The sequence below is a fragment of the Nicotiana tabacum genome, chromosome 8 (genome assembly GCF_000715075.1).
Source record: "Nicotiana tabacum cultivar K326 chromosome 8, ASM71507v2, whole genome shotgun sequence".
NCBI classification, from domain to species: Eukaryota; Viridiplantae; Streptophyta; class Magnoliopsida; order Solanales; family Solanaceae; genus Nicotiana; species Nicotiana tabacum.
Window position 1 is genome coordinate 29581414 of NC_134087.1, and position 72089 is coordinate 29653502.

The 72089-nt window shown below is 35.4% G+C and overlaps 3 protein-coding genes and 1 long non-coding RNA gene across 7 annotated transcripts; 2 read left to right on the top strand and 2 right to left on the bottom strand.

The window, feature by feature from the left end:
• Nucleotides 1–8529: 8529 nt before the first annotated feature.
• On the top strand, nt 8530–9021 carry LOC107775218 (uncharacterized). The gene has a single exon (XM_016594928.2). The coding sequence runs from the start codon at nt 8530–8532 to the stop codon at nt 9019–9021; it is 492 nt and encodes a 163-aa protein (XP_016450414.1).
• A 20095-nt stretch (nt 9022–29116) lies between these two features.
• On the top strand, nt 29117–30059 carry LOC107775220 (uncharacterized). The gene is made up of 2 exons (XR_012694498.1): nt 29117–29479; nt 29649–30059. It is a non-coding gene; the product is annotated as an uncharacterized LOC107775220 (long non-coding RNA).
• A 1261-nt stretch (nt 30060–31320) lies between these two features.
• LOC107775219 (small ribosomal subunit protein eS24z) lies at nt 31321–34068 on the bottom strand. The gene is made up of 6 exons (XM_016594929.2): nt 33928–34068; nt 33750–33825; nt 33594–33635; nt 32767–32937; nt 31644–31730; nt 31321–31533 (listed from the first exon to the last, which is right to left on the bottom strand). Exons 2-6 carry the CDS (start codon nt 33819–33821, stop codon nt 31504–31506), a joined length of 402 nt encoding a protein of 133 aa, XP_016450415.1. The 5' UTR covers nt 33822–33825; nt 33928–34068; the 3' UTR covers nt 31321–31503.
• Nucleotides 34069–59197: 25129 nt separating this feature from the next.
• Nucleotides 59198–66439, bottom strand: LOC107762854 (F-box protein At4g02760). 4 transcript variants are annotated; one of them, XR_001642904.2, is made up of 13 exons: nt 66024–66439; nt 65105–65280; nt 64515–64712; nt 64258–64368; nt 63039–63124; nt 62828–62949; nt 60772–60836; nt 60606–60678; nt 60439–60501; nt 60273–60337; nt 60120–60194; nt 59673–60030; nt 59198–59591 (listed from the first exon to the last, which is right to left on the bottom strand). XR_001642904.2 is itself a non-coding variant. In XM_016581260.2 (12 exons), exons 1-12 carry the CDS (start codon nt 66390–66392, stop codon nt 59826–59828), a joined length of 1608 nt encoding a protein of 535 aa, XP_016436746.1. In that variant the 5' UTR covers nt 66393–66439; the 3' UTR covers nt 59198–59825. The 4 variants fall into 4 exon arrangements, 1 of the variants encoding a protein (XP_016436746.1); XR_001642901.2 differs by having other exon boundaries at nt 59776–60030; nt 66024–66438; XR_001642905.2 differs by lacking the exon at nt 60439–60501 and having other exon boundaries at nt 59776–60030.
• Nucleotides 66440–72089: the final 5650 nt, after the last annotated feature.

A 72089-nucleotide genomic window follows, 5' to 3' on the forward strand; every position in this document is an offset into this window, starting at 1 on the left:
TGAAAGCTAAAAGGTGCTAATAAGTAGTCAAGAACCCAACTTATCACCTAACACTGCCGTCAAGCAAGCCAACGGTGAATGATTAACTTAATTACTCCTTTTAGTATTTGAAATCATAATTTTCATTAATTAAAGAGTAAGAAATAGAACTTACAGGGTAAGTGATAATATTTACATGAACTACAATAATGAACAATCATGTAAGAACCCCCAAAACCCAGTGTCACAAGTGCATGAGCATCTATTAATGAGTACAACAATAGTACAACATCCGTCTGAAATAAAAGTTAGACGGGGAATATAAATACACTGATGGAGACTCTGTATGTTATGGATCGTATCAAGGAAGTGCAACTCACCATAAAGTCCCCACAACAGTCGCGCCTCTGCACCCAGAGGACCACCAGAAATATATATGTGTACCTGCACAATAAGTGCAGCAAGTGCATCATGAATACATAAATCAACGTGTACCCAGTAAGTATCTAGTCTAACCCCAGAGAAGTAGTAACGAGGGATCGACATCGACACTTACTAGTGGTCCAATAAGACATCTACAGTAAGAAGTAAACAAATGCGGGGCAGAGTAAATAAACGAGATAAACAAGTATAAATACATGGTACAATCCTTCTCTCAACAATTAAACTCAAACTCTCGATTAACAGTTACCTCCTTCATCGGTGTGTGTGTGTGTGTGTATATATATATATATATATATATATATATATATATATTATAAAGGCATTACCAGATAGGTCTTCATAATTCAAATCAGGAAAACTCCCAGATATACTGGCTTTTTGAAAAATAATACGCACGATTCCATAGGAGTATTTATAGAAATGTCGAGGCGTACAGTCTGATCCCATCATAATCTGGTATATAGCCATAGATACATATATTATATTGCCGAGGCGAATGGTCCGCTCCCATGGGAGTGTGGTACATAATCTGGCCGAGGCGAACAGCCCGATCCCATAAGATGTGCGCACTGCCGAGGGTCAAACTGTACAAGCCATGGATGTATATATCCTGCCGAGGCGAACGGCTCGATCCCATTAGAATAAGAAGCTTTGACGGGTCTTTCACCCCACTCACGAAGGGACATGAAAGTTATAAGGAGCTTTGAGGAAACCTTTCGATGAGAACGCATAACGCGAGAGAAATTCGTAAAAGGAGTAAAATTATTCGTGTCTAATCACGAAGCCCATCGAATCTCTATAATAGCGAGCCTATCGCTCTACACAAGTCTAGTCTCAAGTCGTAATGTAATATAAAGGAATTTAATAGTCAAGGGACTTCTCGAATAGTATAACCATAGCATGGTGTGAACCTAAGTCTACCCGAACAATAATGCGGATATAACTACATACGGACTCTCGTCATCTCATGCGTACGTAGCCCCCGCAACAAGTAGCACATATCAAATACCTTACCTAGGGGTAGTTTCCCCCTCATAGAGTTAGACAGGAGATTTATCTCGCTCTGAAGTTCCATAACCGGCTCCAAAGCCTCTCTAACAACTCAAACTGATGCCCGTCCATCCAAAAACTAGTCAAACAAGGTGCAAACCAATCAAAATATACTCTAATATCCATATATGAATTTCAATCATAAAATATGCTACGGACCTAATCGAGTACTAAAAACACTGAAAAAGATCATCTTGACCCGATATTGACCATGGTCAAAGTCCAAATTTCTTAACTTTACTAGTCTCTCAACCAATGATCCAAAATACACCCAAGCCCCCCGGGACCCCGTCAAATCATACCAACAAGTCCCAAAATATGATACGAACTTAGTTGAGGTCTCACATCACATCAAACAACGCCGAAATTACGAATCACGCCTCGAATAGAATTATAAGTTATGAAATTTCCAAATTCTATAATTTGCGTCGAAGCGTATCAAATCAATCCGGAATGACTTCAAATTTTGCACACAAGTCATCACTGACATTACGGACCTATTTCCACTTTCAGAATCAGAATCCGACCCTGATATCAAAAAGTACACTCCATGTCAAACTCCCCAAAAACCTTCAATTTCCAACTTTCGCCAAATGACCCCGAAATAATCTAAGGACCTCCAAATCTACATTCGGACGCGCTCTTAAGACTAGAATCGCTATACGAAGCTATTCTTGGGCTTGGAATCCCAAACAAACATCGATAACATCAAAATCCACTTCAACCCAAACTTATGAAATTCATCCAAAATGCCAATTTTCCACAATAAGCTTTGAAACGCTCCCGGATCATCCAAAACCCGATCCAGTCATACGCCCAAGTCCAAAATTATCATACAAACCTATTGAAACCATTAAATCCTGATTTTAAGGTTGTTTACTAAAAAGACAAACCTTAGTCAATTTTTCCAACTTTAAGCTTCCGAAATTAGAATTTTCCATCCGAATCAACTTTGAACTTCCCGAAATTCAATTCTGACAATACGTACAAGTTATAATACATGAAGTGAAGCACCTCAAAATCTCAAACTTCCAAATGATGCGCTAGAGCTCAGAACGATCTGTCGGGTCTTTACAAACAATGAAAGTAATGACTCATCAAAGGATCTTCATATTAGCGAGAAAAAGGCAGGAAAAAGACATATGGAGCAAACTCCCAAAAGGATTGCATGCAAGAAAAGAAAAGTGAAAAGCACAGATTTTAGGTCATAGGATAAAATGAACTTCTATAGACCAAGTGAGAAATTAAGGTTTGAGTCTTATAAGTCTAAATCTAGGACTTATGGACGCTCTATAAGTCTCTCTATTATGAAAAGTTTGCACTATGATGTGATTGCAATTTTTGATTTTCAACGTCTTTCTCCTCTTTTTGATACTATTGGAAATTCTGTATGAAGAGCCTGTGAGGATGTTTTATGCAAATCTGTTTATTAATGACAAAGATGACTTGGAGTCAATGGTTTTAGGCACTCGGATTGTTCTTGATTCCTATCAATTTGAAAAGATATTTTCTGGTAAGTTTCATGGTATGATGTTTTTGTGCAAAATTCCTGGCCTAAAGATTTTGAAGTCTCTTTAGAAGAGGCAAAAGTTTTTCTGTCTGAAAACCTTCCTGACATTGGTCCTAAAAATCTCAAGTTTGAACACCGCATTTTAGCCCACATGATAGTTACTACTCTACTTCCTAGGACTAGGTCACTCAGCACATTGACTAGTAGAGATATCTTTGTTCTTTACTATCTTGTGAACAATAAAAGGCTTGACTGGTTTGTATGGATATGTCAGTATATGCTTGAAAGTATCATGGATATATCTTCTGATGCTGCTTGTTTACCTTATGGCTTGCTCATATTACATATTCTTGAGGTCATGAAGGATGATTTGACACCTTTCTCGCCTAAGCACATTACAAGAACCTATGATAATATAGCATTTGCTATGATGGGTTACACCTTAAGTGACGATGGATGGATAAGACGTGCCAAGGTTGAAAGTGCTACAGTACATGTTGAAGCACCCATTGAACTATTAGAGCCTCAGTCGACTGCCACTAACAACCTACAACAGATTCAGCAAAGTTTAGATGGGGTAGAAATCATGCTTATTACAATGAAAGAACAGGTGGACAAGATCATGAAAGTCACCAAAGAAACAGGCACAAATGTGGCTAAGCTCAGGATAGACATGGGAGCCACAAGGAGGCAAGGAATCAGGGCATTCAACTCCATGACAGAAAAGATGGACAAAATCACCAAAGAAGTTAAAACCTCATATAACTCCTTTTGCACCAAAGTGATCAATACTCTAAAGTACTTTCTAGGGAGAAATTAAGGCAGTGTGTGTGTGTGTTTAAAACAATCTCTTTTTTCTCTGATTGCTTTTATTTTGTGAACTACTTTTGCTTTGGTCGGTAAGAACCATCCATGTGCCTCTGCTGAAGGCATAACCTCTACTACCCTAACTACTCTGTTTATTATCTACATTATTATGTTTGTTCTATTGCACTTGTTTTTCTTCTTTTTTGATTGATGTCAAGGGGCGGCAATGTGATGAGTAAACCAGACCAACAACTCAGGGGGAGCAGTGATGAGTAAACTAAAGCAACAACTCAGGGGAGCAAGAAACTTAAGTTATGAAAGGGAAGTATACTCTATTTACTCTTTTTGATTTTTATCATCAAAAAGAGAGAGATTATTACACCTGAGTTTCAATGATGACAATAGTGTGAATCTAACTGTTTCTATTTAATCCAGTTAATTGCAAGAAATTAGGAGGACGGTACTACTTCAAAGGAAGTCCTTTTTGGTAAGGACATCAGAAAGGAAACAAGATCAAATGCAGCAAGAACAATACTAAATCAAAGTATGTCAAGGCCATCAAAAAAGAAACAAAATCAAGCACAAGCACTAAAAAAAGTCAGAGGCTATCAAAAAGGAAACAAATCAAGTTCAGTTGCTAAAGGAAGCCAGACCCTACTTCAAGGATTGATTAGGAATATGGAGATACTGAAGATTGCTCGATCAAGACAAGCCACAAATCACTCCCTTGATTATGGATATGAAAAGGAATGATGTAAATGAATTCAGCCCATCCCTTGTGCAGTATTCGGAGGTACCCCTTGGATCAAATCTCTTAGAATATTTTGTGCCTCAAAAAGGGTAAATCTGCAACAGCTACTCAAAATGCTCCTATAAAAAGATTGGCAAACTCAAGAATTCAACAATGCAACTACATCATCTATTTTTAAGCCTTTCTAATTCTTAGTACAAAAAGTCTACAAGTGTCACAAAAGATAAGAAGAGTTAGAACACAAAATGAGAGTTGTATCAACAATGGAAAGAATTATTGTTGATGTATATTGTTGGTGGTGAACGAACTAAAACCATCTCTGCTATAAATATTTATCAAAGATCTAAGAGAACCCTTGTGACCCAAGGGAACTGAATGTAGGTACCACATCGGTACCGAACCGGTATAAAAACTGTTGTGTCTTCTTTATCTTTCCGATCATTTAGTTTATCTCTATTGAAATCAATCACTATATAAAGTCTAATCGACTAAACTCATACTTAGCCAACTAAGATTTTTAAATCGGTTACAATTCACCCCCTCTTGTATTTTCACATATATCATTTAAATAAATAACTTCGATCAAATATATTATAAAAGTGTTCTTGTGTAATTTACTTTGAGATTAACCAAATGTATGAGTCAATCTTAATGCGTAGGGAAAATATTTAACTATTTATAGCTTTTTTGTGTATGTTTTATCTTTATAGTAATACAATAACATTTTGTAACGACAAAATTACAGAATAATGCACTTCATAAGTTGACCTTGCACTAATTTAGCTCAATTACAAGTTTGCAAATGTGTAGAATATCAATAAGATCTGTTTTTCCCATTCCCTCTAATTATAACAACCTCATTAATTCCTACCTACCCCTATTGTAGCTCTCTCCTCATTTTTCACCCATAAATATTTAATTTAATTAATGAAAAAGAATCATATGCAAATAAAACTGAAAAGAAAAATTAGTTCCTCATTCAGTCAACACTCATTCGTGTCTTCTTCCATAAACAATACTTCTCTATTTTTTTTATTTTAAATTTTGTATATCTTCAGGTTTATACATACCTATCACAACTGCAAAACGCAAAAACAGACGCGAGAAACCTAAAATCTCATCTCCTTTAATGCTAATCTTGTTAAATTTCGATTATGATTTTGTGAGAAATTTAGAGTGGGTATTGTTTGAACTTATTAGAAATAGTCTAAGTAGGTTGTATACAAAGTTTGAAGTTATTTGCTGGAGATTTGGACTAGTTTTATACAAGAATTGCAAGTGAAAATCATACAAAAATTCCGTTAGCGATGCTTATACACTTTTATACAAAGAGGTACAGTATGTATATAGTTGTATAAAAGTGTATAAAGATGTATAATCACAGAGTAAAAATATTCTTGATACATTATGTATCAACCTTGGATATAATAGTGTATAAGTTGTGTTTATACACTATTATATACTATTTATACAAGATTATACATTATTATACAAATGAATCCTATCAATGGAGCTTCACGTGTTCTTCTTCTTCCTTGGGCATCCTCTGAAATTTAACTCAAATATAGCCTAAAGCTACTCCAAATCACGTGAAATTTAAGTTTTGAACTCATGTTGATGATTCCAATCAATTCAGACAACACCCATTCCAAACAACTAACAAATCGGAAAACTCAATTTCTGAAATTTAACTCAAATATAGCCTAAATCTATTCCAAATCACTTGAAATTTAAGTTTTGAACACTTCTTGATGATTCCAATCAATTGAGACAACACTCATTCCAAACAACTAACAAATCGGAAAACTCAATTTTTGAAATCGAATCTTCGAACCACTTGTAATGGTGACTTTTATTTTTCAAATCCTTAGTTAACTATTGGAATCCGAAAAAGAATTGAAGGAGAATAACAATAGTAGACAAATTTTGTGGTGCAAAGGCTCACATGGGAAGGAGAAGAAGAATGAAGAAAAAAGGGAAACGGAGAAACAAGGGATAGGCTAACTGGTGAAAATTAATTTTTAGATTATGTACAACTTGGGCTATACTAGATAAGGGCTTCAAACATGGACCATTTTCTGATGGGTTGTTGGGCCAAGTGATAAAGTCGTAATTCTCCCTTTTGTAATTATATACCATATCAAAATGGAAATCATAAAGTGCCGTGCAGTTATATTCATAATAACACGTGTTTTAGTACAAGAGTGAGGTTAAAGTTTCGTCCTATAAAAGTTCGTTTTTTCCCTTAGTTTGTCGACAGAAAAAAGAAAAAAAATAGATTCGGTTGGGCTGGAAAATAATGTAAACTATCAATACAGGGTATCTTAACGATATCTTAATTTTTAAGTCAACGTATAGATATCAGTGATTAATCATAACGATAAGATTCGATAAGCATTCATTTTCTTTTTGATCAGATCTCATTTATTAGACTAAAAACTAAATATATACTTCAAAAGATTTAAATCTTCAAAAGGACAGTACCATGTGTAATAGCCTGTTTGGTCAAAAGTAATTTTTTTTTCCAAAGTTAGGAAAAGAATTGTTTTTGAATAGAAGCAGGTTTGAGAAGCAAAAAAAAAAAAAAAAAAAAAGAGTTTCTTACCAAAAGTATTTTTCGAAAAATATTTTTGAGAAAAATACACTTATAAACACTTTTTAAAAATTTGACAAAAAACTAATTATTGTTCAAAAGTATTTTTCAAATTAATTAACTAAATAGAATCTGCTTCTCACCAGATTTTTGAGAAAACTTTTCAAAATAAACTAATGTCAGAAGCTTGGAATTCCAGATGTAGGGGTGTTCATGGTTCGGTTTGGATCGGTTTTCTTTAAAAAGAAAAGAAACCAAGTAAGTCGATTTTTCAAATATTAGAACCAAACCAAACCAATTAAGTCGATTTTTTCTCGATTCGATTTATGTCGGGTTTTGTCGGTTTTTCGGTTATTTGTCGGTTTTTTCTTAAATATAAGACATACACTACCAAACACATATTCCGGCGACCATATTTTCAACGTAACACTATCAAATCAATTGACATTTGAGAAATCTATTATTTACTAAAATATATTGATGATAATTGAATCAAATAGTGATGAATAATTTAAGGACTCAATTAAAAATATATATTTTTAACATGAAATGGATTCTTACACTTAACAAAAGAAAACTATCAATCAAACTAGAATATAAAAGTAAAGAACTGTACTAAAAGTGCAAATGATTAACATTCACCATAAATTTTTTGAAACTTTGTATAAAAATATACATATATACAGGTGTAATAATAAATTTGAAATAGTTACTCCTATAGTCGGTTTGGTTCGGGTTTTTTGGTTATATTTTGATTAAAATCAAAACCAAACCAAATTTGATCGATTTTTAAAATTCAAAACCAAAATCAAACCAAGCCAAAAAGTATTGATTTTTTTGATCGATTTGGCTTGGTTTTCGATTTTTCGGGTTTTTATGAACACCCCTATCTAGATGTAATAGAAGGCTACCACATCGAAACAACTATATTTATCTGGACAAGTTTACACTAATAAGGCAACATGACCGATACTAGTGTATTTATATGAAATCATATTAATTTATTATAATTAAGTATTAAATTAAAATAAAATATATATTAATTAATTACTCTTATAATTTTGTGATAACAAATTACATGAATATTATTATATATTCATTGAATTGGTGTGTCAGCTAAATATATTTCCAAAAAGAAAAAACTAACAGACTAGAGACCTTTCCCTTGTTACCCTCACATCCAAAGCGAAGATTTCCCCTACAGTTTACTCCTATAACTTTACACACACACACACACTACTTTTCTCTGCCATTCTTTTGTACCCAACTTTTCAGCTGCTTCATTTTTCTGCTCAGTTTTGGTGATATTACTTCCTTCTAATCAATCAAAATCCTATCTTTTTTCTGTAAGAAAAAGTTTCTATTTTTTTCCTTCAAATTTCAAAGCTTAAAACGATGAAGGTTCATCCAACACCAATAAGGAAACGCAACATCACGCTACGGAACGACATCGTATTATCAGCTTTCTCTCAAAAGAAGCTCCGGCGACTCCCCCATATCTTCGCGAAGGTTCTAGAACTTCCGTTCCATTCCGATGCCGACGTGTCAATCCAAGAAACCTCCGATTCGTTCCGCTTCGTTATCCCAACTGATGCTGATGATGTGGGCTTGGGCCGTAATATTGCGGCTCACATAGTCGAGATCTATCCGGGTGTTACTAAGATTGTTATCCGAGGTGATAATGTTTTTGATACTTCGTCGTCTTTGTCTGGGTTGGAGCTCGACTTATGGCGGTTTCGGCTTCCGGCAGAAACTTTGCCGGAGCTGGCTACTGCCGCTTATAGTGACGGCGAGCTGGTTGTGACGGTGCCCAAAGGGGTGGATGAAGATGGTGATGGCGGCGATGGTGATATAACTGGAGCTAGTCGTCTTGTTCTTGTACAATAATCTTCTTAATTCCTCCTCTTTTTTCTCTCTCAATTTTCAGCTATGTTTTCAAATTTTAATTTTTAATTTGAACTATCCGGTGTTTAAATGAAATATTGTTATGGTTAGATCATTGAATTTTTGGGTTCTTTTAAGTGCTGTGACCTGACAGTCAGGTCATTTAAAAATTAATTATGGCTAATCCTATTTAATATCATTGACTTAATACATGGTAGAACTTGTTATTAAATAATATTGATAGCATATAAACTTTCTTTTTCAGTAGTTACTAATACTGAGCTAAATGGTAAAGTGTGTAAGTAATACTCTAATAGGCCACCCTAGAAAGGAAAAATACAAGCTTTTCGTTAAATTGTAGTGGCAATGCGCAGTCAAAGTTGGCTTATAGGTTTGTTCTCGTATTTTTGGAATTTTTCGTAAGCACAATATGGCATACCTTGAGTTGCTTATTTGATTGTTCTATTATATGTATTAGACAAGGTTTATGATTGCCAAAGACTGGACCTTTTTCTTTTATATAGTATTATTTTTTGGATGATTTTTCGTTGCTATGGTCTCAACTCTCAAAGAAATCAAGATATCTTCTTGTCTGTGTATGTGGATGTCCTCTTTGCTTCTCTACTTATTTCTTCTTTTTCCTCATAATTTAAATCTCAGTTTAGTAGTCCACAGTCAGATTGCCTTGTTGCTTACAGACATTTAAGTTCATCTGAAATATTTGATTGCCTTCTTTTTAAACCTCTTTTTAGATTTATGATTACAACATTGTGGCTCCATCTGTAAGTTGGTTTTTCCAGTTCTCTTGCTGACTCGTGATGTGGCTGGTGCCGCAACTACATATAAGTTTATGCATGTCTAACTCTGTTTTAGAGAGCTCTAATTTTATAATCAAGAATTGATTCCGCATCCTCTGATTTTTTCAAGTATCTTACAGAGCAAAATGTTGGTTATTCTAGTACTCTTTATTGTTATTGATTTCTGAGAATTAGACACGCTTTGGCTATTGTAAATTGGGGTGTTTAAGAAATTTAGAATGAACTTCAGGGAGCACAAGTGCATAAGTGTGACAATGATAATAATTCAGTTGCATTTGGAACAAAATCATCGCATACTTTTATGCCGTCCTTGTGCTATATGCATGGTCCTTCTGGTTTAGATCATGTTTCTTGACATTTCACTCGGTTATTACATGCATTTCTCATACTAGTGTTGCCAAAGGTTTAGGGAGAGGAGTGTGGGTTCACGTGAATGTATATCCCTCAACTTGGCTACGTCTCTGTGCCAATGGGTTGATCCTTGCTGAATTTATAGGTTTGTTTAGATTTAGCAGCTTCTCACACTAGTTGTGCTTTTTGTGGTGCTTTTCTGCAATAATATTCTGTCCGGTGGCTTTTGGTTCAATCTTTTTCTGAGATTTTTTATCTTCTCCCTCTTTGTGTTATGGTTCCTCATTCTTATGATATATAGCCTGTACTACCTGCGTCAGCTTTCCGTTGATAAAGCATTGAAATAACTCAGATCATTGAATGGCTTAAAGAGCTGAGCCAAGCTGCATTTCAAGTGGCTGAAGGAAAGAGAGTGAAATTAAAAAAGAAAAAGAAAAACCCTTGGGGAAGTTGGATTTGATATCATTACCTCTGAGGATATAGCTGTACTCGTGTTTAGTCTCAATATCATCCTTTTGGCAAGTATAACTAATTTTTACATGATCATGATCCTTTTAGGATGGGGCATCAGCAGCATATTTTACGAGCCCACTTCTTCCTTGTTGCCTTAACAGTCAGTAGCCTACTGGCTACAGATATTAACGCGTTACTTCAAAATCCCTGGTTAATTGGCCATAAGCTGGTGTCAAATAGCATTCTATCCATTGTAGACGTGAATCCTAATGTTTAATCAGATCAACCACAGGTTTTGTATGTTTATAGATGCTCAACATGTGAGCAGCTCTTGACGCGTCTATTGGCTAGGGTTTCATATGGATTCTTGTCCTTAGAATGTTGTTGAGCAGATGCCTAGAATAGGTCTATCTGCATTAGCTTCATAAATATGTCTATTTGCATTGTCGTCGAAGGAAATCCTGGCAGAATGTAAGTGTTTGTTTCTGTCACATTGTTCTCGCAAAGAACGATGGGATAACCTTGAAGACACCAACTTCTTTGGCAATTTAATGTTCTGTTACTAATATATACCTGTGTTTTGTTTCCAACTGTTACAATCTTGATTATTTTCTTCTCTAAGGATTTTGATTAACCAGAAAATGGTCCAAGTAACTTTATCATGAGATAAGTAAAGACTTACATATGTTGGTGTGTTCTCACTTGCCATCCCATTCACTGGTAACACGGCTTCCTGGTTGTTTATTGTGGAAGTGCACACCCAACACTCTATTGAATAATGTCGTTGCCTCATCTAATAGCTTAAACTATTAGAGTTGGTGTACTTCTTTTACTTGTGCCTGCTTTGTTAAATCGTGTGATTACCTCAACTAAATGCTTAAGTTGTGCCTGTGAGAGAGTATTAAAAAAAAGGGCAGCCCGGTGCACTAAAATCCCGCTATGTATTAAGAGAGTATATTTTTCTTTTAATTTACTTAATTATATCTTCAATACACTCTACATCCCAATATATGGTTGTTACTGGGTTTTTTTTCATTGCTTTTCCACTATTGTATTTCTGCTTTCCTTGAACCGAGGGTCTATCTTCACAAGGTAGGGTAAGGTTTGCGTACTATGCTTTCCATACCTAACTTGTGGGATACTGGCAGAGCCGGACCCACCTTATGTGTAGAGGGATCACTGGCACTCAGTCTCGACAAAAGTTGTGTATATATGTCTGCATATACGTCGGGAAACGTTATATAAATTACTTGTGCCCCCGTAGCAACAAAGGATGAGCAGCTGCGTTGGTCGAGTTCTCTGCACAAACTCTTACCGTGCCTAGCGGTCCTGGGTTCGATGTCAAACCGCAGCAAAGTTCGTAGCTTTTTTTTTTCTCTTTACCCTTTTTGCATTCAATAATAATATAGTTCTTTGTAACTTGGTAGTTGACTTCATTTACTTTTACTTTTTCTTTTATCTTTTATGAATTCAATATTAATTTACTAATAGTAGTGAACTTAGTCTAGAACCTAAGTAACAATTATTTGGACTCAAGGGACCAAAATAGTGCATAAAAAAATTGGGCACCATTCTTTCTCTTTACCCTTTTTGCATTCAATAATAATATAGTCCTTTGCAACTTGGTAGTTGACTTCATTTACTTTTACTTTTTCTTTTATCTTTTATGAATTCAATATTAATTTACTAATAGTAGTGAACTTAGTCTAGAACCTAAGTAACAATTATTTGGACTCAAGGGACCAAAATAGTGCATAAAAAAATTGGGCACCATTTTATATTACTTGCGTTATACGTTAACGGGGCACCACTTCATTTCTCGGGAGAAATTCAAAAATAGCCAGATTTACAACTGGTCGTTCAAAAATAGCCCAGTTTCAAAAGTAATCGAAATTTAGCCACTTTTCATGTAAAGATAAATCTGAGCGAAAATACTGTTCAAAACCCGAAAAATACGCCAGTATATTATACGGGAGTTCCAGCATAAGTATACTAGAACTCCAGCATAATATACTGGAGTTCCAGCAAGTATAATTGTCCAGTATAATATACTGGAGTTTGGAGCACCGGTGCTCCAGTCTCCAGTATATTATACTGGAGTCAGCAAAGTATATATGTCCAGCATAATGTGATGGAGTTCATACACAGGTGCACCGAACTCCAGTATATTATGATGGACCGGTCTCTGTCGCAGCAAAATAGTGGTTATTTTTCATTGACTTCGTAAACGCTGGCTATTTTTGAATGACCAGTCCGAAAACTGGTTATACCGTGCTATTTTTACTCATTTTTCTTTTACAAATCCCTCCCTCAAAAGGCCCAAAACCCGGCATTTATCTAGTCTCCACGATTACTCAATTTTCTTTTAGTAATCCCTCCCTCAAAAAGCCCAAAACCCGGCATTTATCTAGTCTCCACGATTAGAAACAATTTAAACTCTTGTGCCTTTAATATTCACTTCTGCAAAATTGTCGGTATAAGTCGACTCGGGACAGCTTATTTTAAAGATGGTGGTGCCCCGCTGCGCTTAAATCCTAGATCCACTGGGTACTAGTACGTTGTTGTTCTACGTCTCAATATAAAGTCAATATAAAGAGGAAAGAAAAGGGTTCAACTTTTATGGTATTGAGAATGAGGAACTTTCGTCGTGTGTTTGTGCAGCCAATAATTCTTTGATATTAAAGTAGAGGTGAACCATTTTTCTCATCCTAACTTTGCAACTGGGACAGGAATAGATTCTGCTTGAAGGGTCCATTCTCACAGTTAGGCAGCAATCACTCTCCGTGTCCTCACTTTCAATGGTAGTTTTGAGCACCTTATCGAAACCGCACATTTGTGTCTAGACTTGATCGGTCATTTTCAATCACAATGGAATAGTACTAAGAAGATTAAAATAATTTCATTCTGTGAGAATAAATCGAGTTTTCTACAAGAGTATTCTGTTAATGTATGATCAAAGATAAACATAAATATGAATATTGATATCATATTGGCGTTTGATCATCCAATTTTTCATACTGGAAAGTTTATACTTAAAACATATATGAACTTTTAATGAGACAGTAGACATAAATTTACTTGGTTTTTTTTAATGTTTCGATTTAGCTGACCTCAAATGGGCCAATGTGGTCCGTGGGCATTCAAAAAATACCCACATTTTCAAAAGTAATCGAATTTTAGCCATTTTTTATGTAAAGATAAATTTGAACAAAAAAGATGTTCAAAATCCGGAAAATACTCCAGCATAATATACTGGAATTCCAGCATAATATACTGGAGTTCCAGTATACTCTAGTGTTGGCCCAAGTAAAGGTTAGTTTTGAAGACTGACAAAGGAACTCCGACATGAACCAGGTCCATCCCATTGGAGCACAGATACGGATAGACTTAAGCATGTGGGATGCACGTGAAGGAGATAAACCTAACTTGACAGAAGTGATATCTCCTGATCGAAAAGGTTGCATATTGGATAAGGAGAAGGACTCCTTACTCAAAGAGAACACGGGTTAAGAAAGGAGTTAGAGGTTGAGATCAACTAGAACTCTTCCACCAAGGAAGAGTAGCATTAGAATTCTAGTCAATCTCTATTTACTAACTCTATAAATATCAGTGTTGTTCTCTTTTACAGATAATCCACATAAGCAGAAGTTAAGCGTGAATTGAGAGCAAAATAGCTAGGCATTTTGTAAGCAATTCGTGTGTGATTCAAGTGTGCAAACCCGAAGCTACTTGAACCAGATAGAAGAACCAGTTCCAAGTGTCTGTCTTTTATTCTAGTTCAATTATAGTATGTGGTTTTATATTGTACCTTTCAACTTTATCTAGAGGCAATTGTAATAGGTACTCAGAGTTTTCAAGTTAGAGTTAACTTGAAGTTGTCGCAATAGTGAGAGGTTGTTTACTACAACGGGATTAGAGTTAGTCCTAGGTTTACAAAAGAGTTTTTGTAAATGCAGTTTTTGGCTCAGTAATTTTAGTGGAGAGTTTGGGAAAATTCTACTGGAAAGTAGGTCGTGATTTTTCACCTTTTGAGCCAGGTGTTTTCCACGTAAAATACTTGTGTTCTTTACTTTCCGCATTTACTAATTCTGCAATAGTAAGTTAAGGAACGCTAAGAAGAACCAGGTCTTTCCATAATCACTTTAAACGAAAATTGGTCACCACACAAATCACCCCCTCCTCTTGTGTGGTATTAAAGTATAAATTAAAATATTAATTGGTATCAGAGCGGGTTATCCTTGAAAATGTTAACACCTTAGGAGCAGATCAAGATGAGTCCACCACCTGAAAATTGGGAAGGACAATCCACTGTTAGGCCTCCACTCTTTAATGGCCAGTAGTACTCCTGGTGGAAAAACAGGATAAGAGATCACATCATTGGAGAGGACTATGAGCTATGGGACATTGTCATTGATGGTCCCCTGGCCACCTTGAAGAAGAATGCTGAAGGAGTAGATGTGCCGAAAACAAGAGCTGACTGCAATGCTGAGAACTTGAGGAAGTGGAAAAAGAATGCTAAGGCCAAGAAATGGCGTGTGTGTGGACTTGGTCCAGACGAGTAAAGTAGAGTTAAAAGTTGTACCACTTCTAAGGAAATCTTGGACACTTTGCAAGTGGCTCACGAAGGAACTCCTCAAGTGAAGAGATCAAGAGGAACACTGATGTATTCTCAATATGAAAATTTCACCATGAAGGAAGGAGAAACCATCCAAGAGATGTATACAAGGTTTACAACACTAACAAATGGACTTAAGTCTCTTGGAAGAGTTATTCTTGAAGAAGACAAAGTTGAGAAAATTTTGACAAAGGTCTTACCAGTCATTCGGGAAAGCAAGATCACTGCTATTCAGGAATCAAAGAACATTTCCACTCTCAAGTTGGACGAGCTAATTGGAAATCTCACTGCCTATGAACTTAGAAGGCAAACCACGAAGATAGATGCACCCAAGAAGGAAAGGAGTCTGGCTCTCAGAATCACTGAAGGCGTTGATCCAGAGGAGGATGAAATGGCTATGATCACAAAGGATTTAAAGAAGTATCTAATGAGAGGAAATACTGTTTCATAGTCCTAAAGTAAATATGCAGGGCAGGGGGATCTCCCGGAATACTGTTTCGTAGTCCCAAATTAAATATGCAGCGCAACCAACAGATATCTAATGAGGAAAGGGTTCTTCAAGAGGTGCAAGCTACAACAAACCAAGGTGTACGCGACGAAATCAGAAGACTTGATTTCTCGCTATCAAGACATTTCAGAAGCATGCCCCGGAACCCTGAGGGTGGGAGGCCGCGACCGAGGCCTCGGGGCTCGTCGAATCCCGACTCAATGGAAATGATAAACGAAGTCAGGACAGAGGGGGAAGCCCCCTAGGCACATGGCTACATCTGACAGGCCCGGCCTATTCGGAGCCTATGCTGAGGCATCACGTCAAGTCATCTCATCGCCGTACTTTGTAATTATTCTCCACTTGTGTGTAGCCGAGTCTCCCTTCCTATATAAAGGGGACTCGCCCTACCTTATAAAGGGCTGATGTTGCTCCATTTCTCCACAAGTGCAATAATATCTCTCTGTCTCTCTCTCTCGCTTTTCTTCTAAGTTGTTCGCTCTTACTGGCCCGAGGCCGCTTTAGTATTTATCATTTTCTTATTTGTTCTTCACTACTTTGCTAAATATTGGTAACATAGAGCCTTGCTCGATCATATCCCTGCCTGTTACCCCATTCCTGACCGCCCTCGGTAGCCCAAGCTCAGCTCGAACCTTGGCCCCAAGGCCCCCGTCGACCCGTTTTGCATCCGGGCAATAGGCCCCTTTGGTTTGATTACTGCCTCGTTTTAGCTCGTTTTTCATCATTATACTTAGCATTCTTAGCATCAACTGCTCTAAAAACTAGCTCGGGAATAGATCACGTATTTTTAGAATCTCATTTATAAATTTAATTGTTGTTACTATTTTCACGGTAAACAGTTTTGGCGCCCACCATGGGGCTAAAAATAATAGTGATTATTTTCTTGTTGGTTTCGTCACACAAACGCACGTTATCTTTCACACTTTTTCTTGCCCAAGATCTTTTGATTTCAGGATAACGCCCACATCGGTAAGCAAAATCGAGAACGACTACCCCAAAAGTCATAGAGAAGACAATATGGCTGCTCCAGAGGTTGGCGCGACACCGCAGAACCCCGATAACACATTTGGATCGATTCAAGCAGACGCGAGCTTGAAAGGTGCGCAATAGGTCAACAAAGCCTCGTGCACCAATGGTAACACACAGCGTGTTGACCAACTTGAAGCTCAAGAAATCCCAGCCCGGGTAGAACAGGAATTTAGTCTTCATGTCATTTTTGAAATGTTGCAGGCACGATAGTTGGCTATCGCACGGCTGCAAAGTCACCCGGAGACTCCCAACACAGTAGCGCCAGGAACATCTTCTTACGTTGAGCTAGTACCCTAGAGATCAAGTAACGACGAATCGATAACCGACCCCGCCGTAGTGAGGATGCTTGGGAATCTCTTCTAAAGAATCGAACCAGGTTCGTGGAAGCTCTTACAGCAACCGTCTTTTGAGGAAACGATCCCAGAACTCACTTTACAAAAATTCGGAATGCTGAAACTCCCTAGGTGCGACAGGACCTCGGATCCCTATGGGTGCACCACCACTTGCGCATGCTTGTTCAGAGGCAACGACCTCCAAGATGATGAGTTCGAGCCTGTATCGCTGAGGAAGTTCGAAGAAACTCTCTTGAAAGAAACCATGACGCAGCGCCACTGCCTGGCACTTGACCTCACAGACTCGCTTACCATACCAGTGTGTTCCTCCGCGGAAGCACGCGCAGGTGCCATCAAAGCAGTATCGAGAGGGTCCGATACACCTGAGGCCGAACGAAGAAGAAATAAAAGTCACAGAAAGCCGCACCCGATTCCCTGATAGGATGAATGGGATCGCTCCCGGTTTCGGATGATCAGGCAACACAGGCCTTCACCCGAAGCCTAAACGAAGAATGCCCAACGACTCCAGGACATTTCAAGAGAAGCCTGATCAGATACCCAGTCGAGGTCTGGTTGGATGCCCATACCCTGCACCAGCCCCGAATTGAGTCTGTGGACAACCGTCCGGGAACCTCCTTGGGTCCGATATATCCAAGCAGACTCCCGGCAAAGAAGCTTCCAAGATATTACATCGTTCTCTCTCCATTTTGAATATATCTTCCTATCTTTCCCTATGAACTACAATCTCATTAAAGAAACTCATTCTGTCTCTCACGAATTCTATTTTTTGATGCTCTTCCTTCATTTTTTGTTCATATCTTTCAAGTTGGTAGATAACCAAAATATAATATACAAATCAAAATGAAATACGGTGAAAGAAAAATAATGGAAACATTGGTTAAGAAAATAATGAACCTTTTATAGATGAAGATCTTATTCAATACATATGGAGCAAAAAACCATCAAATTTAATGTGCAAACGAACCACAATCAGAGGCAACGAGCGGAAACCTTTCGAACCGAACTCGACTTCGACCTCTTCGGGCTAGTATTTTGGGCTATCTTTTAAATTGAGTTTGAAGCTTTTGGATTTGATTTTTGGTGTGATTTAGCTCCTATTTTTGAGGTATTTTTTTTTGTCTTAAATAAGGTAATGAATGGCTATATTGTTTTTGAAAGAAATAGGTAGAAAGAATGAAACTAGTAGAAATTCTCTTTAGCATAGAAGAAGAAAATTTGTTTTCTCTCAATTTCCTCCCCTCTTCCCTCTCCTATTCTTCAAATATTTCTCTTCTACTTATAGGAGAATTTTTGAAAATTTTCAGATTTTTTTTATATTATTTTATTATTTTTTTATTTAAAAGAAATACCACTTACATTGGTTTTCTTTTTTTTATAAAAAGAATTCTCACTTTTATTTACTTTTATTTTTTAAATTCCAACTTTAATTACTTTTATCTTATTTAAAATCCTACTTTTTTATTTTTTTAATTTTTTAAAAGAGAATTCCACTTATTTTACTTTTCTTAAAAAAAACAATTCACTTTCTTTTGCTTTTCTTTTTTAAAAATTCTACTTTATTTTACTTTAAATTTTCAGCTACCTTTATATTTATTTTTTAATTCCAACTTTCTATTACTTTTTATTTTTTAAAATTTCCACAAAACTTTACTTTTATTTTTTTAATTTTCCACTTTCTTTTACTTTTTAAAAGAAAATTCCACCTACTTTTACTTTTATTTTTTTTAATTCCATACTTCCCTTTTTCTTATTTTTTTAAATCTCTCCCCAAAATTTTAAAAAAAAATTAATATTTTTCGGATTTTTTATTATTATTTAAAAATAAAAATAAAATAATATTAATAGTAATAATTCACCTTCTAAAATTTTGTATTTTTAACCTATAATAAAAAGTGTAACAACGCTAAAAATTGTAGGTTAAAACCCCTAAAATATTTACATAGAAGAAGTGACAAAAAAAAAAATATTTTCAAAAATTAGGTGCTCATAGTAGTAACTTTAACCTAGTAGGATATGTTGATGCTGACTATGTAGGTTTCTTTGTAGACATGAAAAGTACCTTAGGTATGGCACACTTCCTTGGTTCATGTCTCGTGTCATGGGCTACTAAAAAGTAAAATTCAGTGGCCTTATCTACTGCTAAAGCTAAGTATGTTGTTGTTCTTTCATGTGCTCAATTGCTGTGGATCAAACAACAGTTAATGGATTTTGGAATTGATGTTGGTTGCATCCCTATTTTTTGTGATAACACTAGTTCTATTAGTATGACAAAGAACCTGGTTCATCATAAGATAACTAAGCACATAGATGTTAGGCACCATTTTGTAAGGGACAACTATGAGAAAGGCCTAATCATTGTAGAGTTTTGTGTTACTGATAAGCAAATTGCTGACATCTTTACAAAAGCACTGAGTAGAGAGAACTTTGAAAGGAACAAGTTATAATTAGGGATGATTAAGATCACCTAATGGAACTAGTTCAGAATGCACAATGAAAAAAAATTTGTAAGAAAATCTGGAACTTGTGTAAATAACTAGATTAATCGTTGCTCAGTCTCATACTCTAAATAGTATACTCATGTGCCATGTGTTAATATGACTCACTGATCTCTAACTAAATTTTCTCTATTTTGGCAAATTGAGACATGATCAAGAGAATTCTCAATGAAGAACCTAGTTCATCAGTACTGGTTTATCTGAATAATGAGATATGTTTTCTACACTCTACACACTTAGAAATACTAATATTTACTTCATGAGCAGAGTCCTTTCTATGTTCAAAAACTTCAAAAGCATATCCTTTTAAGTTTGAACAAGTTCTGTTTCAACTAGACCCCTTACCGTGTTAAAATGCCTAGACTCTAGGGAAGCCTAACCGCCTGTTCAACCTGAAATTTCAGGGTAATTAGATTTCTATTTGACTACTAAAAGCTATTGTTGTATATTTGTAAGCACGTGATTTTTGCCCTATATGAGAATTACTCCCAAAAAATTCAAAAAATAAAATAATTTTTCTTGGTGTGCAATTTTTGTGATATTTTGTGTAACTATTTGTATGTTTGTCTATGAATGTTTATTTGTTAAATTAATAAAAAAATACAAAAATAGGCATTTTTTGCATTTTTAGCATTTAATGTCCAAATGAACAATTTTATGCTTAATTATTACTTAATTGTGCGTTAATTGTTATTGGAAGTTAATTTGCGCTTTTATAACTTAATTTAGTTCTTAATAATAATATAAGTACTTTTATAATTTAGTTTTAGAAAAATAAAAGAAGAAAAGAGAACAAAAATACAAAGAAAAATCGGATTGGGCCACTTCTTCAATTTCAAACCACAGGCCCAAATAATTGCCCAACTTTCCCCATGACCCGGTTCGTTTCAAACCGGGTCGACCCGGTCCGCTCCATTAACCCAACACCCCATCTTCATTTTTGTCCAACACAAAACAAAACCAAAAAAATAAAAAATAAAAGGTGAATTATCACTATTAATAGTTTTATTTTTTGTTTTTTTATATATAAAAAAAATCCGAAAATATTTTTTTTTTTTTATTTTTTTTAAAAAAACATATATAATAATTTCGGGAATGATTTTAAAAAAAAAGTAAAAGAATGTAGAAAATTTTAAAAAAAATAAAAAGATTTAAAAAAAAATTAAAAGTAAAAGAAGGTTGGAATTAAAAAAATAAATATAAAGGTATCTGAAAATTTAAAAAAATTTAAAGTAATTGAAAGTCGCATTTTTAAAAGAAAAAGAAAAGATAGTGGTTTGTTTTTTAAAGAAAAGTTAAATAAAGTGAGATTCTCTTTTTAAAAAAATAAAAAGTGGGATTTTAAATAAGATAAAGTAATTAAAGTTGGAATTTTAAAAATAAAAGTAAATAAAGGTGGGATTTCTTTTTCTAAAAAAATAAAAGCAATTTGTAAGTAGGATTTCTTTTAATTAAAAAAATAACAAAATAAAAAAAACTGAAAATTTCGAAAATTTTGCTATAAATAGAAGAGAAAATTTAGGAATAAGGGGTGGAAAAAAAAGAGGAAAAACTAGATAGAGAGAAGAAAAAAAGAGGGGACGGAGTGAGAAGTATACACCCGATATACATTCTGGATACACTGAATATACAGGGGCAGAATTCATTTTGAAGAGTTTTGAAGTTGAAAAAGAATAGTTACTGTTTCATTGCCTCGCTTAGTATCTGAAATAGTCAGAACCTTCCTGCCTTTTACTTCTTCTCTATACTTGGAGTCGTTTATAGTCTCCTGGGTTTTCTGCTATTCCTACTGTTACTGGTCTATTCCTGTGTTGCTGGACTGTCGTTGATGTGCTGCATTGTTACTACTGTTGCTGCTTCTCATCTTCATCTTCTCTTGTTTTCCAATACCAGGTACACGAATGTAATACTAGTTATTGCAAGCTAAAAATGTGGAAGCATGAATACATATGAAGAATCGAATTTTGAAGTTTTAATTTCGCTTTTTCTCTGTTCCTTTTATTGATTGTATTTAGGCTATTTTATGTATTATTGAATAATAATTGGAATAAGAGAAAATAACATAAGTTAGTCTTTAATGAATCGGCTTGGCAAAACGGGTTAATTCACTAGCTACGAAGGTTCTAAGATTATCAACAGTAGGTTAATCGTGAACAAGTACTTAAACTTAGCTAAGACATGAATTTTAACTAAATTTCGTGAATTAGGTATTAAGGCATGATTTGAGTTCAAACAAAATTAGAAGAACGTTTAAGTCTAATAAACTTTCTATTAAGCTTTAGTAATTATGGTTAAATCCAGTTTCAAATGGTTGTGAATAATTAATTCCAATAGTTTTTTATATATATATAACAATGCGAGCTTCAATCTAACTATATTTGATTCTTTTGAATATTAGTTGTCGAATTTTTATTTTATTTATAATTTCGAATTTTTTTTTTAGTAAAATTCTTGTTCATCAATATTTGTATTAATATAGCAATTAGTATGCCATGCTTTCTTAAAAAAAAAAAAAAAAAAAGCTCGTAATTAATTAGGATTTTCTTTATTTATTTTAGAGACTAATTTTAATAGAAAAGATGTAGTCGCTTTAGGATTTGTCCATTTAAAATAAATGAGATGAGCCTCGCCTAGTAAAATGTATAGATTGCGGGGCCCTCACAAATGTATGTGTTAATTACTTAGAACTCGGGATCGGCCGCTTAGCGAACTTCACGGCCTTTTCTCAAAATAACCCTGCGCTAGTCGCTTTAGGCGCGTATTTAATAATGTTATCTCCTTAAACTCGGGTGCACATTTATGTGACCCAAATCCAAATTTCAACCGAGTCGAGATATGCCAAACAACTACGGGTGCATTGATGTAACGTGGTTCGAGATATGTTTCCACGACGTAGCAATTCTCGTAAAATAATAACAATAAGTAAGAAATCGGTAAAAAGATAAAATTTTGCACATAAGTTCATATTTGTATAAAATCAGATAATCAAGCCGAATATAACAGTTGAGCGACCGTGCTAGAACCACGGAACTCGGGAATGCCTAACACCTTCTCCCGGGTTAACAGAATTCCTTATCCGGATTTCTGGTGCGCAGATTGTAATATGGAGTCATTCTTTTCCTCGATTCGGGATTAAAATTGGTGACTTGGGACACCCTAAATCTCTCAAGTGGCGACTCTGAAATAAATAAACAAATCCCGTTTCGATTGTCCTTTAATTGGAAAAAAACTCCCTTGCACCCTCGCGGGTGCGGAAAAAGGAGGTGCGACAATATTAATTATCCTCCTCCTTTAAATTCATCATCATCACCATTGCCACTCTCCCATAATTTTCAAAACCGTAAAAAAAATTCTGTTTTCTCTTCTTTTCTCTTCCAAAACTCAAACCATACATTTTTTCAGAATTTAGAGAAAATGACCAACCCTAAAATAACCCCGGTACACCTCCACCACCTACCCCCTCCGATTCTTCCACCACTCCTTAACCCAGAACTACCCCTCAACCTAGGAGAAGACGAGTAAAGTTGCTTGCTCGAAAAACTGTGGCTATAGGTGTGCTTTCCAAGAAATTAAACACACAGTTAATAGCCAGTCAAGCCCAAGATTCCCAAAATTCTGATGATTCTTTTAAGTCTGTGAGTGAGGGAGAAGGAACTGGGTCTTCTGATTTTGAGTAGGTAATATCTGTGCAAAATCCCTCTACTGAAGTAATTTCTGATCTAGCTGAAAATTTGGAAAATCGATTTGTTTTGGTTGGATCTGTTGTGGATGTGTAAATGCCTGAGTCAAGAAGGAGAGGAGGTAAAAATAAAAGAGAAAAATAAAAAGAGAGTGAGGATGTGCATAGTGATGAGAGGGGAAAAGGGAAAGAAGTAGTTGATTCTTCACCCACCTATGAAATGGTTAAAATGGCTATCTGTGGAGCTGAGCCAGAAAAGGTGGTAAAAAGTAGCAAGAAAATACGGGAAGTTGATCAGGGGAAGATGCTGAAGGACTAGTAAATCTTAGCAAGCATACAGATGAACCCGGTCCATCTGTTGAAGAGATGCTAGTAGATCTTCTGAAAACGGTTGGTGAGAGTTATAACCCCAAGAAAAAAAGAACTCCAAAGACTTCTGGCACAGCCAGAGCCAACAATAAAAGGAAGGTTGCTTCTACTGAAACTACTGAAACTCCTCTATCAAAAGGAAGGGCTACGAAGAGCAAGTTGAAGCAAAGTGAGAAGGAGTTGCAGAAAGTTATGCAAGAAAGTAAGAAGAAAGGGATGGACAAAGGGAAAGCAAAGGTGGCAGAGCCTGTTGAGGCTATTAATGTAGATGAGATGGACCTGGTCCATCAATGTGAACATGTGACTGGTGAGGTGGAGGTTCAAACCCCTAAGCCCAAGAAAGCCAAGACTTCCTCAAAGAGGTCTTCATCTGTATCCAAGTCTGCTGAACCCTCTACTTTGGTTAAACGGACAAGGTCTGCTGTGAAATCCAAACAAGTTATAATTACTGAAGAAGAAGACTAGAGTGGTGAAAAGGAGGATTAGCCTAATACTGAACAGGACAAGCTGGCCAAGTTTGGCAAACGCACTATCTTGAAAGGAAGACTTTTGAGGGACTTGGAGAAAGAAGGGATGGTTCTATTGCTTGAAAGGCTAGAGGTACATGGGTGGAAGGATATGATCCTTCAGATATATGGCAGGCTGGCCAGAAATAAGATTATTGAATTCATGACAAATGCAGAATTCAGGGATGGAAGAGTCACCAGCCTGGTGAAAGGGGTTCAATTGTCTTTTGATGTAAAAGAGCTGGGTGAAATCCTTGGTATACCTTCTGAAGGTTATGATGATTACACGAGTCAAAAATGGCCAAGTCTGGACTCTCTTCCTACCGCCCTAGTCATTACTAGGAAATTCGGTGATAACAAAGAAGTAAATGAGTCTAAGGTTGTGTATAAGAGTGAAATGAAGCCATCCCACAAGGTATTGTTTGAATTCATCAACAAGTGTGTGCTGCCTAGGCAGAAAAGAAGGCACATTGACAACTACATGGACTTGGTTTTGATGGAATGCCTAGATAGCGAGCGGCAGATCAATTGGCTTCGGTTTATAATCAAACTTCTGGATCGGGTTATCAATGGTTCTAAGGCAAATGCCACTCCATATGGCTTCATTCTCACTACTGTTCTTGCCTATTGTAAGGTGCCACTGAAGAAGTGGAAGAAGACCATTTTGGAATCAATACTTTGATTGCTTGTGATTATGAGGCCATTTCCATTCCCAATGAACCTGGTTCATCTAAAAAGACACCTATCAATAGCAAGGTCAGAGCTCTATTGCAGGAGAGTGGGGCAAAGGATGCTAAGATAGCAAGGCTGAAGACTCGTTTGGCAGAGGTAGAATTTGAGAGAGATGTTCTCAGAACTGAGCTTACAAAGGAAAAAGAGAAGAATGATGGAATTCTTCAAGACATGTTGCACCTTCTCCAAGCCGAAACCCAAACCTCCAGTTCTTCCAAGCCTTAATTTCCTAAGGCTTAATTTCCTGAACCTTACCTAGACCTTTTAGTGACCCAGATTAGGGATTTTTATATTTGTTATTCATGTTTTAACTGTTTTTGTTTCTTTTTGTAGATTGTAGCAGAATCATATTCTCTATCAATGAAGTTTGCTGCTTTTGCTCTTGTTGACTGTTTATCTTTCCTTGATAGTTTGAATGTGTAGTTGATTACTCAAAATTAATCCATGAATGCATTTGCAGTTGCCCCAATGGCCATGAGTAATTTTTAAAAATCTAGAAATCACACATTGTTTATTCAACTTTTCGATGATGCCAAAAAGGGGAAAAGATATTGTGCTTTATATTCTGAATAATGATTTTATAACCTAATGAACTCGGTTCTTAATGATAAGTGAAAAATGTTTTTAACATTGCATTGATGTTAAGCTGAGTTCTAGCACGGCCTAAGTGTATGAAAAATACAGAATTTGTCATCATCAAAAAGGGAAAATTTGTTGGCCCAAGTAAATGTTAGTTCTGAAGACTGACAAAGGAACTCAGACATGAACCAGGTCCATCCTAGTGGAGCACAGATACGGATATACTAGCATGTGGGATACACGTGAATGAGATACCTAACTTGATAGAAGTGATATCTCTTGATCTTGATCGAAAATGCTGCATATTGGATGAGGATAAGGACTCCTTACTCAAAGAGAACACAGGTTAAGAAAGGGAAGGAGTTAGAGATTGAGATCAACTAGAACTCTTTCACCAAGGAAGAGTAGCATCAGAATTCTAGTCAATCTTTATTTACTAACTCTATAAATATCAGTGTTGTTCTCTTTTACAGGTAACACACATAAGCAGAAGTTAAATGTGAATTGAGTGCAAAATAGCAAGGCAATTTTGCACGCAGTTCGTGTGTGATTCAAGTGTGCAAACCTGAAGCTACTTGAACCAGATAGAAGAACTAGTTCCAAGTGCCTGTCTTTTATTCTAATTCAATTGTAGTAGGTGGTTTTATATTGTACCTTTCAGCTTTATCTAGAGGCAATTGTAATAGGTACTTAGAGTTTTCAAGTTAGAGTTAACTTGAAGTTGTCGCAACAGTGAGAGGTTGTTTGCTACAACGGAATTAGAGTTAGTCCTAGGTTTACAAAAGAGTTTTTATAAATGCAGTTTTTAGCTCAGTGATTTTAGTGTAGAGTTTGGGAAAATCCTACTGGAAAGTAGGTCGTGGTTTTTCACCTTTTGAGCCAGGTGTTTTCCACGTAAAATACTTGTGTTCTTTACTTTCCGCATTTACTAATTCTGCAATAGTAGGTTAAGGAACACTTAGAAGAACCATGTCCTTCCATAATCAGTTTAAGCGAAAAGTCGATCACCACACAAATTATCTCTCCCCTCCCCCCTTGTGTGGTATTAAAGTATAAAACATCATCCAGTATAATATACTGGAGATCTAGTATGATATACTGGAGTTCCAGTATAATATACCGGTCCAGCATAATATGCTGGAAGTTCGTACACAGGTGCTCCAATCTCTAGTATATTATACTGGAACTTTCCGCATGTTGGAGTTCCAGTATAATATGCTAGAAGTTCATACACATGTGCACTGATCTCCATTATATTATGCTGGAACTTTCTGTGTTGCAAAAAAATAATGGCTATTTTTCAATGACTTTACAAACGCTGGCTATTTTTGAATGACCAGTCCGAAAATTGGCTTGCTCGTGCTATTTTTACATTGAATTATCATTTGTCAACTTTGCGCTCACAAAGATAAAGGTGGCAACGGGAGAGACACCAATATAGAGAATTGTTTGTTTGCTTCAAAGTTGGAGTACTTGATCCCCTCTCGACACTATGTTGCCTTTTGTAATAGCTATTATTAATGCCATCAAGTTGTTTTTCATTCTCATTCTCTTTTTTGTTCTCTCAATTGCTTTTCACATCAATTTTTTCGTACGTCACTGACAATCTCATCTAGCGTACGGAGGGAACTCTAGTTGGCGGAAAATAACCACACAGACTTCGGCTGTTTAGCCTTTCCGTAAAGTATTGAGCTGGAAAATTCATTACTTATGAGTTGATTGGCAGTGTGATATCTATTGTATTACTGCACAATTGTGCCAAGGCAAGAAAACAATAAATTTACAACTTAAATAGAATTTGATAATGTTCAAAATATCATATATTTTTTTAAAGAAAGAACTAAAAGACCATTTGTACATCCCCACTAGTGTAAGTGCCAAACAAAAGCATGCATTTGGATTGAAATAAAGACTAGTGATAATGATTTCAACGTGAAAAACTTCTGTCCCAGTTTACCAACAAATATGATGACTTGAAGAAGCAAAAGGATGAGAATTAAGTAGGCGTTTGGACATAAGAATTGTAAAATTTGGGGAAAAAGTGAATTTTTTTTTCAAGTGAAAATGGTATTTGAAAATTAGAGTTGTGTTTGGATATGAATATAATTTTGGGATGTTTTTGAATTTTTGTGAGTGATCTGAAGTGAAAATTTTGAAAATAGTTTTTTGGAGTTTTTTAAATTTCGAAAAAATCCGAAATTTATTTTCAAGTGAAAATCAAAAATTTCATGACCAAACACTAATTTTGAAAAAAGTGAAATACATTCGATAAAAAAGAAACGGGCCCTAAGAAAGTGCAAGAAATGTGGTTGGTGAATTGGCTGTTTAGCTTGGGCTCCTTGTTAGCTATGTGAAGCTGGATTGATGTCTCCTCTTCCAAAGTTTGGTTACCAATTACAACATCCTTTTATAACCTTTGAATTTTGATAGGACCAGATGTACATTATCGTAAACTAGATGTGTTTGCACTCGTGGTTTCGACTCAACTATGAATATATATAAATAATTAAGTTCAAGATATATAATTATAGGTCTATTGTTGCAAAAAGAAGTGAGTGCAGTAATATTTTGCACCTATTACTTTGAAATCTTGGATCACACATGTTTGGTAGGAGTAACATCTTTCTCACACGTGCAAATACGAATCCAAAATTTAAATTTTATGAGTTCAATCTTTAAGATTTTTAACATGAACCCGTTATATTTTTAAGGTTATGGATTCATACTATTATTTGTTGAATTTTTACACATAAATATATATTTTGTATCGAAAGTACTGCTGAGACGTCAAAAGTATTTTGTTTTTCTCCAAAACCATTCTAACTTGCTGTATTAGTCAAGAAAACGTCGAAGTTGAGGGGGAAAAAAGGGTATTCTAGATGTTTACTATTATATCATATGCTTAGTTCTATGCACATTCAGAAAATCATTGAATTAAAATTCACAAGCAATTCAGACAATCATATGCAGTTGATGTTTCACTTTCCTGCTTTTGTAACTTGGATGGACAGACAATGACCACTCACATACTCAATTAATCATCTTAATTAATCAACAAGGTTTTGTAAACTTTGTTGCAATGGCTGGAGTTGCAACAATATCTCGCTAACAAAGTAAATAACCTTTGGAAGAAGTAAGCAGTTTATATTGTTAAATTCTTACGCAAAACAATCTGAGATTGGATGCATAAACATAATTTCTGTAAGTTTTTTCAATTTTTATTGTTCTTTACTTTTTTTCAACTAGTAGGTTGGCGAAATTCTAAGTGATGAAAATTCAGTTCTTAGGCTATGTTATTGCAGGCTAAAATTTTTTGTTGTAAATATATATAAAAAATTATCTCGCATTCATGCAAGGGCTAAGGAAGGGTTGGGGTGAGATTTAGACAGACTATCCCAATGTAAGCATTAATGATTACTTTCACAGTTCAAATCCGTGACTTATAGGTAACACGAAGAAAGCTTTACCATCGCTTCGAGGCTTCCCTTCTCCCTTGTGTTTATAACTTGAAATCTTATCGTAAATATATCTTTTCTGGACTGCCCTGTCTCAACTCTCAACCTAACCATTTTGCTGCAACTACTTCTCTGCCTCAGACATTGAGACTTAGAGGAACAATCATCAATAACCACACCATGCCTGTTACATTAGGAAAAAATCTTCATTTCTGCTTCACCAAATCTAAACGTCCAATGCCATCACAATCCTCCAATATCCATGAAAATCAAGAACATCATAACATGCCATTTTTCAACTCCCTTTACGAATTTACACTCGAATGTGACATCGAAGAAGCTACTATTCCTGATTTCTCCACTGTCCTCGCTTCGCGACGATTCTTTTTCTCTTCCCCTGGCAACTCCAACTCCATTATTGACTCCTCATTCATGTCTTCCTCCATAGAATCAACTTCTTCGTTATTGCAGCAGGCAGAGGTAGATTCAGAATTTGAACTGATAAGTTCAACCTTTAAGGTTCTTACTTCTAAACTTATCTTACTTTTGAAATTATCGATACGGAATTATCTTTGTTAGTATATTTTTTTTTTGGTTGGTATTTTCACACTTACATTTATTTTTCGTATTAAAAGTACGGATTCAATTGAACTCATTAAACAAAAGCTGCATCCGCCTCTGATTGCAGGCTGAGCATCAGGGATCTGACACACTTTTAGATGGCTGCTCTGCTATTCCAACTCTCTCCAAACCCATATTTGGACTTCAGGAGATCCATGCAAGAAATAGTGGAGTCATGTAACTTGAGTGATACAAGAGCCAATTGGGAGTCATTGCATGAGCTTCTCATTTGTTATCTTGCCTTAAATCCAAAGAGCACGCACAGATACATATTTTGTGCATTTGTTGACCTTCTTGCCAGCCTCATGGCTTCCAAAGCAGTACATGGAGATTCACAGGGAGTTTCTGGATTTAAATTTGACGAATTCACCCTTTAAATGTGGGTTTAAATTTTAATATTTGTTACAACAATTTTAGAGATTTTTCACATGTATATTAATGTTTCGCGTAAAAAATATTAGATTTAGTTGAAATACGATCATAACTGTCTACGGAATCAAGAATATATCTTTTGATCCTCCTCGCTCCAAAAACATAATTTAGTATTGCGATATTAAGTTCTATTTAATTGGTGTAAACTCTACAGGATCAACGGATAATAGATAAGAAAGGTCAACTTTTGAACCTGTTCCAAAGTCATTTGAGGATTCAATTTGTGCAAGTAATTAAAATTTCACCAAGAATTGTTCTTAATTACAAGAAGCAACTTCTTAATTGAGTAGCAGTGTGCATTAAACATAGATGTTGGCAGCTAATGAGTATCATGTGCATAACAACAAACATCCCTTTGTTGTCTTTCATAGTACGAATCTGTCTCCTGTCATCCTTTAGTACAGACTACTACAGTGTCTTCTTATTGGATTGCTATTGGAAGTTGTGCAGTGCCACATTGCTATATACACACTGATAATGTTGCAGTAGTAATAGTCCAACAGGTAGAAACAAGGATTAGGTGGAACTAGGTTATATATATGAAAGCAAAGACAAAATTAGACTACCAATATAATTTAACGGTGTTAGGAGGTTAGTCACTATATTTATAAATGTCAACAAACACTTACAAAAATGTACCTTACAATTAAGGTTTAGTGACTTGAATATTGTGTAGTTTTTTGGTTGCATAGTCAATGCATAAAGCTTAAACTCTTAACGAGCCCGCGACTCTAAACAAAGAAAAAGAGAACCGTAGCTAAAATCTGTAGCTCATGAAATAAGCAATGCTCGTTTGAGCAGGTAGAAGTTGAAGCTTTGAATGTCATTTCATAAGAGGGACTGCCACAGAGAAATTGAATATATAGTATTCCAATGTAGAATTGTGCAAGATTCGAGTACATTAGATGGTTTGTCTATCACATGACCACATTGTCGAAAACCAATCCAAGCATATTCCCATTATGGTACAATTTTGGATGTACATCACAATTTGGATGTAATTCATCACAATGGTATACTTATAATTGATCACATTATAATATCTTCCTTAAACAAAGCTTATGAATAAAATTCTGTTTTACTCCAAATATCTTCTTACAAAGGAGGTGGGAAATTGGAGCAGAAAACATATATCTAAAAGTGTTCACATATACTATGCGTTACTTTCCAATTTCTAAGTTATACTTGAGCAAAGTAAGAAATCAAAGAAAGTTGGTTAAGAACATACTGTTTCTATTCGGATAAGTTGGTTTCCTAATCATTTCCTTGTCGGAACATTTGATATGGTAATTATAAAACAGAGAAAATGTTAAGAAAAAAGCTTCACTCCCAAATTCTCTAAGTTAAGAAAAACTAGCACATAAACTTGCAAAATGAATTTGCGTGACTCAACCAAAATTGAAAGGATTCGGCATAAATGTCCAGAGAAACATAAAAAAAATACGGCAAATATTTTCTGCATTTGGTTTAAAGGAACTGTTCCTGGCAGATCATTTCTTCTTAGCATCTCCTGCCTTCGTCTGCAAAATTCATGCAACCAAGAACATCAGCACAAGAATAAAATAAATGATACGAATCCAATAAACCCTCTCTTCGTCGTAGCTGAAGAGGCACAAATAAAAACCATTACCTTCTTGACACCGCGTACTTTCTTGGCTCTGTTCTTCCGCTCCTTCATCTGCTTCCTAGACTTCTCGACCTTTGTGTCTAATCCATTCTGCAAGTGTTGTTCAACAGTCAAATAAATTAGCCGAAAACATATTAATCATTAAGCCTGCCGATTTGATGCTGAAGGTGCACTCAACATAATGGAGCATGAAAACTAAAGCATTTATTTACTTAAAGATAAGACTGTTATACTTGAAGATAGCTACTTGAATTAGCATCATAGGCCACAATACTAGAACAGCTCAATAAGATATACTCACAATAAAGCAATATGACAAATGCATCACAAACCAGAATCTAAATGAGCAAGGATAGGACTGGAGGAAGAGAATGGGTTTAAAAAAACCACATGACTTTATGGACACATAGCTCAAACAAATGCAGCCTTTTATACAACATAGCTCAAACTAATGCAGCTAGCAATTACTTTTTGATAGCAAAAGAGCAGAAGATAACATTATTGAGGATGTGTAAGACTGTCAACTTCTGAAAAATGAAGAAACTGCACATGCGGGTTTTTATATCAAGTAGTCCTTGTTGATAAACAATTCCAACAAAAATAGCAAAATGACTAAGTTAAGATGGCATATGCTGTAAACATTTCTCATAAATCAATTACTTGTGTATGTTAAATTATAACATGTACTTTATCTGGGATTAATATTATTGAGCTGAAGATAGTACACAAAGATCCTTCACTGCCAAAATTCTCTAATACATATTTTATGCATTAAAACAAACAATGAGCAATGAGATAACTGAATGCAAGAAATCTTGTACTTATCTCAAATCTTATCACAAAAAGAACTTCAGCAACAAGATAAATTGTTTTTATAATTTCATGCTTATACTCGTTTGAAGAACAAAACCAGCACAAAGTGCAATTGAAAAACAATATCAATGCATTTTTCACACTAAGGCTCAGCATGGATGTCTCAAGAATGAACTTGCAAAACAATTCAAAAGATTATAAGCTATCAGGTGATATTAGATCCTTTCCAACTATTAAAGGAGTTGTAATACCACATTACCTTCTTGACTTAATGACTTTTATGCTAACATAAATAAGTAATATGAATTCTTACCCTGATCAGCCTGTACTTTGGCTCGTATTTCTTCGCATTCTCAACCGAATCATAGATCAAGCCAAAACCAGTAGATTTGCCTCCTCCAAAGTGGGTCCTGAACTTAAACACAAAGATTGCATTTGGATCCTTCACCTCATACATCCTTGCTAATTTCTCTTTCAACTCGGCCTGCAATGACATTTTAAACAGGTGGGACATAAGAAATTAAATCAAAAGCATATGAAACTCGAATAAGCTGTACATGCTTTGCTTTCTCTATTTCCTATACCAATCAACTACATCTCAATTGTGAACTAGTTGGATTCGAATATTTGAATCCTCGGTATCTGCTAAAAGGATTCATTATTATTGGACCATTTTCAAGCTGGCCGTTAACCTACCTCAACCTTCCTCATTTACCCGAGCTTGCAACAAGCTATGTTCTGCAATCCACACACAAATGGAGTTCTCTCTCTCAACGACAACTAAGATAATAGCAACTAGCGTCAATTCCAGACTTGTTGAGTCGGCCTCGGCTATATGAATCCTTACAACCAATTCCAGTACTAAATTATGAATGTTTATAGAAATAGAAAAACTTGAAAAAAACACATATTTTGCCTTCTCTTATATTTCCAATATTACGACTACCGCTAACTTTTTCTAACATTTCTAGTAACCATCTAATTCATTAGGGACCTCTCATTAGTCAGTAGAATCAAAGAGAAAAGAATGGATCTTGTAGTATAAGTCGCATTAACAACTAAATTGCTGAAATTGCAAAAGGCACTCAACAAAAATAACCAAACAAACGTAAATAAGGCGGACGAAAAAGATTGTCTAACCTTAGAAACATTGGCCCTTCCAGGATGCAAGACATCGATAATCTGAAAAATTAAACATGCCAATTAGAACAGATTAAAACATACAAGTAACAAGTACGAGGTTTAAGATAAGCAGTGCAGCTTGCAACATAGATAATATAAGTGTTAAAGACTTACGAATTGTTTCCTTGCAAGAAGACGATTGGTCATGAACTTCCTTGTTCTAATTGTCACTGCTTTGTCCGCCATTTTTCTGTTAAAAACAATTAAATTTTACTTGCATTTGCATCTACATATACGCATTCATGATTCAACTAAATAAAACGAAGAGATAAAAATTGGGTAGAAATTATACTTGTATGCCTCTGCAATATACTCCGGCGCCCCTGTTCTGACTGCTGCCTCACAGACTTTTCTCAACTTTGCAGAAATGGAGACTTTTGTCTTAGGGTTTTAAGTTGTTAGAAGCTCCACGATACTATTGGGCCAATCAACGACCGGCTGGCCCATTGTTAATCGAGCATCAAAGTGGGCCGTTGTGGTTTTATGCTGGATGGACTTTTTTTTAAGAAGAATTAACTCAAATAGCCGCTCATCCAACCACTTAAACTAAAAATAGCTGATTGAGGTATAATATATGTATAATTTATGTATAATCTATATATATGGCTAAAAAAATAAACAATGAATATCGCCGGCTATTTGCGTAAAGATCCCTTAACTAAAACATTCGCTGGTCTAATCTCTTAAACTAAAAATAGCCGACAGATGTAATATATGTATAGTTGTATATAATTAATGTACAATCTATGTATATAGATAGTAAGCAACCTCCACTTCCAACCAAGATGTTCTGAGTTCGAGTTTCTCCAAGAGCAAGGTAGGAAGTTCTTGGAAGGAAGGATGTCGGGGGTCTATTTGGAAACAGCCTCTCTATCCCAGAGTAAGGGTAAGGTCTGTGTACATAGTACCCTCTCCAGACCCACTAAGTAGGATTATACTGGGTTTGTTGTTGTTGTTGTAATCTATGTATATCGAATATTGAACCTGACCGGCTATTTTTGTAATAACACCTTTTTTTAAATCACTGTTTATATTTTTATCCCGTTAAGAAACTTTTAGAGAAAATAGTCTTGTGTTAGTATTATAAAACACGTTTGCCAGAATTTGAAGCATTAGAAGTTCTAACGATCACCTGAATTTTTAGCCACAATGTCGAAGAAACCGGGTGATCAGCCATTTACAACAATTCTGACAATCACCCTAACTACTATTTTATTGGGGAAAAAATTGAGTCTGTATATTGAAGATGTCGTGTCATGACTCGTGGACTGGTCAAAAGGTCAAAACGCAATAAATAGCCAAGAGGCACGGGCGGCAACAGATATGGGGAGAAGAAAGCAACATAGGTGTGGGTCGTTACTCAAATGGCACGAGTCTCGTACCTATTCGAGTCATTTAAAGACCGAAGATCGGAAGAAGTTGAAGATACGAATCTGATTACGTAAAAGAGTTTAAATACAGCATTAAATATCAAATACGTTAGAAAATTTGTATTAAATAGAAATGATTGTGTAACGTTTCTTTCAATGTCATTTATTGCTCATAATTGCCTCATTAAGACAAAGACATTACACCTTCTCCTAGAATCAACTATAAAAGGAGAAGGACTCAACATCTGTAGACACACAAAATATTATTGAGATTACACTGAAATACAAAACTACTTATTACTTTATTATTCTCAGAAGTCTTCTATTATTTTCGTCTCCAGATTATCAGTAATCCGAATTTCTCTTTATTTCTAGCTTTGACCAAAGACTCAGATTTTTGATTAAACAAATTGGTTCTGTTACCGGGAATCTGATAATCTTCTCTTTTAAGCTACATTCCATCCGTTGTTATCATCATGTCAAACAATAATAACAACAACAACAATAACAGTGAAAACACCTTGGGAAACCATGAAAATCAAATCCATCAAAATCAAAGAGATTTACAGAACATTGTCGTGGTTCCCTCCCCTCAAAATTCACCACGTCAATCTCGTGAAGGCACTCCTGCTCCTGAATCTTGTGCTGATCAACAAGAGCAATCTGGACATTTTGAAGGGGCAGATGAAGCTTTACAAAAAGTAATTGATGCACGGGTTAGCAAAGCTCTTCAGGCTCTAGTTAGTCGATTACCTGTTGCACCACCCACACCTACGCCTAATAATAATACATTGGAGAATCCTCGTTCTGGCCTTGTTAATTCTGGAAATGGAGGAACCCCCAGTGAACCACAGGAAGGAGAACCAGGTAATTCAAATAATTCTCATTTGCAAAATTTAGTACTAACTTTGCAGAAACAACTTAAGGAACAAAATGAGCGCATCGAGCAAATCCCTGGAGTTCCCCCTATAATTAAAGGAGTGGATGTGGATAAATACTCACAACAACCTTGGAAACCAAGTGTTGCTCCCCTTCCAATCCCTAAAAAGTTCAAAATGCCTGACATCTCAAAATATGATGGCACAACAGACCCACATGATCACGTAACTACATTTACTACAGGTGTAAAAGGCAACGACTTGACCAAGCAAGAAATTGAATCAGTGTTGGTCAAGAAATTTGGAGAAACACTCACCAAGGGTGCATTAACCTGGTATTCTCTTTTACCTGAAAATTCTATAAACTCTTTTATTGAGCTTGTAGATTCTTTTATTAAAGCACACTCGGGAGCTCAAAAGGTTGAAAAAAGAATGGAAGACATTTTCAAAATTAAACAAGGGGACTCATAGTTGCTTAGAGATTTTGTTTATAGATTCCAACGTGAGAGGATGACTTTACCTCGTGTACCTGATAACTGGGCTGCAATAGCTTTTGCAAGCAACTTAAATGACAAAAGTTCAGAAGCCACGAGAAGACTTAAAGAAAGCCTTCGAGAGTTCCCTACAACCACATGGAATGACGTTTATAACAGGTATAGTACGAAGTTGCGAATTGAGGAAGATACCGTACCTCTGTTTCATCATAAAGAAAGGAGCAATTCCAGGAGATCAGAAACCGAAAAAAGATCAGGTGAAAACAGGTACGATCCATATATGGGACCTACAGGGAAAGACTTATGGTCAAAGTAGGATAGTCAACGATATGATCAAAAATCGAGGAACAGGGAATCTGGTTCTTCATCAAGGTTCAGAAATGACCGAAACAGACAAGAGTCACGAGATGATGACAGAAGTTTAAAGGCAAGGTTCGGTGGATATAACTTTAATGTCACTACCTCCGAGCTCGTAGCTGTTTTGAGGAGCATGGGAGATAAGGTACGATGGCCAAAAGAGATGCGGTCAAATCCAAATAGACGCAATCCAGACCATTGGTGCGAATTCCACAATGATCACGGGCATAAAACTTCAGAATGTAGATTCTTACAAAGTGAAGTGGATCATCTATTGAAACAAGGGTATCTCACTAAGTTATTTAGTGAGAAAGGTAAGCAAGCCTATATGAAAAATAGGCAAAAGCCACCAAAGCTCCCTTCACCCAAGAGAACCGTGAATGTTATAAGTGGGGGAGAAGATATTCACGGTGTAACATATACGGCTTCCAACAAGGTTTCTAAAGTAACGATAACACACGGGAAACGGGTACGGCAGGTTTTAGAAAATGAAAGTATTTCTTTCGATGATGCAGATACCGAAGGAGTAATGACCTCACATAACGACGCACTGGTAATATCTTTACTTGTACATGATACTAATGTAAAACGAGTTTTGATTGATCCAGGAAGTTCCGTCAATATTATACTATTAAGGGTATTACATGAAATGCAAGATGAAGACAAAATGATACCTAAGGCGCATACCTTGTCCGGGTTCGACAATTCAAGTGTGGTAACAAAAGGAGAGGTAATTCTAACAACTTTTGCTGCAGGTGTTGTTAAAGAAACTAAATTTCAGGTAGTAGATATGGAAATGACTTACAATATGATCATGGGGAGACCTTGGATCCATGATATGGATGTTGTCCCATCAACTCTACATCAAGTTATTAAATTCCCATCACCATGGGGAATTTGCCAAATTCGTGGGGATCAGCAGACAGCCAGGAGTATCAATGCTGTAACAGATACGAGCATTGTAAATAAAGAAAAATAGCAATTACAGGAAATAGTTGAAGGTATCAAGGATCAAACCTCAACTGAACAAGAAAAGATAGATTTAGACTCGAGACCTGATACAATTCAAGAACCTGAAGAGAATGAAAATATCAAAACAACAATTAAAGAGCTCGAGGCTGTGATATTATTTGAGCAATGGCCTGAACGGAAGGTTTATATTGGAGACAATTTAAGCTCAAACATGCGAGGTATGTTGATTGAATTTTTAAAAGCTAATGTGGATTGTTTTGCTTGGTCCCACGCTAATATGATAGGGATACCACCGGATATGATGACTCACAAACTAAATGAAGACTCATCCTTCACACCAGTAAAGCAAAAGAAAAGAAAACAAGGAGCTTTAAAAAAATCAGATGATTCAAGATGAGGTCCAAAAGCTATTGAAAATTGGGTCAATCCGCGAGGTAAAGTATCCTAATTGGTTAGCAAACACAGTTGTTGTACCTAAGAAAAACGGTAAGTGGCGAGTTTGCGTGGATTATACAAATCATAACAAAGCCTACCCAAAAGATTCTTTCCCTTTATCGCATATAGATCAGTTAATTGATGCAACTGCAGGACATGAACTTTTGAGTCTTTTAGATGCATATTCGGGGTACAACCAAATTAAAATGGACCTCAGTGATGAAGAAAAAACTTCTTTCATCACAGACAGGGGGACTTACTGTTATAAAGTAATGCCCTTTGGTCTCAAAAATGCTGGAGCAACCTATCAAAGGTTGGTCACCAAAATGTTCCAAGAACATTTAGGAAAAACCATGGAGGTATATATAGACGATATGCTCGTCAAAACCCAGCATTCTCATGATCATGTTTCTCATTTATCTGTTACATTTGAAATTTACGAAAATTTAATATGAAGCTCAAACCAGAAAAATGTGCATTTGGGGTTGCCTCAGGCAAAATTTTGGGTTTTCTCATTTCTAACCGTGGTATTGAGGTAAATCCTTCTCAGATCAAAGCAATAAAGGAGATCCTTGATATCCGTACGAGTAAAAAAGAAGTCCAAAGGCTAACGGGAAGAATTGCAGCCTTGGGGAGGTTTATTCCCAAATCTTTAAAAAAATGTTTTAAATTTTTCTCCGCACTCAAAAAGCAAGATCATTTTGAATGGAACGAAGATTGCCAACAAGCCCTTAGAAATTTAAAAGTTTACTTGTCAAATCCACCACTATTGGCAAAACCAAAGGAAGGAGAAAAGCTACTCGTCTATTTGGCTGTGTCAGAAGTTGCGGTAAGTGCTGTTTTAGTCCGTGAGGACCAAGGTAAACAATCTCATATCTATTATGTAAGCAAGTCTTTACTAGATGCTGAAACACGATATCCACAACTAGAAAAATTAGCATTAGCTTTGATCATGGCATCTAGAAAACTAAGACCTTATTTTCAATGTCATCCCATTGTTGTAGTTACTGCTTTTTCATTACGAAACATTTTGCATAAACATGAATTGTCAGGGAGGTTAGCAAAATGGGCTATAGAATTAAGTGAATACGAAATCATTTATCAACCTAGGACTGCTATAAAATCTCAAGTATTAGCCGATTTCGTAGCTGATTTTAGCCAGGGGATGCATTTAGAAGCAGAAAAAGAATTACAAGTTTTTAATGGTGCAAACCCGGGGACTTGGATTTTATTCACTGATGGTTCGTCTAATGTAAAAGGAGCAGGCCTAGGGATAGTTCTCATACCGCCTACGGGTGGGACTATTAGACAGGCCATAAAATGTCATTATATAACTAACAATGAAGCAGAGTATGAGGCTGTAATTGCAGGTCTAGAATTGGCATGAGAACTCGGCATAACACAGATTATAATCAAGAGTGATTCTCAACTCGTGGTCAATCAAATGTTGGGGACTTATACAACCAGGGAGACACGAATGCAAGAATATCTCGAAAAGGTACGGGAACTAATAAAGCAATTCCAAACTTGGAAGGTAATGCAGATCCCAAGAGATGAGAATGTGGAGGCAGATGTTTTAGCTAATCTCGCATCTGCAGCAGACGTAGCAAACGATGCAAATGCTTCGGTCGTACATTTATTTCATTCCGTTCTCAAACCTGATAAGAACGAGGTAAATTTTAATCATTTAACATGGGATTAAAGAAACGAAATTATTGCTTTTTTACAGCGCGGAACCGTGCCTGATGACAAAAGAAAAGCTTATTCACTTCGCATAAAAGTTGCTCGTTATTGTTTAAATCAAGGAAATCTTTATCGAAAGATGTTCGGTAGACCATTAGCAAGGTGTCTCGGACCTTCCCAAACAGAATATGTGATGAGGGAAGTACATGAAGGACATTGTAGAAATCACGCAGGAGGAAGGTCGCTGGTAAAAACACTGATTCGAGCAGGGTATTATTGGCCTAAAATGGAAGAAGAAGCAAACGGTTTTGTGTCAAAGTGTGATAAATGTCAAAGATATGGCAATAATATGCATAGACCAGCTGAGTTACTGCACCCTGTTATAGCCCCGTGGCCCTTTATGAAATGGGGAATGGATATCGTAGGTCCATTGCCACAAGCAAAAGGTCAGGTGAAATTTCTACTTGTACTTACAGATTATTTCACTAAATGGGTAGAAGCAGGAGCATTTAAACAGGTACGAGAAAAGGAAGTTAAAGACTTCATTTGGAGAAATATAATATGTCGTTTTGGAGCACCAAAGGAAATCGTGTGTGACAATGGTCCGCAATTCATAGGAGCTCAAATCACAGAATTTTTTCAAAGTTGGCAAATTAAAAGGATAACATCTACACCATACCATTCAGTGGGAATGGACAAGCAGAATCCACAAACAAGGTCATTATCAACAACTTGAAGAAAAGGTTACAGGATTCAAAAGGTAATTGGCCTGAGGTATTACCTGGAGTATTATGGGCTTATCGTACAACGAGAAAAACAAGCACGGGAGAAACACCATTTTCAATGGTTTATGGTGCAGAGGCCTTAATTCTAGTTGAAATAGGAGAACCGAGAACACGGTACGTTCAAGCAACGGAGGAATCAAATGATGAAGAGATGCGGGTGAACCTTGATTTGCTCGAAGGAAGAAGAGAAGTTGCATTAATAAGGATGGCAGCACAAAAGCAAGTAATTGAACGATATTATAAAATGAAAGCACACCTCAAATTCTTTAAAATTGGGGACTTCGTGCTTAAAAAGGTGTTCCAATCTACAAAAGTTGCTAATTCAGGAAAGCTAAGTCCAACATGGGAAGGACCCTACAGAGTTCGTGACATTGCAGGAAAAGGAGCATACGAGTTGGAGACAATAGATGGCAAGATTCTACCCTCACATTGGAATGTTGTCCACCTAAACATATACTACTTTTGAGAAGGTACCCACGGTCAGGTTTCGCTATGTTACAATTTTTCTTTGAATTGTTAAAATTTTACTAACGATTTTAGATGCTAGGCAGAAACCCTTACCCGTTCCAAATGATGAGTCACGACCTGCACGGCAAAATGGAATATTCTAAAATTCTAAGCCCAGGGTTACAATTAATCTGATGAAAATATGCACGGGTTAGGCAGTCTTCATCTTTAATCGCACCTCCAAAGTCCCGTATGTTTTTCTATTTTCAGGAAGAGGACCAAATTGAGAGAAACAAACAAGTGCTCGAGGCTTCATACTTCAGCGCTCAAACACTTGAGGGATTGCATATTGTACACAGATACGTGCGGTAAAACGGAGATGTAAATCGAATGAAAATCGAATACGAAAATCGAAAAAATCAAGCCACAAAGAGACAAGTGTCGAGCAGAAGTTATGGAACCTCAGCATTCATCATTGTGTTCTTTCTCATCAAAACAAAGGAAGATGCAAAACATTCATCATAATGTTCTTTCCCATGAGAACAACGGATTCACCTCTCAAACCCTTCCTAATACATTAAGATAGGGTCATGACTATGTATTGAAACGGGTTACAAGGAAAAACCTTGTTGAATAATATTTATTTTGTAAAAATCTGTTACAAGAAAAACAGTTACGAGAAAGTTATAGATGTATTTTAATACATGTAATATTCAAAAGCTTGTCCAAGTCCATGAATAAAAACTTGTCAAAGTTGTTTCAAACAAAACATGTGTATTCCTATTTCTTTCATCGTATTGTAACACCATTATGAAGTTGAGACGTCTTCTTCATTAAGTGTCGATATATATAAAAGGGCCCTCTTTTATAAACCTCATGTTAATAAGTCATGAGAAGAATCATAAAGCATTTTCAAAGGATAAAAATGCTAAACTATTCTATAAGTCCTAAATAGATAAGGAAAAGGCAAGAATAGAACACATTGAAGTACTAACAAACTTCTTGATATAATTAAAAAGACTAAGTAGAAACTTAGTCAACAAAAAGTTTATACAAGTGCCCCATTATGATAACTGGGGACTTTCACCAAAAAATCCCTTAAACAATAACTAAGGGATAAAACCATCATCCAACAAAGAAAGTAAAAACAAAGTCTGGAAATTTAACTGGTCACTGAAGGGGTTGGCACATCAGAAGTTGCAATACTAATTTCACTTTCAGAAACAGCCACAGGCACGGTGGCAACTTCTGAAAAAGCAGCAATAGGAGCGGTTTCAGCTGGCTTGAAGTGTTAGGTTCAACGAGGGGAGCAAGAGTCACAGAAGTTTCAGCTTCCATAGACTGAGTCGTAGAAATTTCACCCTCGGGAGCTGGAATTGCAACATCTTCAACTTCAACTGCCACAGCAACGACTTCGTCATTTACAGGTTCCTTAGCCACGGGAGCTTCAATTGCCGGAGAAGGAAAGTCAAGTGGTTGTTGGGTTCTTTCAATGGTTTCTAAAACTTTGTCTAACTCTGAGTTTAAGTCAAAGTTTTCTTGACTAGCCTCCATTAAAGCATCACGACGAAAGTTCAAGAAATCCCAACTCACCTCTAAATCAAACTTCTCCTCAAGAAGTTCATACTCCCTTTCCCACATAGCAAGATCATTCTTTAACACTTGATGTTCAGCTAAATGAGAATCAAGAGAAGCTTCAAGGGAGGCATGAGAACTCTCTAAGGCACGTACTTTGTCAGAGGAGATCCTTAAATCAGCTTGAACTTGAGTCAAGTTATGCACTATTTCTCCTGCATATTCTTCTTTCTTGTCCAAGAGTGCCTTAAGTTCTCTGATTTCTTCACTTGACTTTGATAACTGTTCTGAAAAACAACATTCAAGGCGCTCCTTGTCTTTTTCAAATTGACTTGAGAAAGCTTTGGCAACTGCTAACTCAGAAGTCAGACCTCGTTTTTGCTGCTCCAGGAGATTTCTACTCTCTAGCAATTCTTCTATAGTTCCCTGAGCATTCTCAAACTGCTCTTTCCAATTAGTTGCTTCTAGCTGGGCTCCCTTGGCTATTTCCTCAGCCTCGTGGATAGACTTTTCAGACTCACGGGCTTTCTTTTCCAGAAGGGAAATTCTTCCCATCAATTCTGTACCAATGAGGTTAGCCTACAGTGACAACTCATAGAAATAAGAATTTGGAGATAAAAAAACTTGTTAGTAAGTAAAGGAAAAATACCTTCAAAGTATAATGAATTATGTCATTCATCAGAGTTAAGCAACTGTGACTACTCATCTTCTTCTTCTCAATATATCCAATCAAAGGCCTAAGCCAGGCATCTGCTCCACCAGACTTCCTTAAAAGACTGTTATTAGCAGGAACTTCAAGTGTAACGCTCCTCATAGCCAAGCTTCTGCTACTGGAACCCTCCTCTGCATGTTGAACAGAGGAAGGGGAGCTATAGAAGGAGGAGCGGTAGAAGAAGTGAAAATAACATGAGTCACAGGACTCGAAACAGGTAAGGGAGCAGAAATAGGTAAGGGAGCAGGAACAGATAGAATGGGCAAAGAAGCACTTGAAACCAACAGAGGAATAGGATGAATGGGAACAGAGGAAGAAAGAGGAACTTCATCTAAAACTGGACCTAGTTCTCCACTTTCAAAACCACCAACGAAGAGACGTTGAATAGATTCATTGGTGTCCCTCAGAGTGGTTTCATCATCAGAAGGAATGTGAACAGGTTCGGTAAGAGAGGCACGGACAAGGGTAACTTCATCTTTATCCTCGGAAACGATGTGTCTCCTGGCTCTTGGTCTAGTTATCAAAGAGGTGTCTTCATCTTCATCATCCTCAGAATCCTCTTCTACAACTTTCCTCTTTGACATCGTAGCTTGAGTTCTCTCCAAAGAGAGTGAAGTACCAGAAGAGGCTCGAAGGGCAATAGCTACTTCAGTTGTCATTCCTCGAATAGCAAATCCTGACAAAAAGAAGGATAGAAAAAAGTTAGAAACAAGAAAGGACTTAATATACGAAAAAGCATAAAAAGATGCATACCGTGAGTTTTCACTTTCCAACCATGTAAACTGGAAATGGATTTCCAAGTTCTCGCCTCCATAGGCACGACTTTCAAGATTGAATCTACCCAACCACGGAAATTAGGAACAGGTTCCAAATCTCCCATGGTTGCTATAGAAAAGCAAAAAATTAGAAAAGAAGTTGAAATTCTTAAAGATGGGAACGATAAGTAAAAAAAAAAAACTTACGTGCAAAGTTCCACTTCTCAGGGAAGGGGATATTTGTTTCACCCACCAAATCAACTGTGCGTACCGTAACATAACGAGTGTACCACCCACGATCTTTGTCATCTTCAGGGCTTACCAAGACCCTTTTACTTCTTGCAGTTAAAGTGAAAACTCCATTGCGGAATAGCTTGGGGTGGTAAAGATGAATAAGGTGGGGAAAGGAAAAGTCAACATTAGCTTTGACAGATAAATACCTCAAACAAGCAACTACTCTCCATACAAGGGGGCCAATTTGTCCCAAACAAATTTTGAAAAAGTGACAGAAATCAAGTATAACCGGGTCAATAGCAGGAATAAATCCCAAAGTGAAGGGGTAAGTATAAACAAAAGAAAATCCAATCCTACAAAAAGATATTCTCTGGTTTGGATTAGGGATCACTATACGAAGATCACTTCTCCAGTTGCAATCTTTCGAACAATAGAAACCAAAGGTTCAGTGATTAGAGAAGGAAAAATGTCAGCTTTCTTTAAATTAACAACTTGTTCACAAAGAGTTTTTCTATCATTCTCAAAGGATAAGTCATTGGGTACTATTTCCTCAACTAAAAGCTCTTGAAGAGGCTCAAAAAGTTCTTTACCTTCAGAAGAGGATTTCTTAGTGATAGAACCTTTAGAAATAGTGCCAGAACTAGAAGAAGCAGTGATGGAACCAGAGGAACCACCACGAACGGATCCTAGGCTACGAAGCCTGCCACCTCTACCCCTTCTATGTCTTACAGGGCGTTGGGGAAGCTATCAAGAATTGGGATTCTCTTAGGGTTAGGATTCGGAGATGCCATTGCAGAGAAAGGATGAACTAAAGGAGAAAGGAACAAAAGTAAAGAGTAAAGTATATGTTAAGGGTTTATGAAGAAGAAGACAAAGGAAAAAAGGTTAAATATGTATATAATAGCAACTGTCAAACAAAGAAGCGTAATGATGGAAAGCCTATAATAAAGGCAATTATCACTTCGTAAATAGAGGGGACGAAGAAGCCTTGGAAAAAGGCTGCAGAATTACAGAGCCAATCAGAAGGTGACACGTGTGTAGAGCATTAAATAGAAAAAGACAACTAAAGCGTTAGTATTGTCATAACATTGATTATGGCAAAAAAATCCTTTTTTGTGAAGATCCACTTCCAAAATATTTAATTGATAAATAAATAGAAAGTGGGGGGACTATCTGTATTGGGAAAAAATTGAGTCTGTATATTGAAGATGACGTATCATGACACGTGGACTAGCGAAGAGGCACGGGCGACAACAGATATGGGGAGAAGAAAGCAACATAGGTGTGGACCGCTACTCAAATGGCACGAGTCTCGTACCTATTCGAGTCATTTAAAGACCGAAGATCGAAAGAAGTTGAAGATACGAATCTGATGACGTAAAAGAGTTTAAATACAACATTAAATATCAAATACGTTAGAAAATTTGTATTAAATAGAAATGATTGTGTAACGTTTCTTTCAATGTCATTTATTGCTCATAATTGCCTCATTAAGACAAAAGCATTACACCTTATCCTAAAATCAACTGTAAAAGGAGAAAGACTCAACATCTGTAGACACACAAAATATTATTGAGATTACACTGAAATATAAAACTACTTATTACTTTATTATTCTAAGAAGTCTTCTATTATTTTCGTCTCCAGATTATCAGTAACCCGAATTTCTCTTTATTTCTAGCTTTGACCAAAGACTTAGATTTTTGGTTAAACAACTATGAGCTTTAAATTTTTTCCCAACATGCTTTAAATTTTTGTCGATCAAGCTAACTTTAATTCTGGTATGAAGCTTTTTTTCAAAGGTTCTGTACTGAGGTCAAAAAGTCAATAGTGGTATCGAAGTATCCTATTACAATCAGCGCAATATGGGAAGAGACTTTTTCCTTCCTATACCATATATGAAACCTTATTACCAAAATGTGCATAGTTTCATATTTACCCGCCATGTTCACAGTTATTCTACAAAATATATACCATTCATTAAATACCAATTATTAGGAGCTGATTCCTTCCTAATTAGACGCGCTACAAATCTGGAACTAAATATTCTTCCAGATATTCCTATTTAGGCGCGCTACAATTATGGAAGTAAATATTCTTCCAGATATTTTCCACCATTCACAGCCATTAAAAAGCTTGAAAGCTTTGAATTCAAATTTGGGTTTTCAAAAATCATTATTTGTTTGGATTGAGTATTGTTGAAAATAATCGGGAATATGGTTTGGAGTTTATATCTCAATTTTGAGGGGTTTTGGTGAAGATTAGACTTGGTTTGACTGAATTTCAAATTGAAACTCAAAGAAGAAGAAGAAGAAGAAGAAGAAGAAGAAGAAGAAGAAGAAGACATATTGCAGAAATTGTAGATAAATTGTAGATTATTTGTATTCTGATTGTAAATGCTTTATTTTCTGTTTTCACAAATAAAAAAACAGCTAAAACTTCTACAAATCTTCTGAAAAAACGCAATTATGTCAAAAATCACAATTATGCTACAATTGAATGGGAATTGGGATATAAAAATTCAATGTACCCAGTTTGTAGATATTTTGTAGATAAATTGTAGATTATTTGTATTCTAATTGTAGATGCTTTGTTTTCTGTTTTCACAAATCAAAAATGACTAAAACTTCTACAAATCTTCTACAAAAAACGCAATTATGTTGAAAATCCCAATTAAACTACAATCGAATGGGAATTGGGATATTAAAATTCAATATACCCAGTTTGTAGATATTTTGTAGATGAATTATATTCTGATTGTAGATGCTTTGTTTTCTGTTTTCACAAATCAAAAATGACTAAAACTTCTACAAATCTTCTGCAAAAAACAATCTACAATTTATCCATTCTACAATTTTTCTACAATTTCTGCAATATGTCGTCTTCTTCTTCTTCTTCTTCTTCTTCTTCTTCTTCTTCTTCTTCTTCTTCTTCTTCTTCTTCTTCTTCTTCTTCTTCTTCTTCTTCTTCTTCTTCTTCTTCGAGTTTCAATATGAAATTCAACCAAAACCAAGTCTAAATCTTCACCAAAACCCCTCAAAATTGAGATATAAACTCCAAAATATATTCCCAATTATTTACAACAACACCCAATCGAAACAAATAATGATTTTTGAAAACTCAAATTTAAATTCTTTCGTATTCGGATCTCTTATCTCCGTAGCATATCTACCCCATGACCTTCTCCTTACACCTAAGTATCTGCAATTGTTCTGTTGTTCCTCAGCATTTTGAGTACTACTTATATTGCTACCATTCTTTCTTGGTTTTGTGCTCTTGTTATTTGAAGAAGTGGATGATTTGATGATATTCATATTCAAATTCATTAATGTGGGGGGTGGGGATTTGGAGGAATATATGGTAGTATTAATTAAGGAGTGATATACGGTACATTAATTGTACAGTTAAAACACATTATGGTATAGAATTGGTAATTAGGTATACTAAATGTAATTAAATCAAACCTTAAACATTGAGGGTAATATGGTTTCTTATATGGAATAGGAATGTAAAAATTCCATATGAGAAAAACACTTTGGCCCATTATGAGGTACTAATCAACATAAGGAGAAAAAAAAAAGATAAAAAAGAAAGAATCAGCATGAGGTTCTTCCATGAAAATAAACAAAATAAAAAATTTCACAGTAGCTAATGCAATATCTTGAATTATACACCGGTTGATGGCGGAAGTTTTTCTTATCTTCGGCAGGCTTTTAAAAAATTAATTTTTAAGAGATTATTTTGTTGTAGACCAAAGCAGATACAAGAAGTTTGTAATCGCAACGAGAAAGGCTTCACCAAGAAACATCTCGCTTTTCAAGTTTCAACTTTGTTGCGAGACTTTTAGTCATTTTTTTGTGTAATTTCAAAGGAAATAATATGTAATGGAGTGAAAAAGAAGCCAATTCGAACTTTGGAACTAGCTTGGTCTATAGAAATGGGTATAAGATGCGATCCATTTGCACAATTGCACAAGTAGGAGATAAGATTTTCAGCAGGCACTGATATCGGTTCCAAGTTGAATATAATTGGCGTTGGGTTTAAGGAATCCCGAAAGGTTTCGTTTGCAAAAAGATAAATTCGATTTTATAATTTTCCTAGAAATAAAATAACACTTTTTTTTTATAAGAAGTCAAAAGAATAAAAAAGTCCTTTGTAAGATTGATTTTCAAGGTTTACGAAAGCTTTCTAATAGCTTATTTTACCGAGCTTTACCCCGCACCAAAAGTGTTTTTTTTCCTTCAAAAAGTACTTTTTTAACAACTTTAGAGAATCAGAAAAAGTAACTTATAGAAGCAAAAGCAATTTTAATTTTTTTTCTTACCAAAAATATCCTTAGCCAAATATGGTATATATCAAAATAACCTTACTTATTTTAAATCTAATACTTATAATTAGAAATTATATTAGTGAACTCTCCTAATGTATAGATATTTCTTTTTATTTTTAGGTAGCTTTCTAATATGATGACTTTTGAGATAAATGCTTTTATATTTGTTGAATGCTTTTTTGATATATTTAAGGATAATCTACGTGGTCTACCCATTAAAAATACCAGTTAACTCCATATACTTTTAAAACATTTATTTTACATTCTATACCTACTTTATAAAACTTTATTTACTTCTTAAATCTTTAATATCATTATATGTCATTAAACATATCTCACCTTTTAAGGGATTAGATTATCTCCCCATATTCTTTTAGGATATCTTCAACCAACAGTAATTGAGATAATATTATATCTTTCTCAAAATTGGAGTAAGCATCTTGTACCCATCTATTCCTTCTTACTGGTTCGATCACACAATCACTTTTTTCAAGTTTTTCCTCTCAAGCAAATAGCAAGCAAAAAGTTAAGGAAAGGATGAAGAGAAAATTGGCTTTCCATAGCACTGGAAAAAAAATACCTGGAAAGGGCGATAAAGTTTCTTCTCCCATTGAAATTCAATCGAGAGAAGTGAAATTATTGAATGAAGCTCCATATGCAATCTATGAATCGGCTTCCGAAAGGGATGATGATGCTAGATTGCAAAATTACGATCTCAAAATTTTAAAGTTCAAGCATCCAAAAAGGATGATGGCATAAAAGATAGTAGAAAAAACTACGATATGGTAAAAACTAGGGTCCGGGTCTAAAAAGGCGAAATGTTTGGTGACAACAATGGTGGAAAGAAGCTTTCAGTATTGTTAGAAACCAAGCATACCACAATATTTTAAATTGGAGTACAATATTCAAATCAAGCAACCCACAATATTCTAATAAGGAATACGATATTCAAATCAAGCATACCACACTATTTTAAATTGATATACAATATTCAAATCAAATATATTGCAATATCCTAATTTGGAATACAATATTCAAACCAAAATTATATTCAAACCAACACACTTTAATAGTAAATTGCATTAATAATTTATTCTACTTTATGATTAAATGTTGGTATATTGTTTTTTTTTTTGTTTAAAGGATAGATATATATAAATATTAAACATTGCGTACCGAGAATGACTACATATCTTGCAGCTCGTTACATGATATTGCACCAACTGTTGTTGCTAAAGGATTATAAAAGCTATACCAGTACTACTATCCGTCAAGTTACTATTACAATACCTATTTACAATATTAAGGTTTTCAGAGTGAGGCTTATAGTGTTTCAAAACAAGTTCTTGCACCGCACTCTCATTTTGTTCCAGAACTGCACTCTTATCATGTTCAGAAACTGTGCAAGCATAGTCTGGGCTAACATTCAAAACATGCATTGTTGAGTAGTTTACAAAATTGCAGCCCGCCTTTGCTAATTTATCTGCAACCGTATTCTGTTTTCTGTACGCATGCAGCACTACAGGTTTACCTAACCTGTCCAGGAAGCACCTGCAATCAGTAGCCAAATTATTATGTAAGACATTGTTTGAGTAAAGAGTTGTTATAAGATCTTGAGAGTCCACTTCCACCTCGAGTGGAACAAGGTTGGTATATTGTTAGAAATTGTTTAGAGTACTACTTCTCTTTACTAGTATATTCTAGTAATGTTGATGTAATATTAGATTTTAATTGGATACTTCAATAGAATATTCTAGTATTATATTTTGAATATTATGATACACATTAGAATACTTTTGAGTTGTAAATCAAAAACTTAGTTGAATATGTGAGTGAAATAATAATATGATATAAATTGAATATCATTGTGTAGTTATTGAATATTATCATAGATGTAGTGAATACTCTAAGTTTTAAACTAAATAATATATAAAGTAAATGTTATCAATATAAAAAAACGAATACGCCTCTTTATTTTAAGAATATTACGGTAAATTTATATTGAATATATAAACTAAACAATATCTATGGTTTAAATTGAATATTGCTATTTATTATGGAATTCATATTTAATTTCCTTACTTTGAAGAGTTTGTATTGTAAAAGGTAACGTATTTTCTAGGAATATGATAAACTTGAGAGAGGTAAATAGCAATATTCAATTTATTACCTCTAGTTATGGCTATATTTAAGGGATATTATCCTATATAATCGTGATTGTTGGACAAAAAAGGTGTATGAAGTAATTATTTTAAGAACTTTTGACTTCAGGATATATGGTGTAAAGAGGCCATGTAGATAGGTATATGGCGTAACTTCCCCTATATTTAAATGGGAGAATTACATCCCTTGTCACTTGGTCCAACAACCCATCAGAAAATGACCCATGTTTGAAGCCCTTATTCAGTATAGCCCAGGTTGTACATAATCTGAAAATTAATTTTCACCAGTTAGCTCTCCCCTTATTTCTTCTTTCCCCTTTTTTCTTCGTTCTTCTTCTCCTTCCCATGTCAGCCTTTGCACCACAAAATTTCTCTACTATTGTTATTCTCCTTCAATTCTTTTCCGGATTTCAATGGTTAACTAAGGATTTGAAAAATAAAAGTCACCATTACAAGTGGTTTGAAGATTCGATTTCAGAAATTGAGTTTTCCGATTTGTTAGTTGTGTGAAATGGGTGTTGTCTCAATTGATTGGAATCATTAAGATGAGTTCAAAACTTAAATCTCAAGTGATTTGGAGTAGATTTAGGCTATATTTGAGTTAAATTTCAGAAATTGAGTTTTCCGATTTGTTAGTTGTTTGGAATGGGTGTTGTCTTAATTGATTGGAATCATCAAGATGAGTTTAAAACTTAAATTTCAAGTGATTTGGAGTAGCTTTAGGTTATATTTGAGTTAAATTTCAGAGGATGCCCAAAGAAGAAGAAGAATACGTGAAACTCCATTGATAGGATTCATTTGTATAATAATGTATAATATTGTATAAATAGTATATAATAGTGTATAAACACAACTTATACACTATTATATCCAATGTTGATACATTATTTATAGATATTTGGTGATCTTCTTCTTCTTCTTTTTCTTCTTCTTCTTATACACCTATATACATAGTGTATCAAGAATATTTTCACTCTGTGATTATACATCTTTATACACTTTTATACAACTATATATATACTGTACCTCTTTGTATAAAAGTGTATTAGCATCGCTGACGAAATTTTTGTACGATTTTCACTTGCAATTCTTGTATAAAACTAGTCCAAATCTCCGGCAAATAACTTCAAACTTTGTATAGTACAACCTACTTAGGGGTCGTTTGGTTGGAATATGATTTATGCCGATATAAGTTATATTGGGATACGTTATGCTGGGATTAGTTATGTTGGGATTGTTGTTTATTCATTGTTTGATATGTTGTATTAAGAATGACAATTGCATAATTTCTAAGAAGAAGATATAAGTTATACCGGTGCTAGTTACCCCACATTCTATAAGGTATAAGTTATCCCGATGTTAAAATTAACACCGTGATAACTTATACCTGGTTTGTTAACGAAACAGAGTATTAAGGTGGTATTAACTTTTTATACCATCCTTATACCTTCTTATACCTCATACCAAACGACCCCTTAGACTATTTCTAATAAGTTCAAACAATACCCACTCTAAATTTCTCACAGAATCATAATCGAAATTTAACAAGATTAGCATTAAAGGAGATGAGATTTTAGGTTTCTCGCGTCAGTTTTTGCGTTTTGGAGTTGTGATAGGTATGTATAAACATGAAGATATACAATTTTTTTTTTTTAAAAAAAAACAGAGAAGTATTGGTTATGGAAGAAGGCACGAATGAGTGTTGACTGGATGGGGAACTGATTTTTCTTTTCAGTTTTATTTGCATATGATTCTTTTTCATTAATTAAATTAAATATTTATGGGTGAAAAATGAGGAGAGAGCTACAATAGGGGTAGGTAGGAATAGATGAAGTTGTTATAATTAGAGGGAATGAGAAAAGAAAAGATCTTATTGATATTTGGCTACACATTTGTAAACTTGTAACTGAGCCAAAATAGTGCAAGATCAACTTATGGAGTTCATTATTTTGTAATTTTGTCTATTTAAATCATCTTAGAAAGAATTAAAATACTTTTTAATTTTATTTTCATGTTTTACTTAAATAAAATGAAAAAACTTAATTATTATCTTTAATAATAAATATTTGAGATAATTGGTTTATTCATATAATATCAACTATTAATTAAATCTATTTATGTCCTTATTCGTAATTTGATACTTAAAAGCACTTTTTGGAAAGCTTGGTTAAATATAAATTATTGTTCAAAAATATTTTTCAGATTGATTAGCCAAACACAAAATATTTCTCTCCAAAAGTACTTTTTTCCAAAAAAAAAAATAAAATTCTCAAAATAAGCAATTTTTTCTAGTTTGGATAGACAGGCTATTAGTTATAAATGTACACAGTACTGACAATGATAATTTTTTACGAAACGAAAACAATCTCAAAATAGATCAGCCATAGTGACGTAACTTATCAAGCTTTCTTAAGTTATTTTTCTTGTAAACCAAATCATATAATCTTATCATACACGAAAGTTTACTTGGAACAATATGGATCGAGTCGACTAAACTAAAGATGCATCACAAGTTTTAGAAAAAAATTAATAATAAAACCAAGATGTTATAAATATATTATATTATAGATGTTTATTTAGTACTCCATTGTAAATAAGTTTTTTGAAGAAACTTATCCATATGGAACTCCGCCATAAATATGTTTATCTATTTAGTACTCTATTGGAAATAAGTCTCCTAAAGAAGTTTATCACTTCGGTATCCGATTATGGATAAATATTATTCCCGGTAGAAGATTATCCATATCGGGTACAATAAGCTTATCCTTTCGATACTCCGTTATGGATAAACATTACCCTCGATAGAAGATTATTCATACGGTGTATAATAAGCTTATCCTTTCGATACTCCATTTTGGATAAACATTACCCCCGGTAGAAGATTATCCATACCGGGTACAATGAGTTTATTCTTTCAGTACTCCGTTATGGATAAACATTCGTAGAAGATTATCTATACCTGGTACAATGAGCTTATCCTTTCAGTACTCCGTTATGGATAAACATTACTCTCAGTAGAAGATTATCCATATATGGTATAGTAGCAGCTTACACATCAGCTTCCTTTCTTCTATAAATAGAAGAGATTTCAGTTCAATTCATTATGTACATCAGTTTGAATTCGAATAATATATCAGTTTCTCTCTATACTTGTTTTTACTTTACAGTCTTTATTTTATAACATGTTATCAGCACGAGACTCTGCCATCTCGAGCAAATACTTTGAAATTATCCAAGGTACGAACTTTCTTTTTCTATATAATGTCAAATCTTTCTAAACTTGAATTTGTAGTCCTGGATATATCGGGCAAAAGCTACATATCTTGGGTGTTTGATGCTGAAATTCATCTTGATGCAATGGGTCTGGCAGACACCATCAAGGATAAAATCAGGCATCAAATCAAGACTGTGCCAAAGCAATGATATTCCTACGCCATCACCTTGATGAGGGCCTGGAAATGGAATATCTCACTATTAAAGATCCAGTCATACTGTGGAATAATTTGAAAGGTAGATATGACCACCTGAAGGTGGTCGTTCTTCCACAAGCACGTTATGATTGGACTCATCTAAGACTACAAGATTTTAAATCTATAAGTGGATATAATTCTGTTATGTTTAGAATTATTTCCCAATTGAAATTATGTGGTGATAATATTAGTGATCATGATATGTTGGAGAAAACTTTCACCACTTTTCATGCCTCGAATACGCTCCTGCAGCAGCAATATCGAAAGATGGGATTCAAAAGGTATTCTGAACTTATCTCACATCTTCTTGTAGCCGAGCAACATAATGGGCTATTAATGAAAAATCATGAAAGCCGACCTACTGGTTCTTGTCCATTCTCTGAAGTGAATGAGACGAACTTTCACCAAGCTAAGCGTGGAGGAGGTCGTGGCCCCAGTCGTGGTCATGACCGTGGTCGGGGAAGAAATTTTAATCATGGTAATAATAATGCACCAAAGAACCCTCCTCATCACCAGCAGTGGAAAAGGAAGGAATAAAAGCATGAAGCGGTACAAGCACCAAATGCAAAAAATGCATGCTATAGTTGTGGAGGAAAAGGGCACTGGTCACGTATCTGTCGTACGCCAAAGCACCTGGTTGAGCTTTATCAAGCCTCCCTAAAGAAAACAGAGAAAAATGCTGAAGCAAATTTTATTTCTGAAGATAATTTAGACTTCATGCATTTGGATGTAGCTGATTACCTTGCACTCTCAGAAGGAGAAACAAGTCATGTAATCGGTGGTGAATCTATAGAAATGTAAATATTTTAATTTTTGTTGTTTGTAATAGATAGTATGGTTATGTAATTGTTGTACATAAAGAAAAAATATGATTTGATAATGATGTTTACTATAATATATCTTATTTATGTCACTTTGAAGAATATGGATAACATTATTAGATCAACTTAAACTCTAGCGGAGTTTGCAAGAAATATACAACCACCAGAAGTGGTTATATTTCGTATATCTCATTGTAACGATATTTTGTTAACCATCAGAAGTGGTATATGCCTATGATCACCAGAATTGATAATTTAGGCTTTTTATGGTTACAATTGAAGATAAGCTACATAAATATTCTCTATATTAAATGCACGCCTCGATTTGCTACTGAAGTAGTAAATATTTTAAAAGAGGTTAAAGAATCACAATTTGATGTGATTAATGCGCATTCAAATAATTATGTTCGATTTCTTGAAGGATGAGAACTTTTGATAATATTAATCCATTCCCTGAAATGAGTGTGATAATATTAATAAATCTGGTAAATATAAATGCACTCTTGATGTGAATATATTACAATTCACCTCCAGAAGAGGTAATATAATTGAGAGGATATATATTCAATATTTCGTATTTTAAATTTGCTCCTAAAGAAGTAACACAATTGAAATTACCTCCTAAAGTAGGAAAATATTATAAGAAGAGTTTTCTTGTGCTTAAACTATTGTTTTACATTGTTTATTTGATTGTGATTTTCTCTCATGATACCAGAAGTGTATGAGCAATATTTGATAGTACAAAATGCATCAACAACTCTTGAAGAGCTAACTGTTTGCCTAGAAGACACATGACACCAGTAGTATCTAATAAATATTAGATTGTGGATAATAAATGAAGGTTCTCGAAGAGTTTATATACAAATATGTCATTCATATTATATGATTATGGTCAAAACATATATTGTATTAAACCTGAAGTTTACTAATACAAATGACTATTATATTGAGATTACAAATGACTGGAAGATTGAAAATCTTCATGTTTTCACAATCATAGGAGGTAAAATAATATGTATGTGAGAAGTTACCCGCCTTATTCTTCAATTTATATTATATCATGTATCACAGTAAATTAGAAGTTTACTAATGTAAAAGCAGTTACGGTAAACCAAAAGTTTACTAATGCAAATATTTATGCCATAGTAAACCAGAATTTTACTAAGAGATAGCACATGTCATGATAAACTTGAAGTTTTTATTTGCCATTTTTGAATGAGCTATTTAAGAATTCAGATAAGCATATATTGAAGAACTAGAAGATTCTTCAAGAATTCTCCTGTGTTGCTTGTTCTCATAATAAATTAATTATACCAACTAAAGTTGGGACTAAGACCCCTGATTCTGAAATATATAAAAGGTGAATATGAGCCCATTCACCTGTCATGTGAACCACTTATAGATGCATATATAATATAGTTACATGTATGTTTATTGTCAACCTGCAGTTTGGCATTTGAGATTGCTTTTATCAATTAAGAGCATAACTTTCAGATTATGAAAAATCAAGACAGTTCATCTTGATAATACCGGTTTATATCCAAGCTGGTTTAGCATTGAATACCTCCTACTAATGGCTAAACTGTTGCTTTTATGAGAACAAAGCTTCATGTGTTGGTCTAAGATCTTCTAAATTGCATACAACAACACTTGTATGCATTAGACCAACAATATATGATAAAGTCCTCCCCTCACAATTGGTTTAGGATCAGAAATCAAATATTTTTACTATCTTTTGATGTGTGGTATATGATTAATTTCTCTACCACAATACACAAAGATATATTTCCCAAAGAAGATTGGGGATATATGTTAATTTTTCTAACATTTGGGGGATGGAATAAACAACTGAAAAATATGTTATATGAATCGAATTATCATTAATATAATCCTCACTTAGAAGATAATTTAAGTCAAATGCCAGAAACATTTGCTGATCCAAAATTTAATATCATATTTCAGCTACAAATGCTCCTATTAAAATTAAAGTCCCTGAAGGATAGAGTTTACTGTACGCATGAAGCGTCGTAGACCAATCGGTTCCAAAGGTAACAATCCTTGAAAAATGGTAGGAGCTAATGATCAAAAAGATCATAATGAGGAGGAAATAAGCTCTAGAAGAGCCCACAACATAACATTTCATGAAACTCCCGAAGAAGTTCAGGTACCTGAAAATAAAGAAAGTGATGAGATCTCAACAAGTTATGTCGCTTAGGAACTGACACAAAATGATTGTCGACGATATATTTGATACAATATAGTGCACAATATTGTAAAAGATTGTGAGGATCGGACCAGTAGTCCAGACACTTGAAGATGTCATACCATTTAGATACAAGTCTTAACCTATATGACTTATTTGACTAAATCTAAATGAAGATCCTTGAAGGATTAAAAATGCCTGAAACATATAATTCAAAGTCTCGAGAAATGTACTCGATCAAATTACAAAGATCTTTGTACGGTTTAAAGCAATCAGTGCACGTGTGGTATAATCGCCTCAGTAAATATTTGCTGAAAGAAGTTTACATAAATGGTGTTATTTGTCCATGTATTTTTATAAAGAAAATGTCATCAGAATTTGTTATACTTGCTGTTTATGCTGATGACATAAAATTTGTTGGAACTCCAGAAGAGCTCCAAAAGGCAATTGAATATCTTAAGAAAGAATTTGAGATGAAAGATCTTGGAAAAATAAAAATTTGTCTTTGGTCTGCAAATTGAATATTTAGCAGACGAGATCTTGATCCATCAATTTGCCTATACAGAAATGGTCTTTAAACGCTTTTTCATGGACAAAACACACCCATTAAGTACATCAATGGGTGTTCGATCAATTGAAGTGAATAAGCATTCGTTCCGACTTCTAGAAGAGGATGATGAACTCCTTGGTCCTGAAATACTCTATCTCAGTGTAATTGTTATGCATTTATAGGCGGTGCAGATCGTATTGGTTATGCAGATACAAGATTAGAATGCGGAGACTCAAATATTTGAAACAAGGTTTTCATCTAGGGGAATAAAATACGCGATGCACTCTTTTTTCCTTACTAAGGTTTTTAATGAGGCACATTATCTTTTAATGAACATCCAAAGGGGGGTGTTATAAATATATTATATTATGGATGTTCATTTAGTACTCCATTGTAAATAAGCTTCCTGAAGAAGCTTATCCATATGGTACTCCGCCGTAAATATGTTTATCTATTTAGTACTCTATTGGAAATAAGCCTCCTGAAGAAGCTTATCACTTCGGTACTCGATTATGGATAAATATTACCCTCGATATAAGATTATCCATAACGGGTATAATAAGTTTATCCTTTCGATACTCCGTTATGGATAAACATTACCCAGTAGAAGATTATTCACACCGGGTATAATAAGCCTATCCTTTCGATACTACGTTTTGGATAAACATTACCCCCATAGAAGATTATCCATACTGGGTACAATGAGCTTATTCTTTCAGTACTCTATTATGGATAAATATTACCCCTAGTAGAAGATTATCTATACCTGGTACAATGAACTTATCCTTTCAGTACTGTGTTATGGATAAACATTACTCTCAGTAGAAGATTATCCGTATCTGATATAGTAGCAACTTACATAGCAGCTTGCAGTAGCAACTTACATAGAAGAGATTTCAGTTCAATTCATTATGTACATCAGTTTGAATTCAAATAATGTATCAATTTCTCTCTATACTTGTCTTTACTTTACCGTCTTTATTTTATAACAGAAGACAATTTTTATTTTGTTATAAACGCAGCGAGAGAACTTTTCTATGGGTCAACTTGAGCTATCCAGAATTATTCCAATTGACTAAACAAACAAATGTTTATACTTTTTTATAAAGTTTTTTATGGTTTGACTTGAGCTACCTAGAATTAATCCAAGTTCCAAGCAACTAAAATGAGCCATCGATAAGTATATTTTTAGTCCGACCTGTCCGACCCAGGCAGTAAGTCGCGTCACGATTTTTTGGGCCAATTTGACGTCCCTATACCCAACCCCTCATCCTAAAGAGTAAAGATCAGAAGCATAGAAAAATGGCACAAAACATTATAGTCTCCACCTTTAAGAATTATGCTGCTGAGTTTTTTATTATCTGGTAACTGCATTTCATTATTAGCATAGATATAGGTATACACTTGTAAGCACATCCCAAGCAAAAATTGATCAGCTGTATACAACTGATTGGTGACTTCATCACATAAGAGACCTCGAAACAGATTTGCCTGTATGCTCATAATAAGGGAAAGAAAGAACAGAAAGTTGTCCTTGTTCTATCTAGGTAAAACTATTCGGTGTCATTGTATTGCTTCAGTAAAGCAACTGTTGGCTACCTTATGAAGCAGGTAAAATGAGTTGACGTGAGCTTGTGAATTCTCTCTCAACTCGGTTCTACTATCTTCCCATCTTCAACAGCACCAGCAGATGCTATACTATGGAATACTCTCCACGAAAATGCTGTTACCAACATCAAAACCAGTTAAATAAGCAGCTCTATAGGCAACACAATCAATTCAGAGTAGCATTATCAACACTTACTCTGGGAATGCAAAATGCTTCTTGCAGATTGAAATCTTTTTTTTTTCCCCTTTTAAGGGAGGACCAGGGAAAGGGGAATCAGAGAGAGAGAGAGAGGCAATACCAAATACACGGTTGTCATGCAGTCAACACTTGTGAAAGGGCATTTCCACCTTAGATGGAACCTTGGTCCACCTCATCTGAGCTTTCTTCATACATGAATGAACTATCCTCGCTGCCACTACCTTGATCACTACTATCACTGCTCTCTGATGCACTCATGAATGAAGAGCTATCAGATGCAAGACTGCTCAAGTGTGATGAGGAGTTAATTTCGCTATTCACATCACCGTTGTTATGTTGTTCAACATCATTAAAGCTGTGAAAGACGGATAAAGGGAAACAAATAAATAGCACAGATGGATCACCAATTATTTTCATGTTCAAGTAATGGAAGAACAAACCAACCTGCCTTCCAAAGGAAACTCTGCTAAAACACATAAATCGGGCCTTTCTTCTGACAATCGCACTATAGGAATAAAGCTGATTGGCACACACAACCAGAAAGTCAAAAGTCTATCTTCTTAATGATGTTGAAAAGTTAACTAGAAGTTGTACTACCTAGGGCTGTAGCACCGATGGTACCAGTCACCTTCAGATACCAGACCCTCTCGATTAGATATATCCTGTGTGAAAGCAGTTCAAGTGAAACCATCAATAAAGAGAACAGGAAACGAAAGGTGCAAAGTTCTTAGTAAGACTGTTATGAGCAGAAGTTTATACATACAAGATATTTAAGATGCCCAAAATCCCCTGCAAGCACTGCTGCTAACAGCCTTGCTACTTCTACCTACAGTCCACATAAGTTAAGACCACTTCCTTTCTCGACTTACTTCCCCATTTATTTCCTACCAGATATGGGAAACGAGGATGTTCGGGGGAAAGAACACTTACTTCTTTCAAATGCATGCAATCCCTCAAAATCAATACCTGGAGTAAGCCCCCACCCACACTGCCTCCTAGATTCCTGTAATGTGAATGCTATTAGAATAAAAATAGTGCTAAAAAGATCACAAGTTCATATACAAACTTGAGTCGGAGGGGCTAATGGGAAACCTACTTGAGAAAAGCACCAGTAATCGAGTAGGATGTTGAAAAGTCAATGTACCTCAATTTACGAAATCCCTACAAAAATAAACAAAACCGAGGATTGTACAATTAGGTTCCCTTGGAAAAGCAACCACTGTAGCAGTGTTGTCAAAGGCGCGCTTGACACATAGCTTGACACGCCTCCTAAACTCTAACACAGAGTAGAAAAATCCAACTCGAACAAAAGTGGTCTAACTTTAGAAATTTTCTCGAAGTTACCTGATAAATTATAAGTTTACAGAACATTTAAGTTCCAGTGTAAATAACAACATCAGGGGTAAAATTGCTAACGACATAGCATTTCAACTTTTTCTTGGCTCAAGTATGTCACAAGCTGAAGAGTTTATCAATTAGGCCAAAAGAGAGAAATGACAACAAAATACAGATAAATGCTCAACCGATAGCAATTCTGAGATGATGCTTTAATTCAATGTTGCTTAAGGAGTTCAAAAGAGAGTGTAGGCTAAAAAACCCAATGTGCAGTCTTTTCATACAGCCCCAAAAGGGGAGAGGTTTCTGTAGCTCCTTCTTCAGTAAACTAAACTATTTACAGTCAAGCCAGCTTTGCACCTAGGTAACATAGAGAGATCACTAGAACCAGGTAAATGACTGGATCAGCAAGTAATAGTTCAACGTTACAACCATGAAAAATCAAAATTGGACGGTGTATAATTAAATGAATATGAATAGTGCTGCTCATTCGGATCGGATATCCGAAATTCGAACTGATCCACTCAATTTCGGATTTCGAATTTCGGATTGGATCGGATTTCAGATTGTGTTTATTAAAATTTCGAATTTTGGATCGGATTCGGATTGGTATATTTTAATCCGATACGATCCGAAATTATTAGGCAATGTATAAATACTACACTTTAATTTCGGATAGTCAGTACTTCCTTTACATCTTCCTCCAAGTTAATACCTTTACAATTGCTAGATTTAGCTATATTGACACCATAGCACTATCATAATTGCATAAATATGAATTTTTCTTAATGTATTGTCTCTTTTACAAAGAAAATATACATATTAGTTTGCAACTTTGAGGCATAATAATACGATCCGAAATCCGGTCCAATCCAAACTTTAAAATCCGATCCGATATAATTCGGATAAGATTCGGATTGCATTTTCTAGAATCCGAATCCGAAATGTGCTAAATCCTCTTGTGTGTGTATCTATATCTCTGAAGCCTTATTTCCTATCTAAGAACTTCACTCTATTTTTCTGCATTAGTGATCTGAGTCATTTGTTTGTCTGATCAACAAACTTGTGTGCTTATACTAAATCTAGGGGAATCTGTCAAAAATAAAATAGAGTATTCCTTTCCAGGTCAATGATCTCATCAGTTCAGCCACATGGTCTGGATGAGCCTTGAAACCATAGACAAAGCAAGTATTAAGAAAATTCTTAAAACTTTCCATGTGCAGCAGATTCTAAAATAAAACGCTTCCTTTTCTTTACAAATGGCAAATGAAAAAGTACCAAGTTTTCAGGAAATTTGATGCATTGATGAAAACAAGCATAATGGTACTGATGGTGCAGACAATCTCAATGCAACCATCATTGTGTTATACAGCGTGAAGCTTAAAGTGATAAAGCCGAGCTTGCAAAACAATGTTGATGTAGTCTATACAAAAGAAGTAGCTTCACCGTGCAACTTCTAATATAGTTGTCAACTCACCTTAAATTAGCAAGAACAGCATCATTGACAAATGTCATCCAGATTAAACTCAAAATTCATGTATTGGCTAGTCTAGACTGGTTTCTGGTACCAACAAAGGAAATAGTATAGCATGAGACATTAGCTTTTTATTTGACAGCGCTAGGTACTTGCTAGAACTAGAAGCAAGTCAGCTTCAAATAGCTTCATTGCACTAGACTCAAGTTGTATAGTAAGACATAGCTACACACCCCGTAATTCCATCTGAATGGCATACAGACCCAAACAAGGCCTTGAAACGCTGGATAGAAACGCAAAAGAAGATCAATATACTGAAAAGCTTCATTCTCAAAAAACAGACCTTAGCGAGTATGCGAGCTTTATAATCATGCAACTTAAATCCCCTTAGAGCCAATGAAGATAGGTGAGGACAATTGCTCACTAGATCACTGCATGTTGGCAGTTTCAAACTGTCGTCTCGACCTGAATACAAACATGGATTATGGAAAAAATTCGTTAAATGGCTATTAAGAAAGCAAAAGAAAAGCAAATAGAAAGATAAAAGAATGCACCTGTTTTTGACGATTCAAAGAATAGACGCTCAATCAAGGGACAAAATTTACTTATAGACTCCAGTGTCTGCCTTAATTCCACATGACTATCAGATGAACAAAACATTTCATGTTATAATCACTGACATTGAAACTAGAGACGAAACTAGAAATGGAGCCATTCGCTCACAAAAAAAAAGAAAAGAATAAGAATTTATCATGATTGTACTAGAATTTAGTATGAGGGTGTTTGGCTAAGCTTATAAGCTGGTCAAACTAGCTTATAAGCACTTTTTGGCTTATCTACGCGTTTGGTAAAATTAAAAGTGCTTATAAGCCAAAAGTCATAAGTTGGTCTCCCCCAACTTATCAAATTTCAGCTTATAAGCACTTTAGGTTTAACCAAATATTTACTATTCTATCCCTAAAATACTTCTTTTTAAAACAAAACTCTTCGTACACCCAGTTCTTCAGCTGCTTATTATTAATTTCAGCACTTTTATCCAAACACGTAACTGCTTATTTTTTAAATCAGCTTCAGCACTTAAAAGTGTTTTTCAGCACCTAATGCTTATCAGCTACTCTAAATCAGCTAAGCCAAACAGGCTCTATAAACAAATTATGGTCTTATTGGATCCCCGGTACTATCCATGTTGTTGACAAATAATTCAGAGTAAATGATCAACAAAATAAATGAGTTGTGACAGAAGGAACTAAAAAGTAGTGAGTTATTCTAATTTTTTTTTTTTTTGATAAAGAAGGTAATGTGCTTTTTACTTGAACAAACGAATGACTTTCAGGCGAAGTATTTCAATTAATTGGAATCTACTGTTGATAAGAATGAAAAATACAAACCAGAAACATGTGATATAAAATATGGTGTTTCAGACGAAGTACTTAAATCACTTGGGCTCTGTGTTGTTCACAATAATAACAAACACCAAACTAAAAACATGAGGCTATACTTGTGCTGTTCCCACAAAGCAACTAAAAGAGAACTCATGCTGCCACCTATTATTTAACTTCAAATGCTTATCTTGAGTGATTAATAAGACAAAGAAATATCCCACCAAGAATCTGTTCACGAATGCCTTTAGCCTCTCAATGAAGGTCAAAAAACAACAATCAAACATGAAGGCACTAAATCCATGGTACTTCTACTTACTTTTCAGCAGTATGCATAAGCAATTTTGGACCACAAAAGAATAAAACAGAAGAAACTATTAATTCCAATACTTACAGGCCAACAATTTCCAGATCAAGCAAAGATGGGCAGGCTGACAATGCAGCGTTAAGTGCAGTATTGTCCAATCTTTCGATATTGTACAGGTGCAACCTTCTCAAGCAAGCTCTTAATTTTCCAAGAAGGCAGAGCGAAGAAGCAACTTAGTACTTCAGCTTTTAATTAATAAATAACCAGATATTATACAGTATTTATATATACAAAATCAGTACATAAAATTACATAACATCGCTTTATCAAGAATGGAGCAATACCCTGGAGTTCCATTATTAGCATTCAGAGGTGCTAGGCAAGACCTTGTAAGAATAGAATACTCTTTGCCCTGCCTGGACCTCTTATCATTCCATGAGAATCCTGCAGCATCTGTAGATTTCCTTATAAAATTAACCATTGGTTGAGAAGACCCCGATGATGAAGCAAGTGGGCCAGGTACAAAGCCCAGCTTCAGAGACCTGCATTCAGTAAAGTCAGTGTTTGTCCACCAGTGCAAATACCAATTTATATTCTTTGTATAACAGCCTTTTGAGGTCAAGATGAATAACATCTCAAGTATTCCACTTTTGTGCACTTTGATCCAATGTTCTTTGAGATATCCTCTTAGAATAAGGTAGTTACCATCCTTTACTCACTCTCTTACATAACATTTTCACGTGTAAGACCTAAATCAACATGTTTCCATGGGTCTACTCTGTAGCGTTAAAGTGATAACTGTATTTTTCAGCATATTCAATTCACTATTGTTCTTCGGGGCTCTTATGTGAATTAGTCTTTTAAAAACCAACTGAAGAAAACTTTAAAAGGAAGAAGATTGAAGTTATGAAGCAGAGGACGGCAATTCTCTTACTGGAGTCCATTTCCAGCACGGTGAACCATTGTTGCCACAACAACATTATTGACTCTAGGAACCACTGTGATCAAGTCAACATTAGCATAGCATGCAGGGTCTGCGGCACAATTTTTGAAAAAGGAACTTGTAACCGCAGCATAACATAAACTTTGGGTGTCAAGCAATGAAAACACCTGCCCAAAAAAATAACCACCAAAACATTATCTTATTTTCATAAGCACAAATTGCTTCCATCCTCAACTGTACATTTAGTAAGAGTCAAAACCTTACCATCAACAATTTTTATCGCCAATTCATTGTAATGCCATGATAATACAAGTATTCATCGTTCCGCAGACACAGAAAAATATCAAGCAACTCAAACAACTATGCCTCAACCCCAACTACACTCTATGCATTTCTGCTCTATATGAACCAATTTATAAAAATCTTCAAGGATAACCAAATATCTGAGTACTTAGTACAACTATCAAGTATCAACAATATAGACCTCAAATTTCAAACAATGAAACAAAAGCACATTCCAAAAGCTATCCTAGTGGCTTACTTTCACAAGATTAGTAAAGTATGGAAGCCGAACCAGATCAATCCTATTCACTGATTGTACATAACTAATAATAAACGAGATTATTAATAAACACCAACTACTGAAAACAAACAGCTCTCAAAAATAATTCATCCATTAAGATAAATTCTATACACAAAAAAAAGAACATGAAATGAATAGTACAACTACACACATTTCAAACTCCAAGCTCAGAAACAAAAGAATAAAATTTTGGAAAAGGAAAAATAACTAAGCAAAAAATAAGCATTAGCAAAATCAGATTAGTAACTATAAGCTACACACATTTCCAGATGTAACAATTACGTATACACCAATAATTAAAAGAAGGTATATATGAATAGAACATACTTTTATAGTTAGATCGGAGGGAAGAGCCCAAACGACGGCGTTATGCATGGAATCGCGCGCGCGGGCAGATCGTTTGCCAGCTTCGAGAAGTGCAGATCCTAATCGAAGTGCGCGGTTTATCATATCATTCTGTTCCGAATCGGAAGCTTTAGAACTGAGAAGCCGATTGAAGGAGAGGTCAAAGGAGGAATCGGAGAGACCGAGAAACGATTCCAAGAGCACGTCGTGATCGATATAGGAACTGAAACCATTGGAACTGGTGGTGGATTTAGGGTTTAAGCCCGAAGTGGCGGAGCAGCATGGACGTTTCGGGCTCGGCTTCGGTGTCTCCATCGCCAACGACTGGCGGCGGAGAAGGAGAGTATCCATGAAGAGCGGAGGGTGCAAGAGATGGGGAGTGGGCCCGGGAAGTGAATGGTAAAGAAAATGAGAAATTCGTGATGTACGGATTCAGAAAAATTATGGGGACACCTGTGACGTAGAATATGCCGACGTGGAATGAGAATCAGATGCACACGACTTGCCAATTACGTCACTCTTGACCCTACTCTTACTTTTGGAACATGATGATTTAGGGCTGCTTGTCGGCGGATTGGATTGTTATTTAATTTTAACGGTTTGGCTTATCGGTTATTGGTGTTACATCTCGTACTTTAGCATTATGATATGCTCTAGTAAATCCACATTAGTTCAAAGGGATTATGTCTATTAGGAGGTTATAGAAAATTTAAGATATTATTATTATTAGACCATGTAAGTTTACAACCTTGATACATAGACATTATGTTAGTATGGTATTTTCTTTTAAGTAAAGTATTTTAGTAAAAGATTTATAAGTATAATTTTGGATAGTTATCATTATTACTATTTTTGGATATGATAAATCTTACTCATAATATAAGAAAATTTATAAGACTTTGTTTATTGTAAAGATAGAAATTATTTTCTCACAAAAAAAGGTTATATTTTAAGAATAGAAATTATTTTATCATTTTAAGAATTAAGCGTACGAAATTTTTTACTCTTTATATGAGATTAGGAAAATTAGAAGTTGAGAAAATATATGTATTTTTTTTACATGGACGTTTTAACGAAATAATAGTGTATGTATTAATTTTATATGACACCACATGACCATGTTAGTTAAGTTATATAAAGTATGTTAAAAGTGAGTAATATTTTAAGTAAGTTGAGATAATTCTTAATTATATGGATAGTTGGGTAATTAATAATTTTTAATAAGAGATTAATTAAAATTTGGATAATTAAAGAACGGGATAAGATTAAACCCCCACGTGGCAATAAGCCAACCTAAATATATGTCTCTTTAAGTCATAAGGATTATGTGGCAAGATTAAGGAATTGTGGTTAAGCCGTGGGGCCACATCAATTTTAACAAAATATATCTCTAACAAAGAGAGATCATATGTTGGATGCCTCAGTTACGTTGATTGTCCCCTTTCCGAATAGGATTTATCTAAATATCTTTATGATAGATTTAAGGAGCTTCTCTTCAGGTTAGCTTAGTGTTGAGAACTTAAATGTACTTTTGAGATAGTAGCATAAGAAATAATTTGGATTACTGTGCTGAGCTCAGACAATACATTGCTGATTGCATTGATGATCGATTGGACTTCAAATTTTGAATTTTCTTTTCCTTTTGTTGCTTTGAATATATTGATGAATCAGAATTTGTGGTAGCCATTAAAATCCTATAGGGAGTGCTGGTTTTGCTTTCCTCACTTCTAATCCTGATAATAATTGAGATCTGATACATGAAACAAGAACATGGAGGCCATAGTTTGGACAGTTGACTCACTTGGCATAACTAACTATAAGGTGGCTTCGTAAATACATGGTTGAGTTTTCGCCATTGGTCGCTTTTGATTGCCCGAAACAGCAGAATTCTCCATTCAATTGCTTCAAGCTGTATTGATTGCTTAAATAGTCAGTTCTGATGTTCTGATCCTCTTGAAAGAAAGTTGTTAGGTTGAATAGCGAGTTTGCTTGCTGCGACCTGCTAATATTACGTGTCTATGGAGATTTACTTAATGATATATGGTGCGATCTTTTTCAAAAATATCATACGGATTTTTTCCTATTCTAAGTATGTTAAGATTATCCCTTCTTTCTTTTGGCATGATCCAAATTATACAGAAGAAACGAGCAAACGCACAATTTCTATAAATGACTTTATTCATAAAAGTATTTGAGATGCCTATGTTTTTGAATTCCCATAAGTCTTATTATTCTATTGTCTGTTCATGGGTCTCAAAAAAATACGTAAGTTGAAAAAAGTTTATTTCACGATATTAGTCAGAGGTATAATAGTCTTATGACGTTCCGAGGAGTTTTATTAACGTATTTCTCATGCATTGCACTCGTTTACATGTGCATTTACCCATGACACAGACGGCGTTATATACGCGTATACACACACACACATATATATAGGCTATGGCATTATATACGCACCACCACCTGATCAGCTGGTATTCGTTGATGATTTTGCCCACGGTGGCACCGGATGGCGTTATATACGCGTATATATGTAAATATATGTATATGGGATATGGGAAAAAGGTTACAGCGTTATATATGCATCACTACTTGATCAGCTGGTATACAATGATGATGTTGCCCCCAGTGGCTGAAATGATATGATGGGATGCCCTCAGAGGCTTGATGATGTTATGTACGTACAGACCTATGCATTACATGACATTTATATGCATATGCATGACCTTATAAATATTTCATGATTTACAGAGCCATCCAGATTTACAGGCTGAGTCATTTAGTCCACGTTTTCTTCCATGTCCTTTATATACATAATTATTTACATGTCTTACATACTCAGTACATTATTCGTATTAACGTCCTTTTGTTGGGGACGATGCATTCATGCCTGCAGGTATGGATAATCAGTTTGACGAGCCTTCATCGTAGATGAGATTGGCATTCAGCAAAGGATAGGTAAGACTCCATCTCATTCGGAGTGCAACCGAGTCTATGAGTCACATGTCAGAGTTTTGCTACAGACTTATGGGTAGGCCAGTACCCTGTCCCATTTTATGTCAAATAATCTTAGAGGCTTTGTAGACACAGGTTTACTATGTACAGTATGTTAGAGGCCTTGACGACTCATATGTATTCATGTTTTATGAACAATGGTTCATTGATATAACATTTGCCCACTTACAATTTTACATTACGAGTTGTGGTCATGCTGGCCCTTGATAGTTATAAAAAGGAATGAATGAGTTACAAAGTGGTTCACTCGGGCCACTACGGCACTGGGTGAAAGCCACACCTCTCCAGGTTCAGGGCGTGATACGGTTTTTAAATGTATTAATCTGCTAGCCACCCGATAAGATATTGGGCGGATTGGTATCGGTTTAGCTCTTATCGGGCGGTTTATCGGCCTAATTCAATCAAAATAAAATAAAATTTAGTCTCTGTATGTTTAAATAGGTGGTCGACGTACTAAGAGGGACAAAGCAGAAGAGACACCGTGATGGATAAATCATCTGTCTAGAATCTTATTTATATTTATGCACATTGGCCTTAGTCCATGTGAAAGATTTCCAATTGGCCATTGTTAAAACAAATGTTCGTCATGCTTAGAATTCTAGTATGCCTTTGTTACGACCCTAAACCCCGACCCGATCGTGATGACGGCTCTCGTTAAGACATGGACAGCCGACACTTCCCGTTTTCCAATTTTTTTACAGTTAAGCATTAAGAACAATCTAAACATGATAAAATAAATTCGAAATAACAGATGATAACATAAATACGCGGAAGAACACCCATACACAGCCTCAATCGGGGTGTCACTAGTCATGAGCATCTATAAGTCATAATACAAACCCGCTAAGTCCATAAACTAGTACAACTGTCTGAAAAGAAATAGAAGTGATAAAGGAGTAGAGGCACGGGGCTGCGGACGCCAAACAGCTACCTCGTGAACTTCGAATGTCCGCCTGAAGCTGGAGATGATCAGCACTCGGGAGCAGGACCAGCTATGCCTGAATCTGCACAGAGGGTGCAGGGAGTAAAGTGAGTACTCCAACTCAGTGATTAACAAATGTAAATAACGATTGAAAGTAAGAAAACACGTCAGGAATAAAGCATTCTATAATGAAGCAGTAAAGCCATTTAAAAACAGTAAATAAGTGAAAGATAGGTAGAATTCTTTAACTCAAATATAATTTCATGAAAAGTCTTTTTAAATGTTTAAGCAAGTAATTGATAGTCAAATTATGAAAAATAAACACATAAAGGCTCGCCCCTCGGGCACAATATCAACAAATCCGCCCCTTGGGCAACATCTCAGAACAGTACCAGCCCCTCGGACAATCACATAGAACAATACCAGCCCCTCGGGCTCAATCTCACATCACAATGGGTACCCGCGCTCACTGGGGGTGTGCAGACTCCTAAAGGGGCCCCTTACAGCCCAAGCGCAATATCAAGCCATCTCGTGACATCATCACTAGACCCTCGGCCTCATATCAATCAAGCCACCTCGTGGCGTACATATCTCAGGACCTCGACCTCATAATCAGTATCAAATGTTTCCTCACAACATAGGCCCTCGGCCTTACTCAGTCAAAAATCCTCACAAGCCACTCGGGCAGTAGTAAAACATGTTTCTCAGCCCAAAATACCATTTAAAAGATCATATAAGTGTTAAAACAGAGTAAACCTGGCTGAGTACGAAAAACAGTGAAATATAACATGACTGAGGGTCAAGTATAAAGTCAAAACAGTGAGGATATACCAGTAAAGGTCCCCGAAGGCTTCAAATAGTTGGCACAAGGCCCAAATATGCCATTCAACCCAAATAATGATGATAACAAATAGATTTAAGTTAAATACGCGGTAAAAACATCAATCGGGACGGACCAAGTCACAATCCCCAATAGTGCACATCCCCACGCTTGTCATCAAGCGTGTGCCTCACCTTAATATAACACTACGATGTGCAATCTGGAGTTTTAAACCCTCAGAACATCATTTACAATCATTACTTACCTCGAACCGGTCAAATCTAACTCGCGATGCCTTTGCCCCTCGAATCGGCCTCCACTCGCGTCGAATCTAACCAAAATCAGAACGAGGACGTCAAAATATGCTAAGGGAATGAAGCCCAAGCGAAAACAATCAAAATATGACACAAATCCCGAAATTACCAAAACTCGACCCCCGGGCCCATGTATCAGAATTCAATAATTTTTACATTAATAGATTTCTTATCTCCCCACGAGTTCATACATATCAAAAGTTCTCAAATCCGATCCCAAATGGTCCTTCAAATCCCCAATTAAAGGTCTAAATTTTCAAGCCCTAGTTCTTCAATTTTTGGCTTAATTTCCATGATTATTTAGGTGGAATTCACATTAGAATCGAGTTTTAAGTCCAAGAATCTTACCTCCAAGTGATTCCCCTTGAATCCCTCTTCAATCCCCTTCAAAAAGCTTCGAAATCGACCAACAATGGAGGAACTTAGCCTCAAATTCGCGGAAATGAGCTTTTAAAATATTCTGCCCAGCTCTTATTTTTACTTAATCGCGATCACGGAAAACCCATCGCGATCGCGAAGCACAAACACCGCTGGCCCAAAATTTCACTCTACGTGATCGCGTATATACCCACGCGAGCGCTATGCTCAAAGTCTCACAACTACGCGATCGCGAATGAGACCACGCGACCGCGATGCACAGAAACATACATTTGCGCGATTGCAACCCTGTCTACGCGAACGCGAAGAATAACCTGGATGCCCCCTGAGACAGCTCTACGCGATCGCGAGCCTCCTCACGCGATCACGATGAAGAAAAACCTGCAACAGATCTGAAGCTAAAACCTGCAACTTTTAATATGCAAATTTAATCCGTTTAACCACCCGAAACTCACCCGAGGCCCCCAGAACCTCAACCAAAAGCACTAACATATCCTAAAATCTTATTCAAACTTATTCCAATCTTCAAAACACCTCAAACAACATCAAATTAACCAAAAATACATCGGATGCAAGCCTAACTTTCCAAAATCTTCCGA

Coding starts and splice junctions, on each gene's coding strand:
- LOC107775218 (XM_016594928.2), top strand. CDS start 8,530: ATGAAGGTTCATCCAACACCAATAAGGAAACGCAACATCACGCTACGG.
- LOC107775219 (XM_016594929.2), bottom strand. CDS start 33,821: ATGGCGGACAAAGCAGTGACAATTAGAACAAGGAAGTTCATGACCAAT. Junction 33,636..33,749: donor TTCTTGCAAGGAAACAATTC/GTAAGTCTTTAA, acceptor TTAATTTTTCAG/ATTATCGATGTCTTGCATCC. Junction 31,731..32,766: donor CAAAGTACAGGCTGATCAGG/GTAAGAATTCAT, acceptor CAACACTTGCAG/AATGGATTAGACACAAAGGT.
- LOC107762854 (XM_016581260.2), bottom strand. CDS start 66,392: ATGGATACTCTCCTTCTCCGCCGCCAGTCGTTGGCGATGGAGACACCG. Junction 65,281..66,023: donor CCTCCGATCTAACTATAAAA/GTATGTTCTATT, acceptor TTTTTTGGGCAG/GTGTTTTCATTGCTTGACAC. Junction 64,713..65,104: donor CGTGCTGGAAATGGACTCCA/GTAAGAGAATTG, acceptor TACTGAATGCAG/GTCTCTGAAGCTGGGCTTTG.